Source organism: Rosa rugosa, chromosome 6 (genome assembly GCF_958449725.1).
Source record: "Rosa rugosa chromosome 6, drRosRugo1.1, whole genome shotgun sequence".
NCBI classification, from domain to species: domain Eukaryota; kingdom Viridiplantae; phylum Streptophyta; class Magnoliopsida; order Rosales; family Rosaceae; genus Rosa; species Rosa rugosa.
The window spans coordinates 23,281,689-23,342,636 of NC_084825.1; the positions used below are offsets into that span (position 1 = coordinate 23,281,689).

Sequence of the window (60,948 nt, forward strand, 5' to 3'; positions counted from 1 at the left end):
CAACATTGACGACAAATGTGTTGTACAAGTGGTAAATCTTCATATTTCGTACCAAATAGAGCATGTGTCCTCATTCACGTAATAGAGTTCTCGAATGTGTAATTAGGTGGTACCTTGTATAATCTTCCTCATTGAGAAAATAATTACATCTCTGACAACGCTTATTACTAATATAAGGACAAATGATCAAAAGTATTGTAATAAATGTCCTGTTTGTGGTAATTACAAGTTTTAAGACAACATGTCGATGAGCCGTGACCTGTTGGTTAGCCAGCCTAACTAACACTGTGGAGGTCACGGGTTCAAATCTCACTGACATTAGGGATGGGGTGGGGTGGGGAGTTAGATTGTCGTCCAGAGTCAAAAAAAGTTTTAAGACAACATTTACCAGTTTAGGAACTATTTTACAAAATTGACGACAAATGTGTTGTACAAGTGGTAAATCTTCATATTTCGTACAAAATAGAGCATATGTCCTCATTCACGTAATAGAGTTCTCGAATGTGTAATTGGGTGGTACCTTGTGTAATCTTCCTCATTGAGAAAATAATTACATCTCTGACAATGTTTATTACGAATATAAGGACAAATGATCAAAAGTATTGTAATAAATGTCCTGTTTGTGGTAATTACAATGTCTAAGACAACATTTACCAGTTTAAGAACTATTTTACAAAATTGATGATAAATGTGTTGTACAAGTGGTAAATCTTCATATTTCGTACCAAATAGAGCATGTGTCCTCATTCACGTAATAGAGTTCTCGAATGTGTAATTGGGTGGCACCTTATGTAATTTTCCTCATTGAGAAAATAATCACATCTCTGACAACGCTTATTACGAATATAAGGACAAATGATCAAAAGTATTGTAATAAATGTCCTCTTTGTGTTGTACAATTGGTAAATCTTCATATTTCATACCAAATAGAGCGTGTGTCCTCATTGTACTATTTAGTTCTCAATTGTGTAATTGATGTTAACATTTTGGTATTTACTCCATTTAGGACAATATTTACATGTATATAGACAATATTACAAATTGATGACAAATGTGTTGTTAAATTGGTATAATTTTTTTTTTAATTTCCATGTGCCAAAATTTGATTGGGTGACCTGATGACCAATTCATCAGGTTACCATCATATTAAATTGTTATATATTAAAAAAATAAAAAATAAATGTATGGGATACCCGGGGGTACTCTAGCTTGTCTCGCCATATGAACCCAGCTAGAGCTCTTCCTAACCAACTACAAAAGCCAGAAACAGAGTCATCATGTCAAATACTTGGCAGACAAAATTTTCACACGTATTTCTTCTCAAATAAAAAGATAATGGAGGACCCAGCCGCTAAATGTTGCAACTTGAATTCAAAGTTTTAAGCGCACCTGCGAGAGGAAAATCAATACTCAAACCAGAGAAAAGGCATTGAACACGCAAGAATTGCTAAAGAAAGAAGTGAAAAAAAAAAAGTCCATTTTTCAATTTATGCAGATCATCTTCTCCGTATGTTTCCAATTTTATCAAATGGTTCTCGATGTGGGATTCCTTTAAGTAGGCTTTCAGTCTTCCAAAGATGAGACCAGATAAAAGATAGAGCAAGCATAATGTTATAAACCACATGCCACAAATTCACTGCTTTGGAGCTTGGACAATACCATCATGGATATGAAACTCTTTGTGATCGTCAGTTCTTTTGATCATAAAGTCAACTACAGTTGTATATTCATCTTAGATGTCTACATATATCATTTATTCTAGATATCTGAGTTGTGCTAATAGCCTAATCTTAGGATAGTAACTACCGAATTATAATTGATGTAGATTACATAGACTAATTAGGATCTAAATTCCTTAAACTTAATCTTAGCATGATATACATAATCTGCTATCTAAATGAGAAATATATCTAGAAATTCATCAACTTTTCAATTACCATTGACACCCTAGAAATTGTATGTAAGTACTTGACTATAAGTAAAAAGATTATGCGAGGACAGTAAAATCATTTCTGGTGTGTATTAATTTGTAAGACCAATATGTATGCATTGATCATTCAGATATCACCATCCCAATCTCTCATGAAAAAAAAAAATAAAAAAAAATCTAAAAGATATTATCCGGTCAAGTAGTTTAGGCTTTCAATACCATATGTTATACGACTAGAAGTACCTTGTAGATATTGACAAGAGAATATGGGACACATTCTTCCAGAGCCGCCTGCACAGTACGGATGTCTAAATTTCAAAGGGAACGAACAGAACCCTTCTTCTAGTTACATCACACCTACCATCCAAAGTTCCAAACACTATTTACATACCCTAATCCTTTCATTTTCTCAAAACTCACTTTCACCCCCATATATTTCCCAATTGTCAATCATTTTGGAGCTTCTTAACTATTTCTCTTTCTCTCAGGTGCTGTAAAATTATGAATAGCTAGTAAAAACCAAACTAAATACAGGTTTTCACAACAATTAACAGAAAACAAGTCACAGGACGAAAGGAGATGTCAACGAAGGTGTGCTTTTCTCGACTGAATCATAAGAGGCTCCCTATTAATCTTTTGCCAACTTAACCTGACTAAAGTTTAGATTTAATCCTTTATAGCTGTTGAAGCTGAACTCTTTTCTTAGCATGTTACTTCTACCTTAAGCTATCAAACTTTATATGAGCATTTCCCATTTCTATGGCTCAAGTCGTATATAGCAACATAGAAGGTCAGAATAATAAATACAATGATGTATAGGGAGACAACAGCAAAGTTCCCTAGTCAAAGTTCTGCATAAAAAGGCCTTAAGCTGCTATGGAAACTCATTCCAAGAAAATGGCAGAAGTCAAGCTCTTCAGAACATGGTCTAGCCGTTTTGCTTTGAGAATAGTCTGGGCACTGAAGCTCAAAGATGTCCAATATGATACCATCTTTGAAGATCTCTCAAACAAAAGCCCTCTGCTTCTTCAATACAACCCTGTTCATAAGAAGGTTCCAGTGCTTGTGCACAATGGAAAATCAGTTGCTGAATCACTTGTGATCCTTGAATACATTGAAGAAACATGGAAACAGAACCCTTTGCTATCCGAAGATCCTCACGAAAGAGCCGCTGCACGCTTTTGGGCAAAATTTGGTGATGAAAAGGTAACCCAGCTGAACTACTACTATTTCATAGCATAATCAGAATTTACTTGAACACTAGTATCGTATGGAGTTTTGAGATCAATGATATTCTATACAAGAGATGAGTAATTTTGATGGAGAATTCAATTTTTTTAATTATCTAATTAGGTTTGTGATTTTACATGAAGGTATTGCCATCTATTTGGGAAGCCTTCAACAGTGAAGGGAAAGAGCAAGAGGAAGGTATTGTGAAGGCCAAGGAGAACTTGAAGTACCTGGAAGAGGAGCTAAAAGGGAAGAAATTCTTTGGGGGAGAGCATATTGGATTTGCAGATATTGCACTTGGATGGCTTGCAGAACTTGAGAATGTGTTTGAAGAGGTAGCTAGCATGAAAGTGATAGCAGAAGATGAGTTTCCATTGTTATCAGAATGGAAAAGGACTTTTGCAGATGCTCCTATAATCAAAGAGAATTGGCCTCCCAGAGACAAACTTGTCACCAAATATCAGGCTTTTCGAGAGGCCAACCTCTTGAACAAGGCACCTAAATGAAATGGTTTGTGACACCAGAGAAGAATAGCAGCAGAAGACTAGATGAAAATCTGTGTTTCCAAATGAAGTTCAAACTCCAGTATCAAATACTCGAGGCATATAAAATTTTCTTTTTGTCAGATGGCATTAGTATGAACTAAATAAAACGTTCTTACCAACTACTTTTCAATTATCAAACACGAAACAGAGAATGTTCTGTCAATGATTAATGTCCTAGAACTCATTTGCTAGCCAAACTAGTAGGTACGTAGAGATTAGGAAGCAGACGCAAATTCAGAAGATAATATTGTCCTGGAATAGGACAATAACTTAAGTGACTAGGGGTAGATATATACATGTGTGTAATTAGAAGTGGTCAGAGAGGGCAAACCAAGTCTCCAACTTAGGGCAATACCAGTGGACATATATGAAAACCATCCATGTCCATTGTTGCTTTTCACTCTCTGCATGCATCATTTGCACATTTACTCCAAGGTTTTTAAAAATATAGCCTCAGATTCAGAGTGCTTTCTTGTGCGGGGTTTGCCTTATAGAATGCTCAGAGATCAGGTCTTTAGGACCGGAAACTCTGAAGGGTTTTACTCGCCAAATGGGAGCCAACAAAAGTAGATGCTTGAGGTGGCTTGGTTCATGGGAACAAGCTTGTTGGTCTTTGTTTGCCCCTTTGAAGTGGGCAACTGGCTTTGCTGCTTCTCTTTGTGAAGGCATGGAGGTTAGTCTTTTATTTGAAGTGGCTTATGTTGTTGCCAGATATATATACAAGCCCATTGGAGGAGTTCCTCTCTCTCTGAAGCTCAGTGAGTTTCCTATATATAGTCATGTCTGCAGCATTACCTAATCTCTTTCCCGCAGGAAAAATTGTTCTACTACAGATTTGTTTCTATCGTTGCATGTTCATAATCCAGAATGGCTGCCATTACAATTTCTTAAAGCAAGAAACACTGAAGTGCTAAACTAGTGCTCACGTAACTTGATTAAAAGAATCCAGTGAAACTTATATTCAATCACAAGAACCCGGCTAGAGGTCCTTTTCCAGAACTACAAGTCTAAAAGAACATCTAAACATCTCTGAAGAGTACACACTATAATTTATTAGCGCAACCATCACACAGGTAGTTTGGCCAAATTTTGATAATATAAGATCAAGACTAAATCATCCAACAGAAAATGATGCAAACTTAAACATAAACTTACATGGGTTAAGTCCGCATCAAGTTTAGTAGCCAACATCAGTATCATCTAAACCAAAATTATTTATGGTGGCTAATTTCATGAGATATATTAATGTTCTGAGGTCACACGCTACTTTTCTCGGCAGTAATCAAATTTAGAAAGAGTGAAAGAGTTGCCGGCAGCCATTTTGATTTTTCAGTGGGAAGCTTTTGAGCCTCTTCATAGTGAAGTGATGTGGTAAACATGATTCTGTCATGAATAGCATATAATATCAAACTCCACATAACTTGAGGGCTCACAAAATATATTTTGTGCCACTCCCACTATCAACTAATTCAAAGGTTCGATACTATAGAAACTAAATCAAAGTTCTTGCAAATGCATTTTGATTAGGAAACATGAATCTCTAAGAAACAAAGAGTAAATATGAATACTTACCATATCAATTAAGTCATCTGTCCCGAACCTAGATTTCAGAGCCAACCAGCAGTTCCTCATTAAGCTATAACCTGCCAGAAGAAACAACATGAAACAATGGGAGGGATGAAACTAATAATCTGCATGATATATCTCAAAAACACACATGTTTTCATCTTTAAAGAAGACAATGCAGAGAACATATGCCCCAGAAGAATGTATCCGACTGAGGGTTTTCTGCAGGGAATATACTCTGGGCGTGTATCCAAGTCCAGATGAGGAAGCAGGGTCCTGTCAATGCCAAACTAGTCCGTCCTGGTCTTGATGTTACATCATAATCACCAAGGAGAGCCTTAACCTCTGGACATAGTTTGGCCAGACTCTGTAGTAGCAGTGATAAGTACATGAAATAATTCTAGGACAAGCAGAAATGAGCTTCAGTAATTTTGCAGAAACAACCACACACAAACATATATATCTTAAAGAAAGATCAAAATGCTGTAACAAATTTTATTATATGCTACAATATTACAAACTTTAGCAAAATAGCATGTGTTTGTGATGAGGGTAACATGAAAATTCAAAACCACATGTCAAATTCAGCTATTTGGCCATAATAAGAAAGGGAAGTACTTGTTTCTTTTTACTCAAAATCATGTGTGTCTCTCATACTAGTATACTTCCCAGATGGTATAACAGGGCAAGTTGGTAGGGAAAAGTCAGGTAAATCAGCAACGCAGGCAGCAAACAAAGACATTGAGAGGGAAATTAAAAAATTTAAGGCAAGTCATTGCCTACTCCAAAAAACCCGGACTGATTCTTGGTCTAGGGTTTGCACTCTTCTTCTTGTCCGGCGGCGCGCCTGGCGGCGTTGGCTCGCCTCGCCTGCTAGAGGCTGCTGCCGGACGGGAATTTGACAACTAGTGGCCGACAGCTTCTTGGAGAGGGGTTCTGGCTCAAGTCCGCTGGATGGTTTTTGGCGACGAGCACCGGAAGAAATCTTGGGCTCAGTGGGAGGCAGCATAACGCGGGTCGAGCGTCGCCGAGGTACCTCCTTGATCTCCATGATCGGCGACGTGATGGAAGGTTGGACGGTGGCGGCGGCGTGCTGGATAGAGCTGTATCAGACTGGTTTTTTGACGTGGCTCGGTCGGGCTTCGCCATGGGTTGAGGCAGCGTGATCGGAGTTGCGTTTGGCGTCAGGGGCAGGGTCTGGTATCCGGTGGCGGCGGCAGGGTCTGGTATCCGGTGGCGGCGGTCAACTGGTGAGGTTGAAGATGGACGGTGGTCAGGTTCAAGGTGCTTCATAGTTGGGCCTGAGCTGGGCTGCCATTTTTGGGCTGGGTTGTTTGATCTAGACCCTATTTAGTTTGCTTAGTCTTTTCAATAATTCCCTACTTTCAGGGACAATCTAGGCACTTGTGTGCATCTAGTTTTTACCTATGGGTCTTGATCTTGTCGACTTAATTCTCAGTGTCTCTAGTTGTACACCAATTGAGGTCTCTAGGCGATTGGATTTACTGGGTAATAGTTAGGTTGGGAGGGTCGGATCCTTCTAGCGCCTCCGGCGTAGTACCAAAGGGGGATCCCGCTATGTCTACGTACTTAATTGCACAATGTGTAGGTCTATTTTCTATGTACCACTGTGGGTACTACCACTATCTTCTTGTCTGTCTAGATGACAGCGGAAGGGTATGTAATGGCCTATTCTGGCTTATGAATATATTTTTGCCCTCGGGCACTTCAAAAAAAAAACAAAGACATTGAGAGGCCATATAAACTGTAATTACTTCAAATCATACTTTAAACAGCATCCATCAAGTGACTAGACAGTATTATTCATATGAATCCCAACTAAAATTCCAGCTTTCATAAAATAGTGACTGACATGGTGAAAAGTGAAAACTAGTCTCTGAATTGCTGAATATGCTCACAGCATCCAAATACCTCAAAATCAAGTGGCTCAAAAAGCAGGTAGAAAGATCGATTTTGTGGATGATTTATTTAATTCGCGTCATGTGGAAGCATTGCTTAATATCTCTGTTGACATTAAGGGGAGAAAGGAGTTGGGCAAAATTATAGCACTGTAGTGGACTAGTGGTATTGATTCTTGCAGTCCTTGAACCTATATCAAGGCATCAAATATTGGGGTCCAACTAAGGAATACAACAAATACAATCTAAATAAACTTGAGGCAGAGCTATTACTTTCAACCAAGTGAAACCATTCAGTTGTATATGAATCCAGATCAATTGTGTTTTGAGAGACCTATGTTTAGTTTTAAAAAAAAAAACATAGCCAAAGGCATAGTTAGTTTTTTCTGAGGCACTACTGGCAATATATAATAAGATCGATCAAGGTAGGCAAAACTAGAGTAAGACAATTTTTCTCCCTACTGCATTTTCCCCATAGAGATGGTTTGTTTTTGCATTTTCTCACTCAGCTTTAGTATAGGATCAGTTGATTCAAACTCAGAATCAGTGGGTTCTTGGTTGCAAGTTGATTCAAACTCAGATAGCAGAGAATAAAGCCAGATTGAAGTAATCTGGCGTAGATCATAAACCAGTGGAGTCCATTACAACAGAACAAAGCTGTAACGCAAAGGACTATCTAATAAAAGCATCATTGTTGAAGGAATATCGATTTAGTGTGCCTTATCAAACTAGGAGTAGCAATAGGAGAGAATGTTCTAGATTTCCCAATCCTACACGGATTGGTATTCCTTGTAACATTAGAACTAGCACTTTGTAATCCCTATATATAGGGCTCCTATTCTCAATAATAATACACATCTCTCTCTACAATTCTCTCTCGAATCTATTTTACTTAAACACGTTATCAGCACGACTCTAGCCACAAAAACAGAAAACCAAAAACCCTAAAAAGTTCTTCTCACCGAAATCTGCCGCAAGCACTTGCCTGCAATTTTCTGCCTACCTGCGTGCCTACTGCCCCTGCAGCACCTAGCCCCTTGCTAGCCCGCCTGCTCCTGCAGCCCTCTCGGCCTGCCTACCTGCCAGCGCGCCCCCGCGCCTGTGCGTCCACCCCACGCTGCCCCTGCAGCGTCCCTGCAACTCTGCTGCTCGTCTGCGCGCCCGTGCGCCCACTGCTGCTCCGCGCACACCTGCGCACCCTGCTTCCCCGCGCACACCTGCGCACGCTGCTGCCCCGCCTACGCACCCATGCACCTGCAGCCCTACACCACTGCTGCTGCCCCTGCAGTTTGCCTCCGCTGCTCCTGCACCACTACTACCACCGCAGCCCCTGTTGCCCCGCATTCGCTTCACGCCTCTACTAGGATTGCTTCGCTCCATCACGCCTGCATCGACACGCGCGTGATCCAAATACAAGTAAGTATTCAAGAGTAAGTTTTGAAGTTCCTATAATTCAAATATTTCTTCTTTTCTCGGGGACTTGAAAACATCCCTTCTTCTACATCCCACCTTTCTTATAACGTGGGTTCGATCATTGAAAAGTGGAATCGTGGGGATTCACGCAATTAACGAACTAAGAGCGTTCGTAAGACTTCGGACTAAGAGCGTCCGTAAGCATCGATTTACGACCATACAAACATCATTGTTTCGGTCTAATCCAATTATTCTTGGAAATCGATTTCTTGGTAGCATAGCTCGGAAATCTTATTTATATTAGTTTTCGTGGAAGCATTGACTCTGAAACTAACTTGTTCTTGTTTCATCTTTCAGGATGTCAAACATGAACAAACTCGATTTTGTTCCATTGGATTATGCAGGCAAAAGGTACTTAATTTGGGTCATTGATGTCGAGATCCACCTTATTGCCCGTGATTTATTGCATACTATCCAAGAGCTTTGTCCTATAGAAACAGCTCCAGACCCTCAAACTGAGAAAGATAATTCCAAGGCACTTGCCTTCATGAAACGTCACATGGATAGTGACCTCCGGTTTGAGTTCATAAATGAGGATAACGCCATAAAGCTTTGGCATGCGCTTCGCGAACGATATGGCAATGTTCGTGACTCCATACTTCCGAATACAGAAGCAGAATGGAAAGATCTTCGCTTCTCTGAATTTGACATGGTCACACTATTTTATTCAGAAGCCCTCCGCATCAGAGTAATGATGCGTCTCTGTGGAAAGATGATCACAGAAGACCAGTTGATTGAGAAAACCCTCAATACCTTCCCCACCTGTGCTATGAGGTCCTCTGACTTATTCCGGACTCATGTAAATGCAAGACGGATCACAAGTTTCCAACAGCTTATTGAAGCTATGGCCACTGCTGAAAGACATGGCAATGAACTTGTGAAATGAGAATTTGATAGGCTTCAAGATAGCTATCAAGAGCATCGTCCTATGGTTAGAAAGTCGCCATCGACGTCATGATCCATACGATCGAAATGCTCAGGAAGGTAATCGCTCAAGGCGACAATCACACGACCGTAGGAGGCGTGATTTTGAGGGAAATAGGGTTGGAAACCATGGAGCCAACGTTGGCCATGGGCATCACTTTCCAACGCCCCTGCTGCAAGCCTTCGCCCCATCACGCCTGCATCGACACGCGCGTGATCCAAATACAAGTAAGTATTCAAAAGAGTAAGTTTTGAAGTTCCTAGAATTTAGAAATTTATATTTCTTCTTTTACTCGGGGACTTGAAAACCTCCCTTCTTCTACATCCCACCTTTCTTATAACGTGGGTTCGATCATTGAAAAGCGGAATCGTGGGGATTCACGCAATTAACGAACTAAGAGCGTTCGTAAGACTTCGGACTAAGAGCGTCCGTGAGCATCGATTTACGACCATACAAACATCATTGTTTCGGTCTAATCCAATTATTATTGGAAATCGATTTCTTGGTCGCATAGCTCGGAAATCTTATTTATATTAGTTTTCGTGGAAGCATTGACTCCGAAACTAACTTGTTCTTGTTTCATCTTTCAGGATGTCAAACATGAACAAACTCGATTTTGTTCTATTGGATTATGCAGGCAAAAGGTACTTAATTTGGGTCACTGATGTCGAGATCCACCTTATTGCCCGTGATTTATTGCATACAATCCAAGAGCTTTGTCCTATTGAAACAGCTCCAGACCCTCAAACTGAGAAAGATAATTCTAAGGCACTTGCCTTCATGAAACGTCACATGGATAGTGACCTACAGTTTGAGTTCATAAATGAGGAAAGCGCCATAAAGCTTTGGCATGCGCTTCGCGAACGATATGGCAATGTTCGTGACTCCATACTTCCGAATACAGAAGTAGAATGGAAAGATCTTCGCTTCTCTGAATTTGACACTGTCATGCAATTTTATTCGGAAGCTCTTAGCATCAGAGCAATGATGCGTCTCTGTGGAAAAACAATCACAAAAGACCAATTGATTGAGAAAACCCTCAATACCTTCCCCGTCTATGCTATGAGGTCCTCTGACTTATTCCGGACTCATGTAAATGCAAGACGGATCACAAGTTTCCAACAGCTTATTGAAGCTATGGCCACTGTTGAAAGACATGGCAATGAACTTGTGCAAAGAAGATTTGATAGGCTTCAAGATAGCTATCAAGAGCATCGTCCTATGGCTAGAGAAAGTCGCCATCGACGTCATGATCCATACGATCGAAATGCTCAAGAAGGTAATCGCTCAAGGCGACAATCCCACGACCGTAGGAGGAGTGATTTTGAGGGAAATAGGGTTGGAAACCATGGAGCCAACGTTGGCCATGGGCACCACTTTCCAATGCCACCAGTCCTAGGGACTATGCATATTGCGCCAATGCGCCTCAATCAAGGGAGAATCCTCTTTATGGTGTCTATTTCTGATATGGGACGTCTGATCAATGGACCTGAATTTGCAATGTACCTACGGAGGTAGTCGCATCATGGTGATCAAGACTTCGAGTTCACAAAGACTTTAAATCTGGCGATGAAGACAAAATGCCGCAGATTTTTATTTATAGTCTTTTATTTCTTCCAAGAATTATGTAATGGCTATTATGCCTTAAATCAATAAAATGACTTATTGTATTAACTCTTTCCCTCTAGGCGTACTCAAGAGTACTTGTGATGTCTAGGCAAGGTTTGATCTGAGAGAACGGTTTTAAAAGTGAGCAACGCTCCACCAAAATCTCGCCTTACCTTACCTGGTCACAACTAAATTGAAATTACCGAACGGATTGAGTGACTACGATTTGTCTACGGTTTGATTTTTATATTGGATTAGATTTTGGTCAAGAAACTTTGATGTAATCATTGGCTATTATTAATAAAGTATCGATTTATTTTATCTCATGTCATGGAAATATTTTTCGAACTTTATTACTTAAAAGATGTAAGTACCAATGGTTTTCATGTGAGAATGGACCAGAGTTCCTTTGCATCACCTCTAATGACTACGGACATAAACGAGTCTTAGAGAAACTTATGTGTCGCTCTAGTGGGTTGTATGCAACCACTATTCGAGTCATTGAATCCAACCATGTCATAAGAGATGATTTATGGGATTCCGACACATATAGGCTTTGGCACGACCGTTTGGGACACCCAGGTCGTGACATGATGATCCGTATATTAAAGACTTCACACGGACATCCCTTTTTCATAACAAAAAGAAGTAAAACTCGGTTTTTGGACACCGAAGGAGCCCCTGCGCCTCACGGCGCCGTTCACCCCCATATCCGGCCATCCTTGGCCGGCGCCGCCTTCCCCCTACGGCCTCAGGGTGGCATTGACGCCACCAAGGCTCCTTTGTCTCCAACTTTTACTTCTAAAGTCACTTGTGACTTTGTGGCTCAACCAAAATCCTCATTGGTTGTTTCTAAAGCCCATCATTCGTTCTGCAAAGCCTGCTCTTTAGCAAAGTTAGGATCGAGACCATCCTATGCAAAGGACACCAAAGAAAATATACCATTCTTGCAAAGAATCCAAGGTGATATTTGTGGACCTATTCAACCATCATGCGGACCATTTCGATATTTTATGGTATTGGTTGATGCATCGACACGCTAGTCACATGTCATGCTATTGTCCACAAGGAACGCTGCATTTGCTAAACTCCTAGCACAAATAATTAAGTTAAGGGCTCACCACCCTGATCATCCTATTAAGTCTATAAGATTAGACAATGCTGGAGAGCTTACATCAAAGACTTTTGATGATTATTGCATGTCCATTGGGATTGATGTTGAACATCCTGTTCCTCATGTTCACACCCAAAATGGTCTCGCAGAAGCCGCCATTAAACGACTACAAATGGTCGCTAGGGCATTGGTAATGCGCACCAATCTCCCTATTTCTGCTTGGGGCTATGCAATATTGCATGCAGCTGTGCTTATTCGTCTGAGGCCCACTGCCACTCAACCCTTTTCTGCGTCCCAGATGGTGACTGGGTATGAGCCTAATGTCTCACACTTACGCATATTTGGGTGTGCAGTTTATGTGCCAATTGCGCCACCACAGCGCACCAAAATGGGTCCTCAAAGACGATTATGCATTTATGTTGGATATGATTCTCCAACGATTATCCGCTACATAGAACCCTTGACAGGCGATCTCTTTACCGCTAGATTTGCGGATTGTCACTTCGATGAGACAGTCTTCCCGTCGATAGGGGGAGATAAGAACATCAATGTTCAACAGGAACGACAGGAATTGTCGTGGTCTGTCCCCACTCTGTCTCATCTTGATCCCCGAACCGCACAGTCCGAAATTGAAGTGCGGAGAATTCTCGATCTTCAGAACGTAGCAGAATCGATGCCTGATGCATTTTCTGATATCGCTAAAGTGACGAGATCACACATACCTGCTGCAAACGTGCCTGCAAGGATTGATGTCCCTAAAAGTATAGGACATGACGCCAACTCAAGAATGCATGAGCATGGCGCCAACGTCCCATCTCTCAATGATGGTGACGTGATGGCTAGGCCCACGGCTCCTGCCAGGAAGCGCGGGAGGCCCATAGGTTCGATGGATTCTCGCCCAAGAAAGAAAGCGAGTTTGGCACAAAATAATCCATTAATCAACGATGTGAATAATCCATCTCATGAGAATATTCCGGATTATGGTTATGTCCAAGAGACATCATTGGGGGACGCTCCAATGTCAGAACCAACTCCAGAGAATAGAGAGATCTCCATAAATTACACTAGTGTACATGAGATGATGGATAGAAATTCTATGGCGATTGATGATGCATTTGCATATCATATTGCAAAAGGAATTATAGAATATGATGATATCGAACCTCGCTCTGTTGAAGAATGTCAACGAAGAGCAGATTGGCCTAAATGGAAAGATGCGATCCAGGTTGAATTGGATTCACTAACAAAGAGACAGGTATTTGGGCCTGTAACGCAGACACCCCCAAGTGTAAAGCCTGTTGGCCATAAATGGGTCTTTGTTAGAAAGCGTAATGAGAAAAATGAGGTGGTAAGATATAAAGCCCGCCTTGTGGCGCAAGGTTTCTCACAACGCTCTGGAATCGACTATGAGGAGACATATTCTCCCGTAATGGACGTTATAACGTTCCGCTACCTTGTCAGTTTGGTAGTTTCCGAAAAACTTGACATGCAGCTTATGGATGTGGTTACAGCATATCTCTATGGGGATCTAGATTCAGAGATATATATGAAGGTTCCAGATGGACTTCAATTACCCAAATCAAGTGGCTCTAAACCACGGAGCGCGTTTTCAATAAGATTAAAACGCTCACTATATGGATTAAAACAATCCGGACGGATGTGGTATAACCGTCTAAGTGACTACTTGATTGGGAAGGGATATATTAACAATGAAATATGCCCATGTGTGTTCATTAAGAGAACAAGTTCCGGATTTGCAATCGTAGCAGTTTATGTCGATGACATGAACCTAATTGGAACTCTAGATGAGTTGAAGGAAACTGCTAAATACTTGAAATCCGAATTTGAGATGAAAGATCTTGGGAAAACACGGTTTTGTCTCGGTTTAGAACTCGAGCACCGTAGTGATGGGATTTTGATCCATCAGTCTGCATATACTCAGAAAATCCTAAGGCGCTTTAATGAAGATAAAGCAAAAGCCTGTGAGTACTCCCATGATTGGTCGTAGTCTTGAGCCCGGAAAAGATCCGTTTCGTCCAAAGGATGAGGACGAAGAACCATTAGAGGCCGAAGTGCCCTATTTAAGTGCAATAGGCGCATTATTGTACTTAGCTCAATGCACAAGACCAGACATCTCCTTTGCAGTGAACTTGTTAGCTCGACATAGCTCTGCGCCAACACGCCGCCATTGGATTGGTGTAAAGACAATCTTTCGATACCTAGGAGGTACGATTGATATGGGCCTATTTTATCCCTACAGAGAGAAAAGGAATGACGGAAGGTTGGGATCGGACCCCAAAAGGCAAAACGCCCCCGTCCATAGAATGGCCGCCGGCCATGTTGGCCCGCCGCCGCCGCCGCCGCTCTTGGTGGCCGGCGTCCTCCTATCTCCCTCCATCAAAACGACAATGATGTCTTGATGGGTTTTGCTGATGAAGGGTACCTCTCTGACCCTCACAAAGGTCGTTCCCAAACAGGTTATGTCTTTACCATGGGAAGCACTGCGATATCTTGGAGGTCTACGAAACAGACCCTTGTTGCTACTTCCTCGAATCATGCAGAGATTATTGCTCTACATGAAGCCGTTCGTGAATGTATATGGCTAAGGTCTGTGATTCGACATATTCAAGGAAGTTGTGGTTTGAAGTCTACCACAGATGAACCTACATGCATTTATGAGGATAATGCAGCTTGTATTGAACAAATGAAGTTAGGTTTCATCAAAGGCGACAACACCAAGCATATATCGCCTAAGTTCTTTTATAATCAGCAACAACAATCACTTCTAAAGATTGAAGTGAATCAAATCCGATCAGAGGATAATGTAGCGGACTTATTCACTAAGTCGTTACCTAAATCCACCTTCGAGAAACATGTGAAGAGCATCGGATTGAGAAAGTTATCCGAACTCCCACGATTGTAGCAATCAGGGGGAGATATCGACATCAGGGGGAGTTATGATGTCTACATGTTCGATCTCGAAAAGTGAAGGACGTGTTGTGCTCTTTTTGTCCTTCGACCAGGGTTATTTTTGTCCCACAGGGTTTTTGTTACCTGGCAAGGTTTTTAACGAGGCAACGAATGAAGCGTCACCACCAAGTTTGAAGCGGCACAAGGGGGAGTGTTGAAGGAATATCGATTTAGTGTGCCTTATCAAACTAGGAGTAGCAATAGGAGAGAAGGTTCTAGATTTCCCAATCCTACACGGATTGGTATTCCTTGTAACATTAGAACTAGCACTTTGTAATCCCTATATATAGGGCTCCTATTCTCAATAATAATACACATCTCTCTCTACAATTCTCTCTCGAATCTATTTTACTTAAACAATCATCGAATTATCCAATCTACTACATAAATAGTAGAGAATGAAAGCTCTCCTGAACTCTGCAGCCTATTTGCATCAGTGCTTAAAATGCGACTGAAAGGTAACAATGTGCAGGAACTTTAATTTGTACTATCATGAAAAGTTACCAAGAAAAATATATATGTAAAAGGAGAAAACAAAACATCTCCCAGCAAAGCCAAATATTCATCCTCAAAACCCAGAAACTCAGCCACACATCTGACATGCAAGCAAAGCAAATAGTTCAATTCAACCATTGCATACCCGCACAAAATAAATGTGTGAAAGAAATTCTCTATATCTCATCCATATCATTTCTGAAATGACAATCACAAGAGGGGGAAATGATGAATAAAAAAAGAAAACCCTCAGGAATGACTGAATTCCACCTGTACAACACGAACACAATCAAAAATCGTTCTTCAACCCCCCAAAAATGTATGCCAATTTTACAAAAGAGAGCACCAATCTTTCAATTGTAGTTTCATGCATGTCTCTCAGAATACAAAATTTTTATCATAGATGTCCATTCTAAATATGAACTGGAATGATCAGAATGGTGCAATACTAGTTTCACTTTCAAACTTGCAGAATCATGAACTTACAAGGCAACAATCTCAGAGGTTCCATGCCCAACACTATAGCCTTGATGAGTTCTCTGTTGGAACTCTAACTTGGGCAAGATCACTTGAATGGTTCAATACCATCTCCAGTTTCAAACTTGCAGAATCATGAACTTTCATGGCAACAATCTCAGAGGTTCAATATTTTTGTCATCATCAACAGCATTATAATCAATGTCCGGAAAAATGAGAATTGCCAGCATAATGGCCTAATCTTTGGACGCAAATAAGACATCATAGATGTAAGTATATTGGGCTATTACCATTCAACACATAATTTCCCAAGGGCACTAGGAGATCAGAAGTTACAAAGAACTAGGAGAATATTTCTCCTACTTTCCCCCGGTGGTTCAAGGAAACAAGAAGAAGATTGCAAAATCGGAATATAGAGAGAAAATCAAGGAGGATCGCCTCACTGATCTTGAGTTAAAGGTGGTATTCATTCCATATCACTTTACATTTAGAATTGATATGCATATCGGTTAAATTGATTTGATATACTTATCTGCATTAAAAGGTTTTTGAGATGCATATCAAATAGAGATGGATTTGCAAATAGTTAGGAAGTATTGATTGTTTATCGAAATCAGTTTTAAAAGCCTTCCTTGTTTATCTTATTTGTTATGAAAAAGAGATTTGATTGAGGGGGAGTCTTGCTCCTCTATAAAAGGTTTTGAAACTGATTTTATTAGTTAGAGTTTTTGAGCATCTAAAGGTTGTTGTCTTTGTGTTGCATATGTTTTCACAAATCATTTTCTGAAGAAAAAAAAAACTCTCTTTGCTTGTTGTTTGTTTTTCCTTGCGTACTATGTTTATTTGCATACATCATTCTCAAGATCAGTGAGACGTTGAGATCAAGGAAGATTGGAAGATTGGCTCTTCTAGACAGTGTGGAAATTGAGTTAGAAGTTAGAACAGTTGTAAATCAAGTTAGCTGTGTTGCTAAGTGAAAGTGATTGTCATGAACGTACATCACTACTTGTATTCTGTAAACTCATTGATTTATAGTGGATTGATTTTCTCGTGTTGGCTACGTTACAAGCCATGCAGTGAAGTTTCCTCAGTGGAGAGGTTTACACTGCGTTAGCAATTGTTGTGTTAACTTGAAAGTGCATACTACATTTACAAAGCAGTTTTCTTAACCATTTTGTTCTATCTGGTAATTACAATTGGCATTAGAGCGGGTTCTAGATTTTTCTAGTAGATCGCAGGGACGATGGAACAATCTCGAGATAGAGCTTCTGGTGGATCTGTTAACAGTCCTCCATGGTTTGATGGAGGATGTGAAAAGTATACTCAATGGAAGATATACATGAAATCATATTTGTATGCCCAAGATGAGCATGTATGGAATATTGTGGAAAATGGCTGGAAGACACCTATAGTTCCAGCTAAAGGTGAGGGTTCATCTGCCTCTCTTCCTAAACCACGGAAGGATTGGACTGATGAGGAAGTACGTGATCTACAAGCTGACTTCAAAGCAAAGAATAGCATCTTTACTGCTCTCTCTGAACGTGAAAAGCTGAGGATTAGTCATTGTGATACTGCAAAGCAAGCTTGGGATCTGCTACAGACTACATATGAAGGTAACAAAAAGGTAAGTGCACAAAAACTACAAGGTCTGATTTATGAATTTGAAACTATGACTATGGGAGATGATGAAACCGTGGATGACTTTCATGGTAGACTTTTAAAAATTACAGGTCAATGTCGTAGTCTGGGTGCCCTTTTGATGAAGATAAGGTTGTTAAGAAAATTCTTAGGGCCTTGCCCGAGAAGTTTCATTCTAAGGTCACTAGTATTGAGGATTCTTTTGATATTGATGACTATCCACTGGATGAACTTATTGGAAACCTCAAAACGTATGAACTAAGGCTAAAACCTGAAAAGAAATCCAAAGGTGTAGTCTTCAAGGCTGTAAAAGGGACAGAAGAGGAAGATGAACCATTTGATCTTGCTCTTCTGACTAAAGAGTTTAAAAAGTTCCTTAGAAATAAATCCTCTTCTCGAAATTTCAATGCTCCCAGGAAAAACTTTGTTAGTAGTGGTAGCAGTGATAACAATGTCAAAAGTGGGAAAGGAAATTTTAAAGGAAATAATACTGGAAAAAAAAAATGTTATGAATGTGGTGGCTATGGCCATATTTCTACTGATTGTGGTAACAGGAAGCATGGAAATAGCAATAACAAATCTCTTCTCTCGACATGGAGTGATGATGAAACTCAAGAGGTTGAAAATGTAGCCTTCGTGTCATCTTTCTCACTTGAATCTGAAAGTGATGAAGGATTCTCAGATGATGAGACTACTATCCGCTGCAAACAACTCTATAAAGTATCAAAAGCCACATTGCTCAAAAATGCAAGCTTGGAAGATGAAATTGAGATATTGAAGGCTGAGAAAGATAAGTTGGAGCTTATGTGGAGGACTTCTCAAATCACATGGGAACAAGAAAAAATCAAGCTCGCAGATGAATTACGCAACTCACAAAGCGACAAAAATCCTCAGACTTGGAAGACTGAATGTGCTGAACTCAAGAACAAAGTCAAGATGCTTGAACTTGAGGTAAAAGGACAATATGCTTTAAACTTAAATCTGTTAACTAAGAATGACTTATTGCAGGTAGAACTGAAGTCCACTCAAGAGAAGTTCACAAAGTTTGAAATAAGCTCTGGAACTGCATCAAAGTTATTTAGTTCAGGAAAAGCCCATCATGATACATTTGGACTTGGCTATTCTGGAGAAGGTTCCAAAAATACACGCTTTGTGAAAGAAATGGATTCAGCAGTGGAGAAAGGTGATCTAATCACTAAGGTCATCAAGGACACTACAACAAGACCCAGGGCAAAAGTTGACGAGGAACCCAAATATCTTCAGAGTGTCACACAGGTAAGGATGCACCAAGGAACTCTAACTGGTCAGAACAGGTACTCAAACTCTAAGTCGTTCATTCCTACATGTCACTACTGTGGTAAATTGGGACATATTAGACCTAGGTGTAATGAGAGACTTAAAGCACCCTTATCTGGTGAAGAAAAACTATCTGTAGAGAGTCATTGCATTGTGAACTTAAAGAACAAAAAGTCCTTATTAATAAACTGGCTGACTTGATCACTAAGGCAAACATGCAAACTGTAAATAAACCTGTCTAGATTAGAAAGGAATTGAATTGCTCCTCTAATCACACTGATTCTTCTGATTCAATTAATGCTAACTGTCTCATGGCATGTGTAAGTCCAGATATTTCTCCATTGCACATTGAGGCAACCTGCCTGGTAGCATTAACTGCCTTGGCAGACAAGTGAAAGGATTTCTGGTATGTTGACAGTGGATTCTCCAGACACATGATGATATGAGCATTTTAATGTGACGTTTTAAATGTTATTTCCTCATATTTACTTAGTTATTTCCTTAAATGAATCCTTCTTGTTTAGGAAAGTTACTATTTTTAGGAAGTTTCTATTTTTAGTAATTTTAACAAAAGTTTCTATTTTTAGGTCCATGGAGCAAACAAAGCTGAAATGAGCTCAAAAAGAGAAAGAAAAGCTAGGGAACGTTGGAGAGAGCTGAGACAAGGCACAAGGGCTGCATAAATGAGCTAAAACGAAGAAATGAAGTTTTCCTGGTCTGGCCAGGAAATCTTGTTTCAACCAGGAAACCCTGTTCAGAAGAGGAAACTTTGTCAAAGCAAGACTTCTGAGCCAACCAGGAAGCATGATCGGGAAAATGAAGAAAAATGGCGTTGGGAGAAGATTCCTGGAGGTATTAGGAGACCTTATGGCTTGAAGATGATGCATGGAGGCCCAAGAACCTTCTAGGTTAATGTGGATTTCGGCAAAATGGTGAAAGCCCAATTGATTGTGGGTGTTGGACGAAAAAGAGATATTTTTGGGGAGTAAATCTTGATTTTGCCGTGATAATGGGTGGAGGTTATGAAAATAACGTGAAAATCAAAGGAAGATAAAAAAGATTACGTTGGAGAAAATCAAGGGAGAATTTCAAGGAAGGGTGAAGTGTGTGCAACAAGATAAGGCTCAAAACGAGTCCAGATTCGTTCCTCAATTTCCTCAAAATGTGTTGGCCGAAATTAAATAATAAAATCATGATTTTTCCGTGAAAACCAAGGGAAAATCAAGGGGAGACGTTAAAGATAAAGCCATGGAGGGATTTAAGGGAGAAAAAGTCCAAAATGCATCCAGATACATTGTCTAGGTTCATTCCTAGATATTTGGCCGAAAATTGTGAATAAAATCAGATTAAATCATTGGAAATTCGGCAAATATATATATATATATATATATATATATGGATTATGGACTTATTTTGGAGCTTTTTGATTGGTTGGATGACACAACAGAGCTGACGTGGCGCTACGTGATTGGTCGAAGCTGTGTGATATTATTGGATAATTCCTTGGGAAATTAAAAGAAGGATCATGAAGCTTGGCCGTCTCCCTATATAAACCCCCCCTATGCTTGACGTTTGGAACACACATTCTCTCATTCAAAAAATCTCCTATAACGTCAAAGCTCTCTCCCTCTCTCCATTCTCTAGTTACAAAGTTCTGCGTTTTCAAGCAAGGAAAGGAAGAAGAAGAAGGAGCCGTGAAGATCATAGCCTCCATCGTCCACCTTGAAGACTTGCTTCCAAGATTCAAGATCCCAACGTTTCAAGCTCTCCATCTCCATCTCCACTCACGGTGTAATTCGTTCTTTTTCCTTGTAACCTTTTGGTTTTCCTTGTTTGATTTCGTATGAATTTTGTTTCTAGTTAACAATAACGTTTAGGGCAAAGTTTAAGCCCAATTCTTATGATTGAATAAAGTTTTCGAATTCTATGATTGTGATTCTAAGTTGCTTATGTGAGTTTGTTCGATTGAATTTGGTTGATAGAAATCTTTTATATGTTTATCTTAATTGGTTCAAAACTTTTAGGGTTTGCATATAATTGGTGCTAGATTTAGGTTAACAATTCACCTAATAGTTTTGTGAACTTAAATCAAAAGTAGTAAAGGCTTTGGACAAAAGTCGAATTCAATTGAAGAGGATTGCAAATAGATGAACTTATTCATACTAGGTTGTACGTGCACTTAAGTTGATAACCTTTCTCTATGCTTCTTGCATTGAACATGTGTTGATTAGCTAGCTTTCTAGACTTTGATTGCATGTTTAATAGGATTGATCTAGGTGCTTTCACTTAGATTAATTAGTAAAGGAAAGTAAAATATGGGAAATCATTTGCTTCGAATGTTTCACATGATCAACTTCTTTCTCATGACTTAGATGATGAATTATAGGATTTGAATTGAGTTTAATTATATGGAATTGGTTTTGATCTTTGTTTCTTACGTTTCATTCTTGTACAAGTGTTTTTACATTCTCTTTCTTTTATTTTTTTTAATTTTCGGAAATCTATCTAAAACCCCCCTTTGATTTCGTTATTTGTATATACTTTTGTAAATATTATACTTTCTATTTATTTTAATTCTTTATATGTTTTACAATGACAGGTGCACCCTCAATCCCTGGATTTGAACGATCCCTATTTACCGTATACTAACGATGATATTTTACAGGGTTAAATTGCACGCTACTTTTAGCGTATCACATGACTGGGGATAAGGCCTGGTTCTCCTCATTTCAAGATGAATGCACTACTGGCACAGTTACTTTTGGTGATGGAAGGAAAGCTAAAATTCTTGCACGAGGAACTGTCAATACTCCTGGAATTCCTAATCTCAAAAATGTCTTGTACGTTGAAGGTCTAACTGCTAATCTAATCACTGTTAGTCACTTGGCTGATGATTATAAGGATGTTTGGTTCAACAAGCAAAGATGTGTGGTTCTCGATAAAAAGGGTCAAAATATTATGGGAGGTAAGAGATCATTAGATAATTGCTATCACATTCAAGCTAATGAATCTCTGAATGTGCAGGCTTGCTTCTCTGTGAGATCTGCTAAAGAGACTTTTGAAACATGGCACAGAAGATTGGGACATGTGAACTATCAGGATCTGCTCAAATTATCCACCAAAAAGTGTGTCAGGGGTCTACCAGCTCTAAGTGGCAAGACTGACAAGATATGTGGGGGATGCAAGACTGGAAAGCAAACCAAGTCTCCCCATAAGGCAATAAACTCTGCAACTACCACAAGAGTGTTGGAACTGCTACATATGGATCTCATGGGACCAACTCAAACAGAGAGCATTGGAGGTAAGAAATACATGCTTGTAGTAGTCGATGATTTTTCCAGGTATACTTGGGTTAATTTTTTAAGAGACAAAGCCGAAACTTTTGAATCCTTTAAAGGGTTAAGTCAGAGAATGTTAATTGAAAAACAATCCACACATATGTGCTTGATAAGAGTAAGGTCTGATAATGGCACTGAATTCAAAAATGCTGCTTTTGCTAACTACTTCCATGAGTTAGGTGTTTCTCATGAGTTTTCAGCTCCCATCACTCCACAACAGAATGGAATAGTTGAACGCAGGAATAGAGTACTGCTGGACATGGCAAGAGTCATGTTACATTCTGCAGGTCTAAGCACAAATTTCTGGGCTGAAGCAATTAGCACTACATGCTACACTATCAACAGAGTCTTTTTGAGACCTGGCAATGAACAAACAGCATATGAGTTGTGGAAGGGTAAGAAACCAAACATAGGGCAGGCACTTCCATTTTTTCGGAAGCCCATGCTATATCTTGCAAGATCGAGAGCAACTTGGTAAATTTGATGCAAGAAGCGATGATGGTATTTTCCTTAGATATTCTGTCAATAGTCGAGCATATAGAGTTTATAACAAAAGAACTAGAATTGTTATGGAATCCATTAACGTGTCTATTGATGATCATTATATTAGACAGGAGGATGTTGATGTAGATACATCATCTTCTTCAAGCTCAGCCCCACAAGACACATCAGCGACAGACGAAAAGGAAGAAAATGTTGACAGCATCTTTGAGCCAGCTCCTCTAATAAGAAGAGGTTTCAAGCAAGTCCAGAAGGATCATTCCAGTCAAGATGTCATTGGAAAAATGTCAGATGGCCTCAAAACTAGAAGCCAAGCAGCTACACAGGTAAGTCTAAATGAGGTAAGTCAAGACAATGTATTGCTTTGTTTTTTCACAAAAAATCTGATCACTATGAATGTTATATCCCAATGTGGTTTTGTTTCTCTAATTGAACCCAAGAATGTCAAGGAAGCCTTGTTGGATGATGACTGGATTAGTGCTATGCAAGAAGAGTTAAATCAATTTACTAGGAATGATGTGTGGTACTTGGTACCCAGACCTGGAAATTCTAATGTGATAGGCACTAAGTGGATCTTCAGGAATAAGAGTGATGAAAAAGGGAATGTAATCAGAAACAAAGCTAGGTTAGTGGCTCAGGGTTACTCACAGGTTGAAGGTCTTGATTTTGATGAAACTTTTGCTCTTGTTGCTAGATTAGAATCTGTGAGACTGCTCTTGTCTGTAGCTTGTCATCTCAGGTTCAAACTGTTTCAAATGGATGTCAAAACTGCCTTCCTGAATGGGATATTATAGGAAGAAGTTTATGTGGAACAACCTCAAGGTTTCAAAGATCCACATAACCTGGACCATGTCTATAGACTCAAGAAAGCTTTGTATGGGCTGAAGCAGGCTCTTCGAGCTTGGTATGAGAGGTTGTCCACTCATCTTGTGAAAAAAGGGTACACTAGGGGATCTATTGATAAAACCTTATTTGTAAAACAAGTGAAAAATGATATTATCATTGCCCAAGTGTATGTTGATGACATTGTTTTTGGTTCTACATCTAAACATTTTGTTAAAGAATTTCAATCAGTCATGGAAAGTGAATTTGAAATGAGCTTGTGTGGTGAGCTAACCTTTTTCCTTGGATTGCAAGTAAAGCAGCTTGATACAGGGGTCTCTTTCTTTCTCAAACCAAATATGCTGAGAATCTCATCAAGAAGTTTGGTCTCGAATCCAAGAAGGTGGTAAACAATCCCATGAGCACCACTACGAAGTTGAGTGACGATCAGGATGGGAAATCAGTTGATTCCACACTCTATCGAAGCATGATTGGTAGCTTGTTGTATCTCACTGCTAGTAGGCCCGATATCTCCTATAGTGTGGGAGTGTGTGCTCGATTTCAAGCTAATCCCAAAGAATCTCACTTGGAAGCTGTCAAAAGAATCATCTGATATGTTGCAGGTACAGTTAACTGTGGTATTTTCTACACCTTTGACACTAATGTGGAGATTGCAGTGTATTCTGATGCTGACTGGGGAGGGAACTTGAAGGACAGAAAAAGAACTTCTGGAGGCTGCTTCTTCATTAGGAACAATCTTGTTGCTTGGCACAGCAAGAAACAAAACTGCATTTCCCTGTCTACTGCTGAGGCTGAATATGTTGTTGCTGGGAGTTGCTGCAAACAAATGCTCAAGGATTACGACATTTCTCAAGGTAAGTTGTCCATCTTCTGTGACAACACAAGTGCTATTAACATCACCAAAAATCCTGTTCAACACTCTCGAACAAAGCACATTGATCTTCGCTATCACTTCATTAGGGATTTGGTTGAACAAAATATCCTTGAGTTGAGCTTTGTGCCCACTGACAGTCAACTAGCTGATCTGTTCACAAAGCCACTCAACATTGCTAGGTTTGAGCTATTGAGAAATGCACTTGGGATATGTTCTAAGTATTGAGGCATTTTTAATGTATGGTCAGTGTTGAGTGAGAAAATTGTGATAGTGTACTTTGACCACTGTCATTAGAGGATTGAACATATATTCAGTCATGTGTCCATTGTTTCCATGCCTTATTCTGGACAATTATTGTGTACTCATACTTAGTCTCTTAATTTGTTCCACTACTCTTGCACGATCACTTATAGCTGTACATGGTGGCATGTTCCTTGTTCTTGTTAAGGGATTATAAGTGAAGAAGGTAACTTGTATTAAACGCTCAGATGTCTCATGCCCTCTTCTCAAAGTAATCAGGTCCTAGTTGTGGTGAACTTTCTAGGATTTGTAAGAAACGAGAATGGATACGTGTACACCTCTTCTCAAAGTAATCAGGTCCTGGTTGTGGTGAACTTTCCAGGGTTTGTAAGAAACGAGTTGGTTGGGTGACCTTTGAACACAAATTGGGAAAATACAAGCAACACCTCGAGGCACTCTCCATCGAGCATCCTTGTTATGCTTAGTACCCTAAGATCATCTGGTCTGGGAGTTACTGAGATGTGTCTTGTTACATGAGTTCTTGCTGTTGAGAGAAAAAAAAATTAACAATTCTTGGTTATGTTACTATAATTACGTGGGAACAATGTTTCCTCTACCTCCTAGGATATCTTCTGAGCACCACTCACATACTCAGTTCTCCTTTTTCACTTCTCCTCTCTTTCTCTAACCATGGTTCTAAGCCCCATGTACTGGTTATACTCACTTTTGTCACCGGTTTACTTATTAAGATCTCTCCTTGAGTACCAATAATATTTGTTGATAGAATACATCGTGGTTGTTCCTCTGAGATATGATTCCTTCTCTACTTGATATGTGCTTTCTGTGCTTCAACTCTGCTATATTTTCTCATTTGATATTGCGACGAAAATATTATGTGCCTAGATACTTAGCATATATAGGAATATATTATGCGATATTATTGTCTCTCTCCCTGGTTGCCATATGTTTGCATCTAATTTCCTTACCGATTAAGCATGCGTTTAGGGGGAGATCTCACTTGTCAGTATTTTGCATGCATAAATCTTGGACTCTTAACTTGTCATTAATTTTCTCCTTCTTGGAGACGCTTTGTTGAACCAGCGTGTCCCTTGAATTTCTCTAACCCTACTGGTACACTATATAAAGTTTGTCTTGTCTCTCTCGGATTTCATTCTATTTCTCTAAGTGTGCAGACTCCAAACCGTTTCTTCTGTTCATCATGGTTCATACCAAGATCACCACTCGCCTTGGTGGAAACCAACGCCAATCTTCTCTCTCTCTCGAAGAAAAAGGCCGCCAGGCCGCTGCTCGTGCAGGTGTTACTCATCCAGGGGACCCTCGTCCCTCTTGTGAACGCAGCCGGAGCCCTCATCCTCTTCCTCGTCGGTCTCCTCGGCTGCATGCAAGCGACTCCTCCATCCCTCCGCCTCCTCACGCTTCTCGGCATGCGGTCACTCTCGAGAGCATTGCAGCGTCCCTCGATGACATGCGCTCTCATCTTCATGATGGTATCATGATAACTGACTGGAGGGTCACTTGCATGATCGATTATGTTGCTGACATGAACTTTTCGCTGATCCGATGCCACACTGCCCTGAATAATTTCGCTATGGAGGTCCAGAACATGCAGAGCCATCCTCTTGGGTTTCCTCGACGAGAGGCTGTTACACGCACCGCGTCACCAGCACCCAGGGGCTGGTGGTGATCCTGGCCCATCTACCATGGCTGCTCGTGAGGTGGCTGCCCAGGCTGACAGTGATGACAGTGCTGACTGGCTTGCAAAGGAGAACTATGACCGGATCACCAAACTGAAGGAGGCGATGTGATGCGCCTTCCCATTCAAAGGGGGAGAAGTGTGAATTTTTCTTTTTCTTTCTTTTATTCTGCATTTCCTTATTCTTTGGACAATTTTATTTTGGTGTGTAAGTGCATAAGCACAAACTATTTTGTATGCTTATTTTGTTAGTCATTAATTTGGATTTTATCTTTACTTGGATTTGGAAAAGGATGGAAACTGATTCCTTTGATCCAAGTGACACTTCTAGGTACATTTGTTGACGTGTTTATGAGTAGTGTTTATCTGTGAAGACTAATCTGCAGGATAAAAGATGAAAAAGTTATGTGTTGAATGGGAATGCCCAGAGGGGGAGATTTTAAGTATATTGGGCTATTACCATTCAACACATAATTTCCCAAGGGCACTAGGAGATCAGAAGTTACAAAGAACTAGGAGAATATTTCTTCTACTTTCCCGGTGGTTCAAGGAAACAAGAAGAAGATTGCAAAATCGGAATATAGAGAGAAAATCAAGGAGGATCGCCTCACTAATCTTGAGTTAAAGGTGGTATTCATTCCATATCACTTTACATTTAGAATTGATATGCATATCGGTTAAATTGATTTGATATACTTATCTGCATTAAAAGGTTTTTGAGATGCATATCAAATACAGATTGGATTTGCAAATAGTTAGGAAGTATTGATTGTTTATCGAAATCAGTTTTAAAAGCCTTCCTTGTTTATCTTATTTGTTATGAAAAAGAGATTTGATTGAGGGGGAGTCTTGCTCCTCTATAAAAGGTTTTGAAACTGATTTTATTAGTTAGAGTTTTTGAGCATCTAAAGGTTGTTGTCTTTGTGTTGCATATGTTTTCACAAATCATTTTCTGAAAAAAAAACTCTCTTTGCTTGTTATTTGTTTTTCCTTGCGTACTATGTTTATTTGCATACATCATTCTCAAGATCAGTGAGACGTTGAGATCAAGGAAGATTGGAAGATTGTCTCTTCTAGACAGTGTGGAAATTGAGTTAGAAGTTAGAACAGTTGTAAAACAAGTTAGTTGTGTTGCTAAGTGAAAGTGATTGTCATGAACATCACTACTTGTATTCTGTAAACTCATTGATTTATAGTGGATTGATTTTCTCGTGTTGGCTACGTTACAAACCAAGCAGTGAAGTTTCCTCAGTGGAGAGGTTTACACTGCGTTAGCAATTGTTGTGTTAACTTGAAAGTGCATACTACATTTACAAAACAGTTTTCTTAACCATTTTGTTCTATCTGGTAATTACAATAGAGTAGTTCTTCCATTACAACTCTTCCAAAACAACTTTAGTAAACAGTCAAGGTTTAACTAGTCCCATTATTGTCATTCATCCATCATTCCAAGAAACAAAATGCAAAAATAAAGTCATCAACACACACCTACATGTGTAAACACAGAAACACAAGCACACTGGCTTTTTTTTTTATATATTATGCATATTAGTGTACACGACAGAAATAGTTTATGGAACCCAATGAAAATGCACCCATAATCTGAGATTTATTGAAATGAATACCAGGACAGACCTTATCAATCAAGTTAAGACTTCGGAATGCGCCAAATAAACTACATTTTAATAAACATAAGTCAGAAGGAGGCTTTTTCCATATCAGCCATCAACATTGAGTTTAACATATCCTGATTCCTGAAGCAGGCTTTTTCCATATTAGCATATTAAAAATAAAACTGCTAGTCACAGAAGGCTTAGATTGGACAACCCTGCATTCCTCAGCAGCATCAGAAATGATTTTCACAGGATTCCAAGATTTCTGGAAGTTTGGCTCAAAAATATATCAATTTGTCCATTTCCAAACGTACCGCAAAACAACAACAAAGAAGATGCACCATTTCATATCATTTCCAACCAGACAAGACCAATGAAGTTCCAGGAAAGGTTAAAAGTTCTACTAATGCTACCAGGCTTGCTAATGGAACTCCAAGTATTAGCAGAGTAAGGACAATCTCTGAAGAGGTGAAGGAGAGTTTCAGAAGCATTATGGCACAGAGGACAAATATCACAATCAGTAAAATTTCTTCTAATGCGCTGAACATTAGTGAGAAGTTTTTTGTGAGCAGTTACCCAAATGAAAGCTTTTTGCTTTGGGGGGATATTAAGTGTCCAGAGCATCTTCCACAGAGAATTTTGAGTACCGGTAAAGTCAAAAGAAGAGCAATAAGCAGCTTGAACACAAAATAAACCATTGCAGAGGCTTCCCCAGATTTGAACATCACTGTCAGCTCCATCAAAACCAGCTGGAATATTAATAATATGTTCATTCAAATCAGAGGGAACAACACTTTTAAGTAAATCAATATTCCAACAACAATCATCCCAAAAATTCAGAAATGGTAGCATTGTAATTAATAACAGCAGGGGGCAGAGCATAGCTAACTATGCTGTGAGGAAAAATCCAATGATCCAGCCAAAACTTGATAGTTTTTCCATCACCAATGTGCCAAACTAAACCATCTCTCAATAAGTCAGAACCAAAAACAATACTCCTCCATTGAGCAATCAGAATGAGCTATATAATTAGCGCCAGTTAATCTGTAGTCTTGCAAATATTTTTCTTGATAGATAGAAGCCCGGCCAAAGACCATTATCATTTTGAAATAATCTCCATCCAGCCTTAGCCAACATGGCTTTATTCATATCAGCGGTTTTCTAAATACCAAGGCCACCTAAGCTCTTAGGTTGACAGACCAAATCCCAATTCACTAAATGAACATTCTTTTTTTCTTCAGTATCTCCCCACAAGAAATTTCTTCAAAGTTGTTAGAGTTTGCTGTTTCTTGTTATTTAAGTTTCATCTAATAGTTTGTTAATAAACCCTATTTATTAGGGACTAGCATATAGGGTTTTTGACTGTTTCTTTTCAATTAAGTTACCACGTTCTAGGGCTTGTAAAACGTGGGTTGTTAGTGATTTGATTTGATCTTCTTGTAAGGCTATATTAGCCAAAAGTCTACGTTGAATTGAATAAGAAAGCATTCTCTCAAAACTGTGTATTTGCAATCTGTTACTGTGTTCTTAACATTTGGTATTAGAGCCCCATCACAGGGGCCTGATTGTGAGTGTGAGTGAAAAGAAACTGCAGTTTCTTTCAAAGTAAGGGATTCAAGAAGAATGGCAGCGAGCAGCAGCTTCGTGCAGCCTGCAATTCCCAAATTTGATGGTCACTATGACCATTGGGCGATGTTGATGGAGAACTTTCTATGACCATTGGGCGATGTTGATGGAGAACTTTCTCCGATCTAAAGAATATTGGAGCCTTGTAGAGAATGGGATCTCAGTAGTGGTAGATGGGGTAGAACCTTCAGAGGGACAGCGCAAAGTGATTGACGACCAGAAGTTGAAAGACTTAAAGGTAAAGAATTACCTTTTCCAAGCGATTGATCACAACATCATGGAGACAATCCTGAATGAAGATACTGCAAATGCTATTTGGGATTCGATGAAGCTCAAGTATCAAGGGTCAACAAAAGTGAAGCGTGCACAGTTGCAAGCTCTTCGAAGGGATTTTGAAACACTCCACATGAAGGAAGGAGAAAGTGTTGATGGCTATTTTGCTCGTACTCTCACCATAGACAACAAAATGAAAGCTCATGGTGAGATGATGAGTCAAACTGTCATCAATGAGAAAATTTTGATGTCTATGACTTCGAAATTTGACTATGTGGTTTGTTCCATCGAAGAATCCAATGACATGGATACGCTGACCATAAATGAGTTGCAGAGCAGCTTGCTTGTTCATGAGCAAAGGATGAATGGTCACGTAGAGGAGGAACAAGCCCTAAAGGTCACGCATGAAGAGAGAGCAGGAAGAGGAAGGGGACGAGGAATGGTCAGAGGCAGAGGAAGAGGAAGGGGAAGACAGCCCTTTAATAAAGCCATTATCGAGTGTTTCAAATGTCACAAGTTAGGGCACTTTCAATATGAGTGCCCTAATTGGGAGAAAGGGGCTAACTACGCTGAATTAGATGAAGAAGAAGAACTATTGTTAATGTCCTATGTGGAGCTTAATCAAGCCAAGAGGGAAGATGTATGGTTTCTCGATTCTGGTTGTAGCAATCATATGAGTGGGAATAAGGAGTGGTTCTCCGAGTTGGATGAAGGCTTTAGACAGACTGTGAAACTTGGCAATAATTCTAGAATGGCAGTTGTGGGGAGAGGCAACGTTCGTTTGCAAGTAAATGGCCTTACTCAGGTAATCTCAGATGTCTATTATATTCCTGAGCTTAGGAATAATTTGTTGAGCGTAGGACAGCTTCAAGAAAAGGGTGTAGCTCTTTTAATTTAGCATGGGAAGTGTCAAGTTTTTCATCCTAGAAAGGGATTAATTATGCAAACAGAAATGAGTGCAAATAGAATGTTTGTTCTACTAGCTGCCATGGTCCCAAAGGCTCCTACATGTTTCCAGACTGTTACAAAGAATGAATCTCAACTCTGGCACTGCCGATTTGGTCACTTGAGCTTCAAAGGCCTGAGGACGCTTTCGTATAAGAAGATGGTTAATGGATTGCCTTCACTCAAGACTTCGGCAAAGCTGTGCTCATATTGCTTAACCGGCAAGCAACATAGAGACTCCATGCCAAAAAAAATCCTATGGAGAGCATCACACAAGCTACAGCTTGTGCACGCAGACATATGCGGTCCAATTAAGCCTGCATCAAACAGCAACAAGAGGTACTTGTTAAGTTTTATCGATGATTTCAGTCGTAAAACTTGGATTTACTTTTTGCGTGAAAAGTCAAAGGCATTTGCTATGTTTAAAAATTATAAAGCTTGTGTGGAGAAGGAAGTTGGTGCATATATTACATGTTTGAGAACTAATAGGGGTGGAGAGTTCACCTCGAATGAGTTTGGTGATTATTGTAAAGCAAATGGCATAAGTAGGCAATTAACTGCAGCCTACACCCCTCAGCAAAATGGAGTTGCTGAGAGGAAAAATAGGGCAGTGATGAATATGGTACGTTGCATGCTTTCTGAAAAGCAAGTGCCTAAAGTCTTCTAGCCTGAAGCAGTGAGATGGAGTGTGCATGTTCTTAATCGATGTCCTACTCTAGTGGTAAAAGATGTAACTCCAGAGGAAGCTTGGAGTGGTGTGAAGCCTACGGTGGACTATTTCAAAGTTTTTGGTTGCTTGGCTCATGTACATGTACCAGACCAGAAGAGGAGTAAATTGGATGATAAAAGCCTTAAGTGTGTATTGTTGGGAGTAAGTGATGAATCAAAAGCTTACAAACTGTTTGATCCAGTTTCAAGGAAGATTATTGTTAGCAGGGATGTGGTTTTGAAGAAAATGAATGTTGGAACTGGGGCAAAAGCAAAGAAGAAGTGAGCTTGGATGTGTTAGAGTGGGGAGATAATGAAGATGAAGGAAATGGAGGTGGGAATGAGAATGAAGAAGAAGCAGCAGTTGATGAAAATGAAGAAAATGGTACTGGTTTAAATGCAAGTGATTCAAATGGCATCAACTCGAGCTCAAGCTCAAGTGCAACAGGTTCACCTTCTAGTGAGTTACATGGAGAAGTTCTACCAAGTCCAGATGAAGGGAGGGTAAGAAGAGCTCCTCTCTGGATGCAAGACTATGAGACCGGTGAAGGTTTGTCAGAAGATGAAGGTCTGAATGATATGATGATGCTCACCGAGGATGATCCAATCACATTTGATGATGCTGTCAAGAGCAAGAAGTGGAGGGATGCAATGAATGCAGAGATTGAGTCAATTGAGAAAAACAAGACTTGGGAGCTAACTACTCTACCAGATGGAGTGAAGTCTATTGGAGTTAAATGAGTTTTTAAAACTAAGCTCAATGAGAATAGAGAAATAGACAAGTACAAGGCGAGGCTTGTGGCTAAGGGGTATGCACAGCAGTACGAGGTTGATTACACTGAAGTTTTTGCTCCAGTTGCAAGGCTTGACACCTTTCGATTGATACTTGCTCTAGCAGCTCAACAAAGCTGGGATGTCTTTCAACTGGATGTAAAGAGCGCTTTCCTTCATGGTGAGCTCAATGAAGAAGTTTTTGTGCAACAGCCTCAAGGATTCGAGAAGAAGGGTGAAGAAGACAAAGTATACAAGCTGAGAAAGGCATTATATGGGCTTAAACAAGCGCCCCGAGCGTGGTATAGCAAGATTGAAGCTTACTTTGTTAGAGAAGGCTTTGAAAAGTGCTACTGTGAACACACATTGTTCACAAAATCAAAGGAGAGAGGTAAGCTCTTAATTGTCAGTCTTTACGTTGATGATTTAATTTATACTAGCAATGATAGGAGTATGTGTGATGAATTTAAGAAGTCAATGATGTTGGAGTTTGATATGTCGAACTTGGGGAGGATGAGATATTTTCTCGGGGTTGAAGTGGTACAAAGTTCAGATGGAATTTTTGTGTATCAAAGGAAATATGCTCGTGAAGTTTTGGCAAGATTTGGTATGGACAAGAGTAATTCAGTCATGAATCCAATAGTTCCAGGAACTAAGTTGTCGAAGGATGAGGCAGGGACTAAAGTTGATGCAACTTTGTTTAAGCAAGTGGTTGGCAGTCTCATGTACTTGACTGCAACCAGACCCGATTTGTTGTATGGGCTAAGTCTTATTAGCAGATTTATGTCTTGCATGTCCTACTGAGCTTCATTGGCTTGCAGCAAAGAGAATACTCAGGTACTTGAAAGGTACAACTGAGTTGGGGATCTTTTACAAGAAAGGAGGATGCAATGATCTCATAGCCTACACTGATAGCGATTTTGCCGGAGACTTGGATGATCGGAAAAGTACCTCAGGGTACGTATTTATGCTTGGTTCTGGGGTAGTGTCGTGGTCGTCCAAGAAACAACCTGTGGTGACTTTGTCCACCACTGAGGCTGAATACATTGCCGCTGCCTCCTGTGCTTGTCAGTGTGTGTGGTTAAGGAGAGTGCTAGGGAACCTTGGTCATGAGCAAGAAAAATGCACTTTGGTTTTGTGTGATAACAACTCTACTATAAAGCTCTCTAAGAATCCTGTCTTGCACGGTCGAAGCAAACATATTGATATACACTTTCACTTTCTTCGTGATTTGGCAAGAGATGGAGTTGTGGAACTGAGTTATTGCAACACTCAAGAACAGATAGCTGATATAATGACGAAGCCCCTCAGATTGGAGTTATTTTTGAAGCTTCGTAGCTTGCTGGGAATCCGTGAATTTCCAAAGGTAAACTGAATGCTTTCTGCATACAGTTTAAGGGAGGGAATGTTGGTTTGTTAAAAGTCGTTAGAGTTTGCTGTTTCTTGTTATTTAAGTTTCATCTAATAGTTTGTTAATAAACCCTATTTATTAGGGACTAGCAGATAGGGTTTTTGACTGTTTCTTTTCAATTAAGTTACCACGTTCTAGGGCTTGTAAAATGTGGGTTGTTAGTGATTTGATTTGATCTTCTTGTAAGGCTAAATTAGCCAAAAGTTTGCGTTGAATTGAATAAGAAAGCATTCTCTCAAAACTGTGTGCTTGCAATCTGTTATTGTGTTCTTAACAATGTTGCCACCGAAAAGATAATCCAGTAACATTTAGTTTTATCCTGCCACTGGAAGATTGCGACTATTTGAGGAAGCAAGGAACTCGCCGCCTAACAAGAGCAGATAAAGCAAACAAAGTGTGCAGTCTGGGACAAAGCCCACGTCGCCCTACCACAATTAGGTAGAGACTTTTAGGTAGGGACTTATTGCCCGCATAAAGCCACATCCCACTAAAAGTACATATCCAAATAAATAAAAAACAATAAAATAAGGGGATAACCATCAGCCCAATCTTAGAGATAGAGTTTTATTTTCTTTAAATTTTTTTTTGAGCTAAAATCATTTTACCACCCTGAACTTTACATTTAAAATCAGTTGCGCTTCCAAACTTCTAATTTGATCGCATGTGTCCTTGTACTCTCCAATTTGATCAATTATGGCCAATCCTTCACTAATCTATCAATTTATTCATATATTGTTGTCCACTCAAACTAGTTTTTAGACTTTAATCATGCAAGAAACACACTATTTACATGGTCAAGGCTAAAAATTGACCCTAAGTGGGCATGCATTGTCACTAATTTATGAAGAAATTAAGGAATTAGTTTACTAATGATTATGATTGATCATATTAGAGAGTATAAGGGCATATATGATTAAATTAAAAGTTCAAGGGCACAGACGATTTTAGGCATAAAGTAAGCGGTAAAATGAATTTATCTTTTTTTTTTTTTGTTCTTTCTGTAAGGACCAATTTAACCTTTGTATTAAACAATTTTAGTGTGAACTAGTGGTTGTAAATTTGTAGTTCTTTTGTTTTCTTTTCTTCAGCAGAATTTTCTAATTGTTTGACTTTAATTCAATAAGAAATTCATGTGACATTGTTAATTTCGATCTTTGTTTTTGGGATCAGTCAATTCATTCTGGTTTGGCTGTGTGTGGCTTTGACATCATGATGAAGACTCTTTCTAACAAACCTAATATTCTAACTTTACCTTGTAAGTGAAAATTCAATCAAGGAATTTATTCATTACCCTTAGACAAAGGGGTGCATTTGCGATGAAATAATTATAAGTTTTGTAACAATTATTAAATGATGAACTTAACAATTTTATCACATAAGTTTTCGTAAATTGCAACTTATATTCTTGATAGAACTACATACAGTTAAGAATATAACTGTACAATGTTCGACCATGGCGATTCTCGTAGCACAATAACGACGGCGGCGATAGATGAGATCTTCCTTCTGGTAGGTGACGGAGATAAGAGTTGGTCTTGTTTCTGGTTTTAGGCTCACCAAATACAGGATTGGAGTGGTGGGGGACAAGTGCTGCCGGTTCCTTGTCGGCGATGGTGGTCGGGTTCGACAGCAGCGGTGGCGCTTCGGTGATGGAAGGGTGATGGCGGTGCTGGCCGTGCAGATGTAAGGGTTGGAGCCTCTCTGCCTCTATGGGCCTTGTGGGTCTTGGGCCTGGGGTTTCACTCTAGGCCCAAGATGGGTTGTTGTTTATTTTTATGTTGTTTTGTTAGTTGGGTTAATAAGTTTCTACTTTACTTGGTAGGACGAGGTGGGCCTGGTCCCGATTTATGCACCTTGTGTGCCTTGTCTGCTCTAGGTAGGCGGCGAGTTCTTTGGTTGGTCAAATGGTCGCTGCCTTCTAGTAGCAGGGTGAAACTAAGTGTCACTGGATTTATATTCCGGTGTCAATATAATGAGAAAGCTATGCTATTTGAAATGATGCTTCTTCGTAATGGAGTTATCTTTCTGGTATATAACTACAATTGTAAAGCGAATGGAGGAGCCAGTAGAACACTCTTTGCTAGTTGGTGCTTGCTAGAATACATTGTTTTAGTTGAGACTCTTGTTATTATCTTATTGTAAACACGAAAAATCCTGCAACGAATAAAATGCAGACACGTGTGCAAAATAATAATTTTATTGATTTAAATGCGGGTTACAATCTCTGTAGATGCTCTTTCACAAAATTCTCCTCTGATTCGATCTCTGACGTTGATTTGATCCAAGGGTGGCGAGCACTTGATCTTGAATCAAACGGTTGCAATGTGGACTTCCTGCTATGTTGACGATTTGAGGAAGATGATTGACCAAGGGCTGTAGAAGCTTGATCTTGATCGGATTTGAACCACGAGCGGTGTCACGTGGCGAGTATGGCTTTTGATGGTGGATGAATCAGCACGTGTGTTTGGTGCTTGTTGATCCTCCGCGTGTTTGACGACTTCCGAGCTTGTAGGTGATTTCCCCTGCTTGTCTGAAGTCAGCGAGGTGAAGAGACCTGCTATTTGGCAGCTTGATGGTTCTTCACGAACTTGGGAGACTTCTGAGCTTTGGAGAGGTTTCTTCCGTCTGCTTGCGTCCCTCTATATGTCGTCGTCCTCGATGGTGTACTTGACTCAAGGGCGATTGACGCTTGATCTTGAGTCGTATGATGGCCACAAGGGTTGACACGTGACGAGTGCTTTGGCTTGAGGTTGGTGATGAACTGGCTATTTGGCAGCTTGAAGGCTCTTCACGTGCTTGAGGACTTATGAACTTTGGGAGTGATTTTTCTCTCCTTCCGCTGAAGTCCTTCTCTTGATTTGAGAGGGGCTATTTATAGTGTCAGCGCCTCTCTCAATTTGGAATGCCTTGATGACACGTAATTAATTGTATTTTCCTTAATTACGTAATCAAATCAATCAGCCCTAATTAACTGATTTAATCACGATTATTAAGAAATTATCCAATCAATTTGATGGCTGATTTTAATTGTATTTCATTAATAGCATAATCAAATCAATCAGCTTTAATTAACTGATTTAATCATGACTATTAAGGAATTAGCCAATTAATTTGATGGCTGATTTTAATTGTATTTCATTAATAGCATAATCAAATCAATCAGCTTTAATTAACTGATTTAATCATGACTATTAAGGAATTAGCCAATTAGTTTGATGGCTGATTTTAATCTTGATTATCAATTTAAATAAATTGATATCTAATCAGCAGACGAGATTTAATGCTTGATTTTATTCGGAATCAATTAATTTGATTGATCCGCTTTAATATCAATTGATTTAGCCGGAGCAAATTCATTTATTGCCGTCGAGCCTTTCATGTATCGCCAACTGTCATTCTCTGAGTCTGCGTGATTTTGCTGACTCACAAGCCATGTGGACAATTTGCGGGACCCACATGCTGACTAAATTTGTTCGGTCATAATTTCAAGTGGTGACCGAATTATTTAATGAATTTTATTTTCATTAAATTTTTGGTGTCTACACTTATGACGTTCTCTTGATGCATATTGTAATCCGAGGTTTAGGCACCATGTCTCTCCATATATTCTGTGGTTTCATTAATCAAGATTTGATAGCAACAAAAAAAAAAAGTAAAGTAAATTAAAAACAAAAGACACTATATATATTTTTTTTTGGATAGATGGGGGCCAAAAGGCCCGAAAAACAAACAACTAAGGATCACAAATTACAGTTCTAGATCTAGGACTTGCACACAAATCAAGCAATGCATTGATAACTTGCGGAGGAGGTTGCTCCATGAAATGCACTCCAAGATCAGCACCAACACCATCTTTAGACAGCAAATCAGCAACCAAGTTTATTTCCCGATAAACATGTCGAATGTCACAACTCAAGAACAAACTAAACTAATAAATTAATTTTAATTTTACCTGGATGACATAGCCTCTGTGTCTAGAGCAAGAAGAAGTGCTTACTCCAGTTCTTAGTCTGTTTGTTTTTTGTGTTTGGGCCTTCTAGGCCCCGTTTGTAACCAAAAAAAAAAAAAAAAAATTAATTTTAATTAATAAAAACCAAAAAGACAAATTAAATTTAAAAATGGCAACAAAGCTTCAGCAGCAGCTCAATTTTTCAGAGTTTAATTAAACTATTTTTTTTTTTTTTGACAAGAAGAGTTTAATTAAACTAAACCAGTCCAGATCAAAAAAAAAAAAATAAACTAAACCAGTAGCTCCCTCACACGTGTCCCATCCTCTCTTTCTATTTTCATTTTTCTTTCTCCTTCCATTTTTTCTAAACCCCCTAAACCCTAAAGTCCTAAACCATAAACCCCTGTTTCCCCAAAAAAAAAAAAAAAAAAAAAAGCTTAACCTCTCTTCCCTCCTCCCCCGCGCCGTTTTTGAGAATCAGAACGGAGAAGAGAACCAAGGCCACGATGCAGCAGAAGAGGAGAACCTCCGCGGGAGACTTAACCCACTTGCGTGAGCTGTTCCGGCACCACATAGAGTCCTTCGACTACCTCATCACCGCCGGTCTCGGCGTCACGCTCCGTGACATCAAGCCCGTCCAAGTCCACAATCCTCACACCGGAGAAACCCTAAGGAATATCCTTTCTTTCATGATTCTATTCTCTTTGTTCAAATCTCTCATTCCATTACTATCACTATGATTCTGTAATTCCTTGACTTAGTATATTACTCTGGTTCGCTGACGATCCTATTCTAGGCCGACCTCAGAAGGATCGGAGTAGCGAGCCTCTCTATCCTTTTGAAGTAAGTGACGACTTTGCTTTCTTTCTCTTTTGGGATAGTATTGTATGGGTGTTTTGTGTTGACTGGTGTGTTTGTGTATCAATGCAGTGTCGACAGACCCGAATTTCCTACACGGGTAAATTGTTGGCAGACATTTACTTTCAGCGTGATGATAAGGCTCCTGTCAGAGAGCAGTTAAATTTTGGCCAGTTTCCCATCATGCTCATGGTAACTGTTCTTTTCGTATATTTATCAGTGTAATTTTTTTCAATTGATTTAATTGTGCAAGTTTTCGTATTCCTTGAACTGGCGGTGGGTTTTCGCATTGAATCACTTTCACAATGTCCTGCTGATTGCATATGCTGTGTTTCACATTTCTCCTCAACATCTGTCATTTGATGTTTCTTTTAAGTATATTTCAAATAAATTTTCGGCATCTCCAATCCCTAGTCTCATATCTTGGTCCCAAGTCTCAACACTATTCATAAGTATATTTCAATTGATATGTTGTTTCGGAGTCTTCAGCTTTAATTTTTCTTCTTGATTGGTGGCAATTGATATGTTGCTTGTGCAATGCAGTCAAAGTGTTGCAACTTAAGAGGTCATGATCCTCAGCAGCTAGTTTCTTGCAAAGAAGAGTCATCAGAAATGGGTGGGTAAGTAATTTGTTTCTCTTTCGTCTTCACTAGCTGCTCTATCCTTTCTTTTGGGTTTATTTTCTGCTAATTTTTATGCTTTTTTTCTTGTGATTATAGCTACTTCATTTTGAATGGGCTCGAGAGAGTTATTCGACCTGTTATATTGCCGAAGCGGAACTATGTAAGTGAGCCTTTCGACGTTATGCAATGTAACAACTCTTGCGATAGACCAAGTGGCCAAAGTGGTATTTCTCTCCTTGAAGGGTGCCCTAGTCAGGAAGTGTGGGAGAGCTAATCCCCATTTTCTTGTAAATACTTTTGTTCTGCTCCAACCTTGTCCTAAAAGATTTTCTGATTTTTGTCCAGCCAAATGACCCAAATAACAGCAACCAACAAGCATCCCCATAAAACTTAGGCCTTCTTCCGCCCCCTAAACTTTCATCTTAATGTGCTAACTAACTGAGCTAGTCGGTTACCTAATTTTTAAAGTTACAAGGGAAGTAAAATGACTTGATCAGTTTGATATTTCTATTTGTATTTCAGCCAATGAGTACGGTGCGCAATTCATTTCGTGATCGAAAGGAAGGATATACAGATAAAGCAGTTGTGATAAGGTTTGATCTCTAAGTTATGCACATGTGAATTTTTTTTTGTTTTAATGCTGTTATATTCATCCCTGTCCTGGTGTTGGTGGTAAACAGTGTGAGGCATCGTATTTAAGATGCTATATTGATCAGACCTCTTGGCATAAATTATAAGTAGGCTTGCATGCAGATTGAATTCAAGTTGACTATTTTTATCAAATCAATATGCTAAATAAGCAAGCCAATCCAGTCCAATGCAATCCAAGTAGCCATTGGATTTCTATTAAAAAAGAGTATTATCTGACGGTTTGTAATGGTACAAAGTAAAGTCTTAGTAATTTAGATATCCCATCCAACTTTTCCCTCGTCAATGGATATGTTTTGGTTATATATATATATTTACAGTAATATATACTGACATATAGAAAAAAGTTGATAAATTTGATATGGTTGATAATTCAGTTGAGTTAGAACATCCCTTTGCAGATTGTTTTAGTTGCTGGTCTAATGAACAGAATAGACTAGAATTGCCTTACCATCTCCCAGTCTTTTAGTCAAATTTGGTTAGGATTTGGATAAAAATTTGATCATTTGCCTTGGTTATAATGAATTGGAGTTTCAGCTTCTTTTTGGAAAGGTGTAATGTTGTTTATTTGGTTTTGATTCTCCTTTTATTGTCATGTTAGATGTGTAAGAGATGATCAGTCTTCAGTAACAGTCAAATTGTATTACCTGCAAAACGGAAGTGCAAGACTTGGTGTTTGGTAAGCAGTTTTAGCTTTAACTCTACAACTGAATTTCAGTTTGCATTTTTGAGACTTAACTAGTAATATATGTATATATAACATGATTTTGCAGGATACAGGGGAAGGAGTTCTTGCTTCCTGTGGGTCTTATTTTAAAGGTGCTTTTCAGGCTAGTTTAATATATATATTCATATATATATATATTCATATATATATATATATATATATATATATATATATTGTACTTTTGCTGAACCCCTGCTTAATCACATGTCTTTGTTCTAATTTTCGTTGTGCAATTTAAATTTGCTATATCTACTTGTATGTTACTATGCACTAGACTGGAGTCTCTTAGTCATGGTCAAAGGTCTATGTTTAAAATTTCTGGTTGGCTTTCCCTCTCATATGCATATCCAAATAGAAATATATCTTTCCCTTAAGCTATTCTGTTATATCCATAATTTTTTATTCTGTTCTATTTGTGCAGTCTGAACTAGTTGTATACTGCATATGCCTGATCATGTTTTCCTTAAACAAAATTTTAACTTCGAGTTTTTGTTAATAGGCTTTTATTGACACTCCTGATCGTGAAATTTTTGCGAGTTTGACATGCTGTTGTAACGAGAAATTTGAGAAAGAGAAAGGTGCTGTTGCCACTCAGCTTGTGGGTGAGAGGGCGCAGATTATTATAAATGAAGTGGCAGACTTGGGTCTTCGCACTCATCTTCAATGTCTAGAACACATTGGTAACATACTATTCTCTTCTCATGGTCTTCCAATGATGGGATTTATAATGTTAGATGTATGTAGTAATCCCTTTATATTTATCAGGCGAGCACTTTCAACCTCTAATGGGTGGACTGGAGAATGAACCTTATTCAGTTGTAAGTCATGATCTGCAACCTTTTACTCTCCCTATGTTCCTATAAAGGAATTTGAAACAGACAAGCTACTTTTGGTTTGTTTGGGTTCCATACAGTTCAGTCCTGCTAATTGTTTCTGTTTTGGTAGGTTGGAGATGCCGTTCTCAAGGACTACATATTTGTTCACCTAGATAAGAATGAAGACAAATTCAATCTGCTCATGTTAGCTACTCTCTCTGTCTCTCTCTATATATATATGTATATGCCTGTAAGAAAAACTACAAAATCTCCTATACAACAAATATTTGTTAAGAGTAATACCTTTGATAAAGAAACAAAAGGGATCACAGGTGGTCACAAACCATAACAATCCAATGATCTGCATTGTCCATATGTTATGCTCTCACTCAATATTCATCCTTACAAAAGACAATGAAATAAGAAATCATGTTGCATTCTTATAATGAACAAATACTTATTTAGTTCCGTTCACCTAGTGATTGTTACTGTCATTTCTGATAATGATGATGATAAGCATATGGCCAATCTTTATGGAAAATATCACTGTTAAAAGAAAGATCATCTTACCAAATAAGATTAATTTTTGAAATAAATCCTTAGGAGGGTAGTATATATAAGTGGGCATCTGTGTGTTTTCACTTTTTATTAAAGTGGTAAAGATCCCTCTCAAGAAAGAGTTCCAGTTTTCTAATTTTCTGTATTTAGATCGTGCTTTCAGTTTTCACTCTTCCTCACTATAAATCTATTTATTATTTTAGATCTGTCAGTACTCACATTTCTAGTCTCTTAGATTCATGTTGCAGAAACTTTTTTCGCTTATGGATCAGACTTCGGTTCTCGACAACCCAGATTCCTTGCAAAATCAAGAAGTCTTACTCCCTGGCCATCTGATAACCATATATCTCAAGGTAGATTAAACAGCTGGTTTTTTTTTCTTTAAATTTTTTTTTAAAGGGATATTGTTTGTATACTTGGGGGAAGTAAAATTTAGATTTCTGGTGCACGACTCTAGACTGCCGTAGTGTTGTGACTTGTGCTTGTGCCAATGTGTGTAGAGCAGTAAATTCTAAAGTATTGTATGGTGCTGGAAATATGTGCATTTAGAGGGGTAGCATCTTCATTATTTGTATTTTCTGACATTGAGTTTAGTTTTCTCCTGAGAAAAAAAAAAAAAACAACTGTGGCTTTCATCAAGTTTTTTTCAAATGCCATGATTTTTTTTTTTTTGATAGAAACTGTAATGGTTGTATTAATAATAAGAAATTAATAATGGGAAGTAAAATCAATTGGACCATACAAAAGATTTAAGTGCCTTTTATATACGTTCTTTGCTTTTTGTCCCTACATTTGTTCCTGCCACTTCGTTAATAATCGAATAAAAGTTGACTCAAATTCGTATGAAGTCAGAAGTTTAAAAATTGAAAACAGAAAGTAGGATTAGAAAGATAAAATATGAATTAGAGAAGTTGGATTCAAATAATAACTCTTTTAATCAAACATGTTTTTATATGCTGTTTAGCAATTAAGTGATTAATTCTAATAAAAAAATTACATGGTTGAACATTGAGGTCCCAGCCAATATATACTTTTCGCTAAGAGCAAAATCTATAGTGCTTGAGAATGACCGAACAGTGGTTCACCCAGTTGATAGCAGAGTCCAGTAATTTGCTTCAACAATAAGTTTTCCTTCAGTGAACTTTTAAGTTTTTCATTTTATTTCATTTTTGTTATTTTCTTTGTGAGGGCGAGATTTATGCATTTTGTATCCTTTATTCATGTTCCAATGCCCGCCATTTTTTTCTGTCGTAATTCCTGCTTTGGCCGTGCAATCCTTTTCAAATAGTTGCTGAAATCAGATTTTGATTCTTGTGGTCTATGCCATGCAACATAACTGAGAATTACCCTTAAATGGACTATATAACTACATGAAGTACTAGTGGTGTACGTTTATATGAACATATGCTGCAATAACTACGCACTGGTTTAAATTGTTATGGTCTGTTTTGTTTTAAAACTTCTCTAGTGGGTAGATTTTCTACCCCTCCATGATCCAAAAAATGTTCAAGGGCACACATCTAGTGACATTGGTCATTTAATGTTTTAGCTCTAGTACTACTAATGTATAAAAACCAGTGTATTATAGTGTTTGTGTTGTTTAAATTCATTATTGGCTTCACTTATATTTTTATCCTCGCTCCTAGGAAAAACTAGAGGATTGGTTGCAAAGGACCAAAAAACTTCTTCAAGATGAGATGAAAAAGGAAAGCAACAATATCAATTTTGGCAGCGGTATGGTTTTTGCAAGTTTCCCCTCTTTCTCTTTTAACCATGTATTTGAAGTTTCCCCTCTTTCTCTTTTCTATAATAGGTGCATATTATTTTGTCACTCATGAATGGACGATTCCTTTCTGATAATGCAGTCGATAGCTTAAAAAAGGTTCTGGAAAAAAATCCTACAAGGCAAATCAGTATGGCGATTGAGAATATGTTGAAAACTGGAAGAATTAATACTCAAACAGGTCTAGATTTGCAGCAGGTATTGACTTCTGGCTTAGCTTAGTTCGAGTATCATAGTATCTTACTAAATGCATCGTTCTTCTTTTCTCTTATCAATTATAGATATTTGAGTGGTGTTTGGTTCTGGTTCTGGTTCTCAGCTAAGTACTTGTGTGACACAAAAAAGAGTTCTACTTCTAAGTGATATGAAGATTGTAAAAGGTCGAGTACTATAATACTTTTTTAGTGGTTACCAAGTGTATCAGTTTATGCTAGTCTTGTACCGCTTTCTGAATATGATTAGCTACTCAATTGTTGTGTAATCAGTAACTACTATATTAGTTAAAAAATGCGTTGTGTCATTTGACTCTCTGAATTATTAGGGTAATGTTAATCATCTCTCGATGTATGTACATATTTCTATACTTATCTTGGTTGCTGTGTCATGCACTTTTGGCAGACTTTAATTGGAGTCATAAAAAGTCGAATAGGTCCCATAGTGGCTATTTTATGTAGTTCATATCTCACACTGACCACAAAAGAATCTGTGTAGGTGACCCCAATAGTTTAGGGAGTAAAATGACAGACATCTACGAAATGAAAGTGAATTCTAACTTTGACTTTATTTCATTTATCTGCTATTTTCTCTATGTTGTAAGATACAAATTCTTATTAAGGGGAATTCAATTTTTAGTGTATATAAAAGGTGATGGAACCTAACGGGATCCTCTACCCGTTTTTTCAAAAAAAGGTGATGGAACCTTGATTAGAAGTCTTAGTGTCCAACTTATTTGACTATATACCTGTTGCAAAAAATTAACAAAAGTACTTCAATTCTATGTCAGAATTTGATTAATCATTATTAAATATCAAAACTTTCCTACTGTGAATCTTATTTTATTGATATATTGTAAGCATTCTACTCTGTGTTCACCAAGAAGTTGTTCATTTTATGTCTTCTAACTTTCTTTTTTTCCAAAATTAATTTCTTAGAGGGCGGGCTTTACAGTTCAGGCAGAAAGGCTTAATTTTTTACGATTTTTATCGCATTTTCGTGCTGTTCATCGAGGGGCTTCATTTGCTGGGCTTCGCACCACAAGTGTGCGAAAATTGCTTCCCGAGTAAGTATTGCTTTTTAGGCTCTTCAAAATTTACTTGTTGATTATTATTCATTTTTTCTTTTACTTGCAGATCCTGGGGTTTCCTTTGCCCTGTGCATACACCTGATGGAGAGCCATGTGGCTTGTTGAACCATATGACTCGCACTTGTAGTAAGATATTTACATTTGTAAAGAATTAATTACCTTAAATGCGTAATATGTTTTTCATTTGTTCATATCATTTATGTATACATATAAAAGGACCAGAAAAACGTAAGTAACATACCCAAGTAAATAAATTAATTTCTGACCAAGCAAATATTTGCCTTTTTCTACTGAAATGAAAGAGTATTTTGTAGTTGGCACACCTCCTTCTACTCCTTTTTCTTCATTTTTTTTTTTTTTTAAATCAAATTGTTTATTTTGTGGTTCGATGCCTGGTATGAGAGAATGAGATCTTCTTTAATGATGGTGTAGATTTTGAAGTTAATAAACCAACTATAGCTAAAGCCTCATGGCCAGACTAAAGAAGACCAATGAGCTGGTTTAAAGAGAATCAATGAGTAAGTTCACAGCATAAAACTTGATAGGGGTAATTTACGGATCTACTTTGGGGTTGTAATAAATGCTTAGCTTCTCCTTGTATAATATTTGTGAAGTGTTTTAGAAATACTCAAAGTTAGAGAATTCATCTTGAATCAGTTCCCGAGTGCAAAGCAACCATTAGGTTTCATATTTTCAACATGCCCCTTAACTTCTGGCCGAACACCAGAATAAGTCAAATGGGTGCATCAAACTTTGGGTGATATAGTGTGCGATCATATTGGCCCTAACATGTATAAGAAATTTTGAATTGCCTGCTTTAATTTAAATGCCAAAATAAAGTTAAAGCATCCAACCCAAATTGGCAATGTGTGCAGAGCCCATGATATTATATAGTGTTATGGTAGGCTTAAAGTAGTCTTTTGCGTCCGTTTCAAAAAAAAAAAAAAAAAAAAAGTAGTCTTTTGCGTTTTTGGTGAGCTATATGGGCCTCAGTTTCTGTTGATTTAAAAGAGTACTCTCTAATCTATTATACTGGATTTGCTAGCTTTTGTGAAGTGAAACTTGCTTCTTGAGGTTTGAGTATTTGATTTAGAGCTTTTGGCCTTTAGTCTATTTGCGAGAACTCTCGGCTTTTATTGCTTCTTGCTCTTGGTCATGGATTTGTTATCAAGCATTTCTACATAGTGCTATTGTTCTAAAAAATCTTATTTTTCTCAACAAGAGAAAACTCTAAAGATGTGTCCATATAGTGGGCTGGACTGAGCCAAACACGTGGATCAATTAGAACGGGTGACATAGAGCATGTTTAGCCACATTTGGCTGGCACGTGGATGAATTGTTTAATCTGATGCCATTTAAAAGTTGGGTTAATCCAAAACCAATTGTACTAGTTGATAATTCTCTGCTGCAATGTACTGTGTCATGTCTTTGTGTTACTGTTATTACATTTTGGTTATCTGTGTTATTGTTGAATCCTGTTTTTGTTGGACGAGAGTTTTGTGGGCTGCTGCTCTACTATTGTCTGTACTCTTTTCCATCTTAGTTTTAATTCTCCATTTTGTGACATGGGGAGTAAGTTGAGTTTGTGAAAAGAGTTGAGAGTAAGAGACGTAGAAATTAACACACAGCTTCTTTCAGGATAAGCAGATTCTTAAACTTTAATATACCCAAGACCAAAGAAGTACCCCAATCTGACTTTGTCTAAAGGTTTTCTTCACATCAACCTCTTATAATCTTCAAAGCTTCTTTCCAATGACAGAAGTGATAGCATCATGTCATGCTATAACACTTCTTTACTTTCCGCAATTATATGCCATTTGCTATTCACTAAGCAGAGCAGAAGTCCTTGGAATTCTTACCCAACTTTCCCCAAAATATAGAAAGAAAAGGTTTCCGTATTATCACTCTTTTTATTTTTTATTTTACCAGTGAAGTTGGAACTTATGCCTCCACAATGTTGGTTCTGCAAATAACCAACAGACCACAGCTCAATGCATGAGAACTCCCCTGAAGATTCCAGTAACATTTTCCACCACTGCTCTCTAAGTTCAAGAAAAAGCTGGTATCATCAGCAAATTGGAGATGATTTCCAACCTTTCTCAACCGTTCAGTTATTTCTCCATTCTTTGAGTGATTGGTTTTTAATTTTTCTCTTTTTGAAGATTCTTTTCTTAAAATTAAAGTTGTTTTTAAACATTGTTATGTTCTGGGCATAACTTCCAATCAAGCAAAGTTTCTCAACTGTCACGATATATTATTGCTCGAATGGAGCCATTTCTAGAGAAATTGTGCAAGATGTCATGGCTTGAATTTAAACACTGATATGTGCATTCCAGTAAGCTGCTAATTAATATGGATGTATTTTAGTACTGTTTACTGATGTATACTATATTTCACACTAATTATATATATATATATGTATGTATATGTATGTATATGTGACCGCCAATAACTCATTCCATCTTACTTATATCAGGAATTACATCGTACTTTGATGCACAAGGGAATATTAGAGATTTCTCTAAGATTCGAATGTCTATTCTTAATGTTCTGATCGAAGTTGGAATGACACCTTCACTGCCAATGTTGGTTCATGCCGGTCCTCCTGCGGATCTTTCTGTTCTTTTAGATGGTCGTCTTGTTGGTTATATATCTTCCAAACAAGTTGAGAGAGTTGTGGCTCATTTAAGGAAGCTGAAAGTTTCAGCTGCTTCAGTGGTCTGTTTTTTATCCATTCATTTTTTAACTCCTTTTAAACCTTGATGTTTGTTACATTTGAACTGATGTTTGTGAAATGATATGTGCCTCAGATTCCAGATGACTTGGAAGTGGGATACGTTCCTCTCAGCATGGGTGGGGCATATCCTGGTCTCTACCTTAACACTTCTCCTTCTAGATTTGTTCGGCCAGTTAAGAATATTTCGATTCCTGCTGTTGAAGGTCAAAATATTGAACTCATTGGGCCCTTTGAACAGGTTAGTACTGTATTTCAGGTTACGTTTCCTACCTCGATAAGAATTACTTGCTACTACTTGTCTGCTTTGATCACAAGGTCCTTGCATCTAGGGAACCAATAGAATGATTGACTACCTCATCTCTATGTGCTACATTAGGTGTTCATGGAAATAAGATGTCCTGATGGTCGAGATGGTGGAAGGAAAGATGCTTTCCCTGCAACTCATGAAGAAATTCATCCAACTGGGATGCTCAGTGTTGTTGCTAATCTTACTCCCTGGTCAGAACATAATCAGAGCCCACGAAATATGTACCAGTGTCAGGTTCTTATTTGTTTTGCCTTCAGTCTCGTTGGTATTGATCTATATAATGCTTTTGCTCTTTGTTGGAATTTGGTTACTGTGAAATTTGTTACATTCCTTTTATTTTGAATTATAGATGGCAAAACAAACGATGGGTTTCTCATTACAAGCACTTTGCAATCGTGCAGATCAGAAGTTGTATCATCTGAAGGTTGGTTCTCTTGAATCGCTTGCTATTAGTCTACTTTATATTTAAATATAAAGAAGGAAATCTTGTCATACATTCACTGCTCCATATATATTTCATCATAAAGTACCAGAAAGACAATGGGTGTGGGTTGGCACTACTGTTATACAAAAGGGAGGGAGAGGAAACAATTAAAAGTTATACATATTTTATGTAGAAGATGTTTTACTTATGAAAAAGTGATTAGCACTTTACTTGGAATTTAAGATCCCATTGAGAGATTTTGGCATTTTGGCTTTGTTTTTATTTCTCTGGTGTAGCTTTTAATTGGTATACAATGTCCCATAACACAACCTGTTATATTCTTTTTAAAGTTTTTCTTATCGAGCCACCATGTTAAGCCAGTTGTCTATCTTCAGCATTTTTCACTCTACTTGTTGAATGTTACTGCAAGATTGTTCTTCTTATCTTTGCACCTTTGTGCAAGGAATGCATGTACCGTAATACTGTTTGTTTTGAGCAAAAAATTCTCTTATTTGTTTGTGCACTACTTCATTATCATTACTACTCATCATGAGTTCTTTATGGCTCTTTAAACCTCACCCTATTTCTTTGTTATGTTGGAAATGGCATTGTTAGACTCCTCAATCTCCCATCGTCCGCACAAAAACGTATACGAATTACTGTGTAGATGAATATCCAACGGGCACAAATGCAATCGTTGCTGTATTGTCGTATACCGGGTGAGAACTTTGACCATAAGGTATGTTAGTTAATCCTTTGTAGCGTTTATCAATCCAGTCTTTTATGACATGTAGGTATGATATGGAGGATGCTATGATTCTGAGCAAGTCATCTGTAGATCGTGGAATGTTTCATGGACTAGTATATCAGGTTTGTCACAAAGTTGTACATGATTTTTTATTTTTATAATTTGGGCATTATTGTTTCATATAGAGGATTTGGGGTATGTCTTATGATCACCTAAACTACATGAATAACTTTTTTGGGCCTAAAATTCTCCTAAAGGTAAATTATTTTTATAGAAATACCACGATGGAGTCTGAACTTGAGCATCCAAACTCTGTCTCTGTCTCACTCTCTCCCTCTCTCTCATATCAGTAGATGTATGAACTGGTGATATGGTTTTCTTGTGGTTGAACTTGTACTCTTACTGATCCAATCATGGGTTTTGGCAGACGGAATCCATTGACTTGTCTGATACAAAGGGTAGTAAATCCCAGAGATCGTTCAGGAGAAGTACCACTGATAAGTCGCATCATTCTTTGATCGATTCAGATGGTCTTCCTTATGTGGGTCAGGTTAGATTTTATGTTCTGGTTTTTATCTTTTTTGGATATTATCTTGTTATGTTAAAACCAGATAACTGCGATTTTGCTTTGAAGCTGGCCATAGAGTAATTATGCATTGACCTTAATCTTTGTTAAATTTCAGACAATAAAGCCAGATGAACCCTATTATAGCACTTATGATGAGATAAAAGGTGCCATAAGAACGACCAAACGAAAGGGGTCGGAGCCTGCTATTGTTGACTATGTTGCTATTGATGGGAAGAAGCATCTTCAGAAGGTAAGTGCAGAACATTTTTTGCTGGAGATTGAGATTTGTAAGTTAGTATTTGATAAAATCTCAAGCTAGAACCAAGATTAAACCAATATAGAGCCGGAATTCAATTAAAGAATCTTCTTTGTGTTGCTATTGTTATAGATAGTCACTAATTCCGAGTATATTGAATTTTGCCAGATGTAGCTAATTGATGTGCATGATATATCAAGGTTGTAAAATTGTAGCTTTATATTTGGTGTTCTGTACACAAAAACCCATGCTTTACCTACCACTTGAGAATGGGATTGAACTTTTTGTTGATCAAATTTTTGGCCCATAGAATTTAAATTCTCGTAGTTTTTTTATTTTATTTTTTTATTGCTGAAAATCCGTCTTTTTAATGCCGAATCCGTGGTGATGGAGATCAGTATGACCAGAAAGCTCAGTGTCTGTATACAAAAATTGAAAAATATAATGTGGTTTTAAATCTTGTACGACATAGAAGAGTCAAATATTTGCGGATTAACAAACTGGTGAAGATTCTGCATGCATCCATTGTTTTTCTTTTTGGTTGAAAATGTCTGAAAACATCTAACATCTAGAAAGACTCCAACTTGTTTTAGATAAACAATTTGTAAATGTATCAAACAACCCTAAGAATGATGGAGGGATTGATATGTTTGTTAAAGTGGGTCAAGGGAGCTGATGTAAGCTGGGTTGTTCCAAAAGGGTGTTATGAGTGTTGAGAATGCAGTTCAAATGGGTCTGAAAAGACGGCTAAACTCATAGGAATGCAGAATGTTGGTCGGTTATTGTGTTATTTGTATAGAACGAACCAGGATGATTTTCTAAGACTTTCCAGGGATAGGTTTGGAAAGCTTTAGGATCGGTTTAGTTTTGGTCTGCGCTATGGGTGTTTGACTCGTGAATTGAGACATTATACCCTATCATGGAAAGCTGCAGTATGTTGATGTATTGTTTTTCCTTGTTACTCTCGTGTGCTCTTAGGCTTGATTGATGATTTCTTGTCCTCTTAATATACTTTGTTGCCCTAAAACATGATTGTAAATATGTATATATACTTGAGATAATCTTTGCAGATCTTTGGTAAAATAAAATCTGGGGATAACTTGTAATTGATTACAATCAATTTAAAACAAGTATTTCAGACTCTATTATCTTTTATATAGAAGGTTCATTATGACCAGAAAAAAAAAAAAAAAAAAACTTAAATTCGTTCTCAAAGCATTAAAGGCCTAGCTTTTGTCAACTTCTTGCTTTTACCACATATTTTTATTCCTTAATTTTTCCCATATGTTTATTATACTAAAAGTAGCGTCAAAGTGCTTTAAACTTCTAGTGGGTTATATTGGCGCTATCTTGAGACCCTTAGGTCAATCAATGTTGAAAAGAAAAGCATGGATTCTATGTTGCAGGCTTACATTTCCTGTATTATCTTTTATTTTATATTTACCTCTACCTTTTCTTTTTTGGAGCAGGTGAACATAAGGTTTCGGCACCCTAGAAACCCGATAATTGGTGATAAATTTAGCAGCCGACATGGACAAAAAGGAGTTTGCTCCCAGTTGTGGCCTGACATTGATATGCCATTTTCTGGAGTTACGGGAATGCGCCCAGATCTTATTATCAATCCACATGCATTTCCTTCAAGAATGACAATAGCCATGCTTTTGGAGTCGGTTGCTGCAAAGGTACTCTGGACTTACAGAAATCCTTTTTAAAAATATGCTGGTGTCTTATGGAAAGTATGCACACATGTAGAGGCTATAACAATCCAGATGAAAAGATAATCTGGAAAAATATAAGAAGACATAGGTGTAGTTGTTAGCTGTAAAATTGAGGTTGTTGAAAAGGAAGGCTTAAATCTTCCGCAAGTGGTCTATTTCTCTTCTAATTTAAAACTAGCATGATGCAACTCATGCATTGGCAGCTGTTATAGCATTTACTAAATGTTTTATTGCATGTGTATATGTTTGTTTTGTCACTTTGTGTGGTCTTGTACTATAGGTTTGTTTAGAGTGGTTTGCAATTACTCTCTGATATCCTTATCTTGTGTTCCTTATTGTTCCATATTCCTACTATTAAATGGTATCTCTTGCTGAGAATACAAGTGCAATTTGATGATAGATAGACATAAACTTTTCTTTATTGCTTCCTATAAATATATCACATATAGGACTGCTCTGCACCTGATCTGTTTGCTTCATAATACGAGCTATTAGGGTACTCTAATTGCCAAACACCTTAAATGAGGTCACTAATTTTATTCAACTTAAAAACCTGAGCCAGCTCAAAACAACCAATAAGAGCCTAGATTTTTTATTGAAGAGCATGCCACAGGCTCTTTTCAAATATGACTGGAATCGCCTTGATATGACAAGTGCTTTTCGGAAAATACTTTTACCAAAAGATCCCGAGTGCTTAATTGCAACTGCAAAATTAATCACATCTTGACACAATCGAAAATTGAAACATTACAGACCAAAATTTTGATGTGACCCCTTCATGGATACTATCTCTTTGGTTCCTTTTGTTATACATTCTCTATATGCTCTTTCACTGTATATGCTTCATTGCTTTTGTTAGAAAATGGAGTTAACTTTCAGATGCAGTTCATTCTGAGATTGTAGTTTAGTTATTCTGTTTAAAGTAGATGAAATTATGCTGATTTTTTTTTTTTTTTTTTGCCACAGGGTGGTAGCTTACATGGAAAATATGTTGATGCGACACCATTTGCTAATTCAGAGGAGAAAGTTAATGAAGAAACTAATGGAGAGAAATCCAAAACCCTTGTTGATGAACTTGGTGAAATGTTAAAGGTTAAAGGGTTTAATTACCATGGTGCAGAGGTATTGTACAGTGGCGTCTATGGAACAGAACTCACGTGTGAAATCTTTATTGGTCCTGTTTACTATCAACGATTACGGCATATGGTTTCAGACAAATTTCAGGTTTAAGATTCTCAGAATAACTCCTTTCACCGAGTAACTGAGCAAGAATGTTTTCTCTGTTTTTGATTATCGGTTTCCTTGCTAATGCACTCTGTTCCACATGCAGGTTCGCTCTACAGGAATGGTAGATCAAGTCACACGCCAGCCTATCAAAGGACGGAAACGAGGTGGCGGTATACGTTTTGGTGAAATGGAGAGAGACTCCTTGCTTGCACATGGGGCAGCATATTTGTTGCATGATAGACTTCATACATGTTCTGATTATCACATTGCTGACGTATGTTCCCTTTGTGGATCCATCCTAACAACCTCATCAGTCCAGCCACAAATACGGGTTCGTGAAATGCGGGGCTTGCCCCCTATGAGAGCTCCCAAGAAGGTGACTTGCCATGCATGTAAGTCGAGTAAAGGGATGGAGACGGTTGCAATGCCTTATGTCTTTAGATATTTAGCAGCTGAGTTAGCAGCTATGAACATAAAACTGACCCTCCAGTTGAGCAATGCAACTGGAGCTTGATATCTTGCAAGAACCTAAAACCTCAAGCGAGGACTGAACAGCACTGTAAAATGTCATTCGAGTTGGATAGGGTGGACTGAAGTCTTTGCACATTGAGGAAGTTTAGGAATAGAGAGCTAACGAGTTGTTTAGAAAATGTGTCTATATATACGAATGAGTAAAACAATGGTTTACTATATTGTTGTGGAGCAGAGGGATATCTCTCCGGAGAGGCCTTGGTTATCTATGAATGAAAGGTAGGGACTTGATTTTTCATATGTTGTGCTAAGATCATCATATTTATATTCCTGGGATCTTAATTTTTACTTAATGGTCTTTAGTTGTGGTTCATTGATCAACCACACATGATACCCCACGGAACTCCATATAAAAAATAGAAATCGTGTTAGTAATTTCACATATTAGTTCAGCACACTAGAAAGAGTAAAGATCTTGGAACCAGGACTCAGGGCCTGGAGTCTCGTTAAATACGGAGCTCGTATCGGATGCCTTGCACCAATCAAACCACTAGTCTCGATAAGTAGGATATATTTCGACCTCTATTTTCTGATGAGGAAAATTTTTTGAGACTACATGATCTATCGGGTTTTGCTCAAAACTTGGTATTAATTGCAATTTTCTGGCTTATCAGATAGCTGAATGAATGAGTTTTAGTCTTCGAATTGTGATCAAACGCATCTGAAAAGTTTGTGATTGAATTAATGTATGATTCTATTTTGATCTTTCTATGGAGACGTGACGTGGACTACTAGTTCGGTCGAACTAGGATTCTTAAACCACTTAGAATCCAAGGAAATTAAGCTTTGTACTAGTTTTGGGAATCACCTAAAGATTTGGTTTTCCCAACCTAACCTGCATTGCTCCATTAATATATAAATCAACGTACTGTATCTGGATTGAATTTGATTCAACCATGTTTTCAAATGTCAATAACGACACGATGATTACTAAAAAGAGAAGACCAAGGTCAAGGTGGTCTGAGCTCCCTACAGAACTACTAGAGTTGATCATGAAAAAGCTTACTTCTGTGGACATCCTTCGCTTTGAAGCTGTCTGTTCTTGTTGGAATCAAGCTGCAAAATCTTATATCTCTGCCCCATATTTCACACTCGACATGCCTCAAACCCCATGGCTTATGATTCCTGGTGGTGAAGAAAATCATGTCCATACTCGCCGCTTCTTCAACCTCGCAGAGTTCAAGTACTACACTATCAATAACGCGTTTGGAGATATTCCTGATGCCTGGTGTGTCGGTTCATCACATGGGTGGCTGGTCCTTACGGAGGAGAAAGGAACTGCTTGTCTTTTAAATCCGTTTTCTGGGGATAGGATTGAACTCCCATCAATATGGACACTGCATCCAGTCATAAGCAAGGATTATATCGCCAAAGCTGTCACCTCCTCCAAGCCACCATCGTCGTCATCCTCGTCTTCCAGTAAGGACTTCGTTGTTACAATAATACTCTACTCTAATATGTGGATAACGCAACTTGCTTTCCATAGGCATGGAGACGACGCATGGACTGGCTTCGGTCAGAAGCGTACTGTCTATCATGACGGTATGTTCCACAGTACTAGTGGTCATTTTTTTGCATTGGCAACCGATTGCTCAGTTGAGGTCTGGGACTTGAGAAAATGTTTTCCCATAAAAACACTTCATCTGCAACCTTTTCGACACAGCCAATTCAACAATGACGATGATTTCAAATTTGATATTCAGAATTATTTGGTGGAGTCCTTGGGTGCACTTTTGTTGGTGAGGCGATTTATAGTGTCTAATTTTTTTTTTATCATAAGGACCTATACCCCGATGTTATTCGTCCCCATAGAACCTCTCACTTTTATATCTACACTAGCAAAGGGTTCGAGTGGGAGAAGATGGAAAGTTTGCACAATCGGGCTCTGTTTCTGGGTGGAAATCATTCAATGTCGTTATCTTCCCGGAACTTTCCAGAGTGTGAAGAGAACTCAATTTACTTCACAGATGATAGGTGGGAAATGAACCCTAATAAATGCTTATCTGGTAAGAAGAGAATTGGCTGCATGATCTTGGAGTGTACAACGAGAAAGAAAATATTATGAAGCCAATGCCATGTTATTTGACATTTGATTGCTGGAGGATAAACCCACCACCCTTTTGGATTGTTCCTGATATAATCCATGGTTTTGGTAATGGAAGCTGAACGTTTAAGAAAACAACGAATATAAAATTCACAAGATCTGCTTGGCTGGAGAAAGAAGATTAATGAGGCAATTGTTAACCTGCAGAACTATAAATTTCTAGAATATATCAGGTTCTAAACTATCAAGGTTCTAAAAGTTGTATGTTGTAAAGATTATGAGATTGTCAGAACTATAAATTTCTATAATATACAGGTTCTAAAAGTTGTATGTTGTAAAGATTATGAGATTATCAGAGACCAGGAAGCCATATTTTGGAAACAAGAGCCATTTTTTATAAATATCGATCAGGTAATAGCGAGAGTGAATATATGTCACGGTAATATCACTCTGTAGTGTCTGTGGAGATATATTCCTATAGTTGTTTTGTAATTCTATAACTTCGTTCACGTACAGATTGCACCAATGATATTATATGTGCATTGGTTGTATCATTTATTCAAAATTAATGGGCAGCACATACATGTGTGTTCGTATATATATGTATGATATGTGTAAACCAATAGAAAGAAGTTCACTTCTTCTCAAACATATATTGTAAAGGTGACCTCATTAAAATCTTGTTTAGAGAAAACCCATTGGGACAAAAATCTAAATTGAGGAAAGAGTAAGTACACCCACATAAAAAGAGCCAAGACTATAGTTGACCATTGTCATCTCGAATTGAGGCATCTCTCGCTTGGTAAGATGATGAGCCGTAAGCAACATTAGCAAGTTGATGAACATAGATCATAAGAAGCAACTTGAATGTGGGACACCTTCCGATATCAACATAGATATTGATCTAATCAATTAATAAGCTATATAACAACTCCTTTGCAATAAAATCAATTATCTTATGAGTAATGAAGAAATCCATAAGTTTAGCGGAGGAAGGGGGAACTAATTTCTCTAAAATTAGAGTATTTGATCATTTATTTTATTTTTTGTTGTAGGAGAATGCAATTGTGTTTATTATTGATAATAGGAGCCCTTTAAATAGGGAGTTACAAGGTACCAAAAAGGTAATAGAATCCGATTACAATTGAATACCTAGAACACATTCCTATTACAACTCTAAACCCTAGTTTGTAGAGGCACACATTATGTCGACATCCTTCAACAGTCCCCCTTGTGTCGCTCAAACTTGGCGATGACGCTTTGATTGTTGCCTCGTTAAAAACCTTGCCAGGTAACAAAAACCCAGTGGGACAAAAATAACCCTGGTCGAAGGACAAAAAGAGCACAACACGTCCTTCACTCTTCGAGATCGAACATATAGACATCATGCCTCCCCCTGATGTCAATATCTCCCCTTGATTGCTACAATCATGGGAGTTCAGATAACTTTCTTAATCCGATGCTTTTCACATGTTTCTCGAAGGTGGATTTTGGTAACGACTTAGTAAATAAGTCCGCTACATTATCCTCAGATCGGATTTGGTTCACTTCAATATTTAGAAGTGCCTGTTGTCATTTTGATGGAGGGGAGGAGGAGCACGGAAGGTGGCATTTTGCCTTGTGGGGTCCGATCCCACACTTCCGTTATCTCTTTTCTCTGTAGGGATAGAACAAGCCCATATCAATCGTACCTCTTAATATCGAAAGATTGTCTTTATACCAATCTAATGGCGTTGCGTTGGTGCGGAGCTATATCTAGCCAACAAGTTCATAACAATTGAGGTGTCCGGTCTTGTATTGTGCTAAGTACAATAATGCGCCTATTGTACATAAGTAAGCACTTCTGTTATTAACACGTCTTCGTCATCATCCCTGGGACGAAACGGATCCCTTTTAGGGCCAAGACTATGGACGACCATGGGAGTGCATCTTTGACTTTATCAAAATGCCTAAGCATCTATTGACACGGTATACAAAACCGTGTTCTCCCAAGGTCCTTCCTCTCAAACTCGGATTTCAGGTGTTTAGCGGTTTTCCTTAACTCACAAGAGTTCCAATTATGTTTATCAACATAAACCGCGACAATTGCAAATCCGGAACTTGTCATGGAAACGCGTGGGCATAGTTCATCATATCCCTTCCCAATCAAGTAGTCACTTTAGTGAGCGTTTCAACCTCGTTGCAAACGTGCTCTGTGGTCTAGAGCCACTTGACTTGGGTAAATGAAGTTCACAAGAACCTTCATTATATTCCGTATCTAGATCCCCATAAAGATATGTAGTGACCACATTTGTAAGCTGCATGTTCAGTTATTTGGAAACTACCAAACTGACAAGGTAGTGGAGTGCAATGACATCCATTACGAGAGAATATGTCTTCTCGTAGTCGATTCCAGGGCTTTGTGAGAAACCTTGCGCCATAAGGTGAGATTACCATCTCTTTTTCTCGTCACGCTATCTAACGAAGACCTATTAATGTCAACAGGTTTTATGTTAGGAGGTGTTGGCATCTCAGACCCGAAATCCTTCCTCTTCGTTAGTGAATCCAATTCAACCTGGATCACATCTTTCCATTTAGGCCAATTTTCTCTACGTTGGCATTCTTCAACGGAGTAAGGTTCGATGTCATTGGTCTCAATAATTCCACGTCCTCATGTACACTAGTGTAGTTCGTAGAGATCTCTATATTCTCAGGAATTGGTTCTAACATTGAGGCGCCCCCCAACGATGTCTCTTGGACATAACCACAATCCAAAATATTCTCATGAGACGGATTTTGAGTATCAATGATCAATGGATCAAGTTGTGCCAAACTCGCTCTCTTCTTAGGGCGAGAATCCATCGAACCTATGGGTTTCCTACTCTCTCTAGCGGAACCCATGGTCTATGACGCCATTATGCCACCTTTGTGGCGTCACCATACCACCATCCATGGTAGTGGTGCAGTACCCATCTTCTCTGGGTGGCACCATGTCCTCTTGTGGAGACATCAATCCTTGCAGGCATGTTTGCAGCAGGTATATGTGATCTCGTCACTTTTAGGGGATCAAGATAAGACATAGTGGGGACAGACCACGACAATTCCTGTCGTTCCTATTGAACATTGACGTTCTAATCTCCCCCTAACGACGGGAAGACTGTCTCATCAAAGTGACAATTCGCAAATCCAGCGAAATAGAGATCGCCTGTCAAGGGTTCTACATAGCGGACTTATAGTTGGAGACTCATGTCCAACAAATATATATATGCATTCGTTGCAATGACTCATGTTGATGCGCTGTGGCGGCGCAATTGGCACATGAACCGCACACTCAAATATGCATAAATGCGAGATATTAGACTCGAACCCAGTCACTAGCTGTAACACAAATAAAAGTTGAGTGGCTGCTATGAGTCGTAGACGAATTAGCATAGCTGCATGCGATATTGCATAACCCAAGCGGAAATATTGGTGCGCATTACCAATGTCCGGGCTACCATCGTAGTCATTTAATGGTGGCTTTTCCGCGAGACCAATTGGGTGTGTACATGGGAATACGATACTTGATATCAATACCCCATGATATGCAATAGTCATCGAAAATTGTCGATGTAAACTCTCTAGCATTATCAAGTCAAATTGACTGAATGGGATGATCTGGGTAGTGAGCCCGTAGCCATATGTTATGTGCTAGGAGTGTAGTATAAGCAGCATTACGAGTGGATAATGACACAACACGTGACCAGCGTGTTTGCGTATCAACCAACACCATAAAACATCTATACGGTCCACAAGTTGGTTGATCAAATCCATAGAATTCCCTTAGATTCTTTGTAAGAATGGAATTATTTCCTCAATCTCCTTTGCATAGGATGGTCTCAATCCTAAATAACAAGCTTTACAGAACGAAACATGGGCCTTATAATCAACCAATGAAGGTTTTGGTTAAGCCACAATGTCAAAATGGACTTGAGAAGTAGAGAGAGGAGTTTATGGCGTCAATGCCATGTATTTGCCGCAGGGGGTAGGCGGCGCCGGCCATGTGTGGCCGGTCTTGCACAATCATGGCGCCATGAGGCGCATGTGCAGCTCCTCGAACCAATTCTTGGTTCTTACTTTTCTTCGTTCTAAAAATGGATGTCCGTGTGAAGTCTTGTAATACACGGATCATCATGTCACGACTTGGGTGTCCCAAACGGTCATGCCAAAGCCTATATGTGTCAGAATCCCATAAGTCGTCTCTCATGACATGGTTGGTATCAATAACTCGAATAGTGGTTGTATACAACCCACTAGAGCGACACATAAGTTTCTCTAATATTCGTTTATGTCCGTAGTCATTAGAGGTAATGCAAATGAACTCTGTCCATTCTCATAATGTGTTTCCACATGAAAACCATTGGCTCTTATGTAATAAAGTTCGAATTAAATAAGGTATGTCCAAGACATTAAGTAAAAGAATGGACACTTTATTAATAGCCAATGATTACATCAAAGTTTCCAAAGTCTAATCCATAATAAAAATCAAACTTAGACAAATAGTAATCATTCAATCCGTTTGGTAACTCCAATCAAATATGACCAGGGAAGTAGAGAGAGATGTTGGTGGAGCGAGGCTCACTTAAGTACCACATCTCAATTACTTTCCTTGACATCATACTTCATTGGATGCGCCACATGAGAAAGAGTTAATGCAAATTGTCATTTATTGACTAAGGCATATTGCCATTACATATTTCTTGGAAAATAAAAGACTATTCGAAATAAAAATCTGCGGCATTTTGTCTTCATCGCCAGATTTAAAGTCTTTTTGAACTCGATGTCTTGATCACCATGACGCGGCTACCTTCTTAGGTACATTGCAAATTCGGGTCCATTGATAAGACGTTCCATATCAGAAATAGACACCATAAAGAGGATTCTCCCTTGATTGAGGCGCATTGCCGCAATTTGCATGGTTCCTAGGACCAGTGGAGTTGGAAAGTGATGACCATGGCCAACGTTGGCTCCATGGTTTCCAACCCTTCTTCCCTCAAAATCACGGCTCCTACGGTCGCGTGATTGTCGCCTTAGGCGATTACCTTCTCGAGCATTTCGATCGT

General features: G+C 38.5%; 3 protein-coding genes across 3 annotated transcripts; all 3 read left to right on the forward strand.

Moving 5' to 3' along the window:
* Positions 1 to 2,761: 2,761 nt before the first annotated feature.
* On the forward strand, positions 2,762 to 3,785 carry LOC133718645 (probable glutathione S-transferase). Its single transcript, XM_062145513.1, has 2 exons — positions 2,762 to 3,136; positions 3,304 to 3,785. The coding sequence occupies exons 1-2, from the start codon at positions 2,807 to 2,809 to the stop codon at positions 3,664 to 3,666; spliced, it is 693 nt and encodes a 230-aa protein (XP_062001497.1). The 5' UTR covers positions 2,762 to 2,806; the 3' UTR covers positions 3,667 to 3,785.
* A 34,609-nt stretch (positions 3,786 to 38,394) lies between these two features.
* On the forward strand, positions 38,395 to 54,061 carry LOC133715063 (DNA-directed RNA polymerase I subunit 2). The gene is made up of 27 exons (XM_062141379.1): positions 38,395 to 38,667; positions 38,762 to 38,835; positions 38,923 to 39,042; positions 39,394 to 39,470; positions 39,570 to 39,633; positions 39,996 to 40,066; positions 40,723 to 40,800; positions 40,895 to 40,940; positions 41,348 to 41,528; positions 41,614 to 41,666; positions 41,794 to 41,867; positions 42,457 to 42,574; positions 43,868 to 43,955; positions 44,087 to 44,202; positions 45,156 to 45,283; positions 45,354 to 45,433; positions 47,784 to 48,025; positions 48,118 to 48,282; positions 48,421 to 48,585; positions 48,701 to 48,775; positions 49,391 to 49,494; positions 49,570 to 49,645; positions 49,951 to 50,073; positions 50,207 to 50,341; positions 51,817 to 52,029; positions 53,032 to 53,289; positions 53,396 to 54,061. The coding sequence occupies exons 1-27, from the start codon at positions 38,499 to 38,501 to the stop codon at positions 53,804 to 53,806; spliced, it is 3,504 nt and encodes a 1,167-aa protein (XP_061997363.1). The 5' UTR covers positions 38,395 to 38,498; the 3' UTR covers positions 53,807 to 54,061.
* Positions 54,062 to 54,746: 685 nt separating this feature from the next.
* On the forward strand, positions 54,747 to 55,437 carry LOC133716417 (putative F-box protein At4g22660). Its single transcript, XM_062143129.1, has 2 exons — positions 54,747 to 55,242; positions 55,310 to 55,437. Exons 1-2 carry the CDS (start codon positions 54,747 to 54,749, stop codon positions 55,435 to 55,437), a joined length of 624 nt encoding a protein of 207 aa, XP_061999113.1.
* The last annotated feature ends 5,511 nt before the right edge of the window (positions 55,438 to 60,948 follow it).

Bases quoted from the DNA above. Each gene is read 5' to 3' on its own strand.
- LOC133718645 (XM_062145513.1), top strand. From the start codon at position 2,807: ATGGAAACTCATTCCAAGAAAATGGCAGAAGTCAAGCTCTTCAGAACA. The intron at 3,137-3,303 runs GTAACCCAGCTG...TTTTACATGAAG, and splicing joins CAAAATTTGGTGATGAAAAG to GTATTGCCATCTATTTGGGA.
- LOC133716417 (XM_062143129.1), top strand. From the start codon at position 54,747: ATGATTACTAAAAAGAGAAGACCAAGGTCAAGGTGGTCTGAGCTCCCT. The intron at 55,243-55,309 runs GTAAGGACTTCG...TGCTTTCCATAG, and splicing joins GTCGTCATCCTCGTCTTCCA to GCATGGAGACGACGCATGGA.
- LOC133715063 (XM_062141379.1), top strand. From the start codon at position 38,499: ATGCAGCAGAAGAGGAGAACCTCCGCGGGAGACTTAACCCACTTGCGT. The intron at 49,495-49,569 runs GTGAGAACTTTG...TATGACATGTAG, and splicing joins GCTGTATTGTCGTATACCGG to GTATGATATGGAGGATGCTA. The intron at 49,646-49,950 runs GTTTGTCACAAA...GGGTTTTGGCAG, and splicing joins TTCATGGACTAGTATATCAG to ACGGAATCCATTGACTTGTC.